The sequence below is a fragment of the Eschrichtius robustus genome, chromosome 2 (genome assembly GCF_028021215.1).
Source record: "Eschrichtius robustus isolate mEscRob2 chromosome 2, mEscRob2.pri, whole genome shotgun sequence".
NCBI lineage: Eukaryota > Metazoa > Chordata > Mammalia > Artiodactyla > Eschrichtiidae > Eschrichtius > Eschrichtius robustus.
The window spans coordinates 148,557,086-148,628,179 of NC_090825.1; the positions used below are offsets into that span (position 1 = coordinate 148,557,086).

The 71,094-nt window shown below is 48.6% G+C and overlaps 1 protein-coding gene and 1 long non-coding RNA gene across 2 annotated transcripts; one reads left to right on the forward strand and one right to left on the reverse strand.

The window, feature by feature from the left end:
• Positions 1-14,922: 14,922 nt before the first annotated feature.
• Positions 14,923-24,836, reverse strand: BOD1 (biorientation of chromosomes in cell division 1). The gene is made up of 4 exons (XM_068536376.1): positions 24,405-24,836; positions 20,704-20,828; positions 16,700-16,896; positions 14,923-15,713 (listed from the first exon to the last, which is right to left on the reverse strand). The coding sequence occupies exons 1-3, from the start codon at positions 24,639-24,641 to the stop codon at positions 16,701-16,703; spliced, it is 558 nt and encodes a 185-aa protein (XP_068392477.1). The 5' UTR covers positions 24,642-24,836; the 3' UTR covers positions 14,923-15,713; position 16,700.
• A 204-nt stretch (positions 24,837-25,040) lies between these two features.
• LOC137758605 (uncharacterized) lies at positions 25,041-35,297 on the forward strand. The gene is made up of 3 exons (XR_011073023.1): positions 25,041-25,145; positions 25,557-25,705; positions 35,096-35,297. It is a non-coding gene; the product is annotated as an uncharacterized lncRNA (long non-coding RNA).
• The last annotated feature ends 35,797 nt before the right edge of the window (positions 35,298-71,094 follow it).

The window sequence follows — 71,094 nt, forward strand, 5'->3', positions numbered from 1 at the left end:
TTCGTTTCTGTGCGATGGCTTTCTCTAGTTGTGGCAAGTGGGGGCCACTCTTCATCACGGTGCGCGGGCCTTTCACTATCACGGCCTCTCTTGTTGCGGAGCACAGGCTCCAGATGCGCAGGCTCAGTAATTGTGGCTCACGGGCCTAGTTGCTCCGCGGCATGTGGGATCTTCCCAGACCAGGGCTTGAACCCGTGTCCCCTGCATTGGCAGGCAGATTCTCAACCACTGCACCAACAGGGAAGCCCGATTCGATATTTTTATAGATTATACACAATATAAAGTTATTATAAAATATTGGCTATATCCCCTGTGCTGTACATTTGAATGTACCTTTGTATCCTTGTAGCTTATCTATTTTATACATAGTAGTTTGTACCTCTTAATTCCCTACCCCTATCTTGCCCCCCCTTCCCTATCCCCACTGGTAACCATTAGTTTGTTCTCTATCTGTGAGTCTATTTCTGTTTCGTTATGTTTGTTCATTTGTTTTATTTTTTAGACTCCACATATAAGTGAAAACATACAGTATTTGGCCATGCCCCTCCCTACAGGACAAGGGTCAAGGGATGTGTCCATCTGGGTCCTATGTCTCCCCTACTTCTCGACCAGGCCCTGGGTACTCTGTACCCTGGAATTCCCTCCCCAAATGGCTCTGTCAGGTAGGACCTGGGTGACCCTGATCAAAGTATGTTGGAAGGAATGGAGATGAAGTGCCCCACAGACAAACTCACTTTGTCTGCTCAGGCTGCAGTTACAACATACCATAGATTGGGCAGCTTAAATAACAGAAATTTCTTTTTCTCGTGGTTCTGGAGACTGAAAGTCCAAGATCAGTGTGCCAGCCTGATCAGATTCTGGTGACAGCCTTCTTCCTGGCTTTCGGATGGCTACCTTCTCACTGTGTCCTCACATGGCAAGGAGTCAGAGCACAAAAGCTCTCTGGTTTGTTTCTCTTCTTATAAGGACACTAATTCAATTGGATCTGGCCTAACCTAACCTTAATTACTTCCATAAAAGCCCTGTCTCCAAATACAGTCATACTGGGGGCTAGGGCTTCAACATATGAATTTAGAGGGAGGAGAGGACAGAAACATTCAGCCCATAATGCTTACCAAGAAAAACATGGGAGGCTAGGTGGTGAATGATTCAGGCTCAACAGTGGGACAGCAGTGGAAGCTGCTCAGGGTCTCATCTGGGGGAATCATGTCTGAACATGAACCAAGGGAGCCAACTTTGTAGCCCAAGTGTGGGACACCACTGCAGAAACAGCAGATTCAGAAAAGCAGGGACCACCCCACAGTGGTTTATGTGTCCATAGGGCTGTGCAGAACTGGTGTTCAACGGTGCCCCCTTGTGGTGCAGAGAGGCAAGAGCTCTTATCAAAGAGGGATGTGGGCTTTCCAGTTCTCCCTGCATCCGGTATTTCAGAAGCAGGACTAAGGCCCTGGCGTCTTCAGAATATTCAAAAGCAAGATATTAAACTTCATAATAATAGAGTCTGAGAGGGAGGGAGGATTCAAGTGATGAGTTAGGAAAAAAGAAATATGCCCGGATTCATATTGGTGATATAGGGCCTACCAGTTCCTCAGGAAAAGAATGCATTTCCATAGCCGTTAAGCAACTTGGTAATAAAAGGATTTCACCTGTTCACATGGGCTAACTTTTAAATATATTCACAGTACATAAGAGCACAGGCACACCTGAATATCCATAGAACATGGCACAAGACTTCAGCGGTTCTCTCTTTCATAAAATAAAATGCTTCAAATACTTTTTTTTTATATAAATTTGTTTATTTTTAATTTTATTTTTGGCTGCATATGGTATTTTTCTCTTTTTGGCTGTGTTGGGTCTTCGTTGCTGCGCTTGGGCTCTCTTTAGTTGTGGCGAGCAGGGGCTACTCTTCGTTGCAGTGCATGGGCTTCTCATTGCGGTGGCTTCTCTTGTTGCGGAGCAAGTGCTCTAGGCGCGCAGGCTTCAGTAGATATGGCACATGGGCTCCAGTAGTTGTGGCTCGCGGGCTCTAGAGCACAGGCTCAATAGCTGTGGTGCACGGGCTTAGTTGCTCCGCGGCATGTGGGATCTTCCCAGACCAGGGCTCGAACCCCTGTCTCCTGCATTGGCAGGCAGATTCTTAACCACTGCGCCACCAGGGAAGCCTGCTTCGAATACTTTTTGAAAGTGAAAATCCAAGGCAGAACCAGAGCAGGGGCCTCTAAAATGCGTGGCCTGGAGCAGGGGTCCTTTTTGCCCAGGTCTAGAGCCAGGCTGCCTGAGCTCAATCATGGCTCCACCATCCACTAACTGTGAGCTTGGGGCAGATTATTTTCTCTCCTTGAGCCTTACTTTCCTCACCTGGAAGATGGGGGTAATGATAGAACTCACCTTACAGGACTGTCATGAGGGTTAAATGAGTCCATTCATGTAAAACACACAGAATAAGGCCTGACACATGAGAGCTATTATTTTTATAAAACTCAGCCACTCTGAGTGCTTTCAAAATCATCCACTCACACATAGCAGCAGTGGTCAATGTAGCCTTTACTCAAGATTTAGTAAGTGGGCCAGAGGCCTGGGGTTACATTATGCTTTCCACAGTAAAAACCCTAAAGTTCTCCTTTCAGGAAGTTCTGTTCTCTGCATTCTCTTTGGTTATCCTGCCAGCAGGCTGTCTCTCCAGTGGCCCCCTGGCAGCCCCTACCATTCTCATTCCTCATGAACAGAATTTACCCTCTTTGTCCTTGGAGAAGACTCATTCCCTTTCCTGTCTCCTGGTCTCGGAACCATTCAGTCATATCGTTTTTTTATTTGCGCATGTGCTATGGGTCTCACCCTCCATCCCGATCATTCTATCAAAAGTACTTCTTTCAAGGAGGTAAAGCGTTCTCCCTCTGAGGATCCTGGCAGAGGACATTTTCTCCGTCCTTCTATGTGCGGGACTGAAAGCAGGGCCTTGGCGGGCTTGTGAGGCTCAGCTACACTATTTCAATGCTGCCTCTGCACCCACAGTTGAAGGGAGCTCCCCAGAGGCAGGCCTGACCCCTTATTACAGACACCAGGGCCTGGCTTCCAGAGGCACAGATGGCGGTTGTGTGTGTGGAATGGCTGAGCGGGCGCTGCCCTTGGTCTCTGATGGGTCCCCAGGAGCAGGTGGGCTCACCAAGCTCCCTCCCGGGAATGGCCCCTTTCTAGTTCCCACTAGTCCCTTGCATTTTTTATCTTCACTCGAGGGCTCCTGAGAAGCTCTGCTCTGTGCTTTTCCCTAGCAACACAATGTTCTCAGCCTTCGCGTTTAAAACCACCCCTTTTGCGTTGTTTCATCTTAAATAGAAAGGGAGCAAAGCAACTCAAGCGCCAAGATTAATGGGGAACACCCCCCCTCCGCAAGGGTTCCTGATCAAGGCCTGATGTCCATCTCTGATGTAAAACAAAATATAAATTAAGATTTTGTGCAAAGGTATCTAAATCCACAAGCAACCGAGAGGTAATATTTTTTATCAGGTCAGATACTAGCTTAGATAACTGCATAATTTTAAAGGTTCACACAATGTGACCTCCAAAACTGAATTGAGACAGCTGTGAAGTAGAGTTATAAATATATGTATATATATATATCTTTCTATTATATTGAGAACTAAAACCAAATCAGTAAATAAAGGATTTTGCAGCCTTCAAGCCATTATATTACTGCCACGTGGGCAGTGAGCCCTGAGGGAACTCAGGATGGAAACAAGGATTGCCCGCCATCTAGCAGTCATCAGACTGCCGCCACCCCCGGACTGTGCACCTGAGAAAACTCAGGATTAGAAAGCAGAGGATACTGGCCCCTTTGATATGCACTGAGGTGCATATCAAAGGAATGACTTCAGTGAGCCCAGGCTCTTGCATCTTCCCATACATAGAAGAGCACTAAATTCCTTAATGTGAGATATCTAGTTTTCTTTTATTAATAGTAACCTTTTGTTCTGAACTATCTGGTTTTGTTGCAAAAACTCCTATATGTCCTGGCTCCCCGCCTCCCTCTTCAGAATAGTTTTCTCAGCATTATCTGAGTTGCTGTCTCCCAGGCTTGAAGTCCTAAGAATGTCCGCAGAAGGAAACAACTCTCAACTTTTAGGTTGTGCCTTTTTTTTTCAGTCAACCATATATACATATAACTTTTTTAACTTAAAAAACATTTCATTGGAACTTGTTCTGTGCCAGGAAACATTCTAAGAATGTTACAAATATTGACTCACTGGCTCCTCATATCAGCCCTCTGAGGCGGGCACTACTATAACCCCCATTTCACAGATGGGAAAACTGAGGGACAGGAGAATGAAGTAACTCACTCAAGAACACACAGCTGGTTGGGGGCAGCCGGGATGAGGAATCTAGGTCGTGGGGCTCCGGAGTCCAAGCTTTTTACACCTATACTGTCCTTCTAGAACTTCAAGGAGCCTAAGAAGTAATCTGTTTACCTGTGGGTCTATTCAATGACCAGACTCGTGGTGCTCACCCATGCTGGGCCAGGTCCACGCCGGGTGGTGGCCCCACAGAGGGGAAGGCGTTTGTGGTCCTCACCATGTCAGCATCTCAGTCCCAGGTCCACACTCAGCCCTGCCACTTAAGAGCAATGCAATCCTTGGGCACCTTACTGAACCTCTAGTCTCCATTCTTTCAGTTGTAGAATGAGGATCAGACCACTGACCCCATCGGGTGATCTTGAGGGTGAAATGAACAAGCACTTGCAAAGCAGTATGTGATGTCCTGATGAGTGCTCAATCCACGCCCTTCTCCTTCAGGGAAACATTTCCCACTCGGATTCTTGTTTCTACATCCATTTGTAGAGCCGTTCAGCAAACTTGCTTGTTTCACTGGGTGTTGGAGTGTGCTTGGTGCTGACAAAAGAAGGGTCAGCAGAGCCTGTGTGGCTCTGAGGCTTGACTCCAGGGCAGGTAGAAGTGATTTTCCAGGGTGGAGCACGGTGAAACCTGGGGTTTGGAGCCAGACTTGGATTCCGATTCCAGGCACCCCTCCAACTTTATGATTTGGGGCCAGTCGTCTTACTGAGACGTCGTTGCTTCATCAGTGATGGCACCCATCACCTTGGATGGTGAGGGTATTCACGAGATGCTGTGTGTAAGGTACCCGGGGTGTGTACTTTTGTCAAGGCTGCTGCTGTGGTCACTCCTGGGGGCAAGGCCGGCGGGGGGCACTGAGAGGCAGATGCTAGCTCTGTGGTGGGGCGGGTGATGCCAGGCCCAGTTGGGGTGGCGAGACAGAAGCTGGGGACTCGGCCTGGATGCCCTCTGGCTTCAGCACCTGTCTTGCGGCTTTGCCTGGCCAAGGGTCTTTCGTGGCCTGCCCTGTCCCTGGGCTCGGTCGTTATTTCCATCCAACCAGGCTGCCACCCTCCACCTGAACTCCTTCGAGGCCGGTGGCCTCCGGGGCCAGCAGGGAGCCCATGTTTACTTACACTGCCTCTGTCTGTTTATAGCGGTGGCACTGATGAGACCAGCGCTGTGGTTGGGCCTGGGTGGCTGCCCCACAAAAACAGCTTTCAGGCCACACTCGGCTGGAAAACTGGGGGCAAAAGCAGGGTGAGATAGAGGTCAAGGTCAGGCCAGGATCTGGCTCAGGCTGAGAGTGAAACAGACAGGCAGTAATAATAACAACTACTCTTTTTAAAGTCCTTACTACATACCAGATAGTACTCAGGGCTTCACATGCATTATCTCAGTAATTTATGCCACCCGGAGGAGGAAACAGAGAGGCTGAGAAACTTGTCCAAGGCTGCTCAGCTACTTCTTAGGGGAGCTGGGATTTGAGACTGAGCTCTCTGAAGTCGGAAGTCTGTGCCTTCTCCAGCTTGGTTATTTTGCCTCCCCAGGTAAAAATTAATACCAGTATTTCTGTTTAAAGACTTTCTATAGTCCTCAAGGCAATTTTATAGACGAGGAAACTGATGCTCTGAGAGGACCAGTCGCCTGCCCACAGTCGCACAGGTGGAAGTGACAGAGCTGGGGCTCATCACCCAGCTCCTCCAAATTGCGAGGGAAGGAGCCAAGCAGCTCTCTTCTGATAGAAACTTTTCCTCTAGGAAAACGCATGGCGGAGTCTCACTGGTTCCTTCTCCTGTCATGACCACGTGGAGTGGATCTGAGAAGGACGGGTCTGCCATCTCTCTTTGGCTCTATGATAATAACCGCAGCTTGGCTGAGTGGTGATTAAGAGCTGCGTGCTGCACGTTATTTCATCAATTCCCTCAGCAGCTCCGTGAAGTAGGAACCACCATTTCCCCCATTTTACTGAAGAGGAAACGGAGGCTCAGGGCGTTAGGAAGACTTGCCCCAGATCACCCAGCTACTGAACGTGGTGTGTTCACCCAGGTGGGTTTCATTTCAGAGCCCAGACCGGTCGCCGCTGCCTCCTGCCTTCTGCAACCCCCCCCAAACTGCTGGGGACCCTCCTGTCCCCCAGCTCTCCTCTCTCCCTGGCTGCGTCCACGCCTCACGCTTCCTATCTCTCTTTTCCCTTTCCCCCCATCTTTTGGATCTTGCTCTAGTTCCACGTCTTCAGCTAGGCTCCCTGATTTCCGGCAGGAGACAAGCCCTTGCCCCAGCTCTGCGGCCCTCAGGGCAGCAGGCAACCAGGCTACTTCACAGCTCTAGACTTCAGTTTCTGTAAAATGGTATAATGGCTAGTCTGCACTCTGGGGTGTTGGTCAAATGAGTCACCAACAACAATGCCTACCGCTTCTGTTGCTACTATGAGCAATCACAATATTTAATGAGTGCTTACTATGTGCTCTGCAGGGACCGGTCCTCTGCAGGCACGGGTAACTAAGGGATAAATGATGGAAAGGGGTGAACTAAGGGACGTGAGTGTTTCTGAGGTTCCTCTTAGCTGCTGTTCCCTCCCCTATTCCTATTCCTCTCCTATTTCTATATCCTATTCCTTTTCTATCCCTGCGGAGCCTGGCCATGAGTGGAGTGCCACATCTCAGAGCCCATGGAACGAGAAAGCCGCCAGATAACAGAGGTAGTGGTTGAGTGAGGCGACCCTGTCCCTCGAAGATGTAGCTGTGTCACTCCTCACGAATGGATAGGCCACAAGTCAGTCTTACATGAGGGAACCTAAAAACCATCCCCTAGGTAACCTCTGGGAACCATGCACCTCCTATTTCCAATTATTTTATTTTATTTATTTGTTTTTAGCTGCGTTGGGTCTTTGTTGCTGCGTGCGGGCTTTTCTCTAGTTGTGGCGAGCGGGAGCTACTCTTCGTTGCGGTGCGTGGGCTTCTCATGGCGGTGGCTTCTCTTGTTGTGGAGCACGGGCTTTAGGCACGGGGGCTTCAGTAGTTGTGGCACATGGGCTCAGTAGTTGTGGCTCACGGGCTCCAGAGTTCAGGCTCAGTAGTTGTGGCGCATGGGCTTAGTTGCTCCACGGCATGTGGGATCTTCCCGGACCAGGGCTCGAACCCGTGTCCCCTGCATTGGCAGGTGGATTCTCAACAACTGCGCCACCGGGGAAGCCCCCTGTTTCCATCTTACAACAACCCTTGACAGATTTGTGGAAGGCCTGCTCTTGCCTCCCTTGGCCCCTCCAGTCCCCTTCACTCTGCACTTGGGTTTATCCCACCGAGGAGACGCCCCCCCCTGGCCAGGGGGAACAGCCCTTGTTGGAACAGTTCAATTCTAGGGCCCTAGCGGGGCGGCAGGGCTCGTGTGATGTCGCTGGTCTCCACTCACAGGTCCAGTGCCCTGGTCGTTGCCTTTCTCTGACCGTCATATGAGATTAGAGTGGGCACAGAGGTAACTCTGCTCCCTCAGTGCAGGCCCTGGCATCCTCTACCTCTTTTTTTTCTGTTCTGGAGGCATCTGATGAGAACACAGCCTGGCTCTATAGGCCCTGGTAGGACCTTCTCCATATCTCACGCTGCCCCTCCCTCTCTAGCTCCAGGACTCAGCTCTGCTCCACTCCACGTGCCCCTCCTGCTGCCCATCTTTCTCCCTCTCTTCCTCTGTCTCAGGTGGGAGAGGCCTGCATCCCCCTGGAGTGGTAAGTTCCAAGACTTGGGTGCAGCACAGGGAAGCAGGCAGAGCCACCTTCTTCAAGCTGGCTTTGGTTCAAGGCCGTGCCATCCAAGAGCTGGCTGGGGTGAACACAGCCCCCGTGTGGTCCAGCTCGTCTCCCTGGAGTTCTGTGTCAGGGTTTGGGGCCAGAGGCTCTGCTGATCATAAAGGACCACTTTGCCAGCATCAACTGTGCAAACACCTCCTCGGGGACTTGTAAGGAGGTGGGAGCCTGGGCCAAGGCAGGAGAGAAGTGGTCCTGGGTCTCCAGGTTGCATAGGACTCATCTTACAACTGCAAACCACAAAACGTTCCCAGGGTGAACTTAATGAGGAAAAGGGCAGTGACGTAACACAATACTCCTTTTACGGCGATTTCAGCGAATAATGTTCTCTGTGTTTTCATCCACGCTTGCCAAGCGTTTATGGAGAGATTTGTGCTTGGAATGGACATCAGTGAAATCCTAGCTTATTAATAACTTATGGAATATAAATAAGTTTCTGTTAGTTTCCACAGCTTGTGGACTTCTGCCAAACTGGTGGGTATTTTCCAGGTGGTCTAACTTGGTGATGAGGAATACGCAGACATCAGAAAGACAGGCGGCCTGCCACCCAAGGGGCTGACACTGAGCCATGGCAAGAGGACCCAAAAAGTGGATGGGGGCGGGGTGCGGATGATGAGACAGCATGAACAAAGAAAAAAGAAAGAGTGAGCTTGACCCCAAGGCCTCTCTCTGTGGTCCACACCGTCCGGGAAGTGACCCTACTGTTTCCTCTTGTGGACAAGCCTGAAGTCGGCCAAGCCACCTGCTTCACCGTGCAGGGGCTGTCACGTGGTGTGGATTCGATTCCACTGCTCCTGCCGTTTCATCTCTTCATTGTCACCATCCGCTGGCCCATTCATACCATAGGACTTTGAAGTGGGGATCAGGTCAAGTGTTTGCAAAGTCACAGGGCCACCAGGTGGGACTGAGCAAGGTAAGCGTGCATGGAGATGGGAGAGTGGGGGCAGAAGATCAGAGTGCGGTGCCGGAGCCAGAACAGGGTGAGGGGCGTCAGTGGGAGCTTGAGGTGGTGACAGTGATGGGAGATGGGTTCTGAATAGTGGTACTGATCCAGTGTAAATGTGTTTAGGATAATGGAAAAGCAATAGAAAAATAATTACTCTTGAAGGAAGGAAGGAAACTGAAGGTCTGCAGGTTAATGGTAGTAATGTATTAATGTTAATTTCCTGATGCTCTTATTGTGGCTATGTAGGAGACTGTCCTTGTTTGTAGGAATTACATGTTGAAGTACTTGGGGGTGATGGGGCATCAGGTCAACAACTGCTCTCAAATGGTTCAGGAAAAAGAGTTATTTGTACTATTCTTACAACTTTTTGGTAAGTTTGAAATCATTTCAAAGGAGAAGGAAAAAGTTTTAAAAAGTTATTAAACATCTACTAAGAGTCAGGCATCTTTGCTCAGTGCTGTACTTGAAAGCTAGGCTTTGCAAAATGTGCTGTGTGTATGCCACGGAATATTATACGTCCTTAAAAAGGATGGAAATTCTGACACATGCTGCAATATAGATGAACCTTGAGGACATTATGCTGAGTGAAATAAGCCAGTCTCAAAAAGACAAATATTGTACGATTTCACTTACATAACGTACCTAGAGCAGTCAGACTCACTGAGACAGAAAGTAGAATGGCGGTTGCCAGGGGTTGTGGGAGGGGGAATGGGGAGTTACTGTTTAATGGGTATAGAGTTTCAGTTGGGGCATATAAAAAGTTCTGGAGATGGATGGTGGTGATGTTTGCATAACAAGATGAATGTACTTAATGTCACTAAAAAAATGGTTGAGATGGTAAATTTTATGGTATGTATATTTTGCCACAATAAAAGAAACTGGAGGGGGGAAAAAGCTAGGCTTTGGAGGTGAACAGCTTCTCAGCTCTGACACTTGTTACTGAGATCTCAGGTGAGGGCTTGTTTCTTTCTTTGTTACTGGTGACAAGAACACTGTCTTCACGGTGCAGTCAGAGACCCCATGGGGAAGCCCTTCGTGTAGCGGCTGTAGTGGACAGCATAGAGCAAGTTCTCAAAACAGAGTACCTCCTCTTATTCTGATCATTACGTATCACTGACTCCATAACTCCGCAGGGCGGCTGCCGCTTTTCCCCACTACCCCTCCTCCCACCTCCCAGACTTGTGGACTATTCAGCCCCCAGCCCACTATCTTTCCCTTCCTAGGAACTTCTTCTGTGGACAGTTAGAGAGGTGGAGTGTATCCCAGCTGAAGACAGACATGAAAACTTACATGCTTATATACGCACAGACTGTCTCTGGAGGGGTCTGTATAGACCGGGTAACAGCGAGGGTATCTGGGAGCCTGGAGGGACACGGTGGGAAACTTCTCCTGTTAAACCCATTCGTACCCTTGGGATGTCTTCCCACATACAAGCATTATTCCTTTAAATAAATAAGATAATTAGCTGGATCAATCAATCAAACAAATTACCCAAAGAGGGGTCCTCAATGACAACTGAGTTCCTTTTGGAGGATCTGTCTTTAGGCAGATACGAGGAGTTCAGAGAAAGCCTCTCCCTGCATTTGCTCTTTTTCAAGGGTCTACAGCTCAAAGTAATCAGTGTACTGAAGCAGCTTATTTTGTGGAGGCACGTCCTCAACTCCCACCGTCATATTTTGGAGCGGCATATTCTGCTACCCTTCACTCTCATTTACAAAACGTTAAGCTGCATACGCTGATCAGTTCCACAGATAAGACTTCTTCTGGCCTTGGCTCGGGGAGACTGCCTCTTGGGGCACCTCTGAGAGGCTTCTGAGAACACTGGGTGCTGGTTCCTGCCTGCTTCCTCCTTGTACCTCACACCCACCTCTCCATGCCGTCTACATCCTGTCACCCTCATGCATCCTTGGGTGGTTCTATGTAGACACCCAGACAGGGATGTGAGGGAACCGCAGACCCCCTTCCTATCTTGAAAATTCTAGAACCAAAATCGGGTAGCTTAACAATCTAGTCTCATGGAAAATTAAGGTCTAGAAGACAGCTAAAGAGATGTTTTTGAATAATTTAAAATAATCACAAGATAATGACCCTCTAGGGCAAGTACTTCAAACTCAAATGTCCTCAGGGGCCAGCAGGGTGATGAAAATGGGTGAAGCTGGCCAGTGGCATCTGTGTGCCCCACTCATCTGAAATGGTGGGCTGCTATCAAACTTGGGCTGATTGTTATCCAGTGGGAATATGAAAGTGTTTCCAAACCTTGACATTTTCCTTTAGGAGCCAGAAATACAGATCTATATGGAAATCTCCCCATTTAAAAATATCGGTAATTAATAGACAACGGTCACAACTCCTTGGCCAATAGAACATGGTTAGAGGACACAGCAGAGCGGCCTGTCAGTTGGCAAACTCTGCCCTGTGACATGCACTTGAGTGAGGGGAGCAAAGGCTGGCTAGAACTAAGGGCATGTGTTGAGATGTAGAAGGAGGTCAAGTTGATTTGATTTGGGCCTGCCTTTGGAATGAAGGGAGGACCCCGGAGGACCGACAAGCTGGAACTTGTTCTGTTAGGTAATAGGGTGGCAGAGTAGCAAACGGCAAGGGGGACGGGGAAATATGGGCTTTGAATTCAGAGAGGCTTGGCTTCAAACCTTGTTTCCCTACTTAATAGCTGTGTAATGAGTAAGATGCGTCACCTCTCTGAGTCTTGGTTTCCTCATCCATAAAAGGGAGGATAGATCCTACCTAACAGGGTCATGAGAATTAAATGAAGTTGTGCCTACGAAAACGTCTACCACCTCGTAGGTGCCTAGTTCACTCGCTTCTTCCTTTCAAAGGTTTGTGAGTGAGGATGATACTTGATGAAAGCAGTGTTTCAGGAGGAATGGCCAAATGGCAGCTTGGAGACTGGAATCAGAAAGACTGGCTAGGTCTCAGGCGGTGTGACCAGTTTGAGAGGACAGGTAACTATTACTGCACGGCCTTGGAGTTGAGCCCATCCCCAGGGACAAGACCATAAAAGCTGACCCACTGGCTCCTCCACGGGTAAGGTGATGGACAGTGTGCAATGCACAGTGCCAAAGAAAGCTTGGCTGCGCCAGCTTTCCTGTCTGCTTCCCACCCCATCCTCGGCAGCCTTAGGGCAGCCGAGGGAGGCAGAGCCTGGCCTCTGGCCAGTGCTGATCCAGACGTGATTTTCGAGCCCAAACCTCAGTGCCAGCCTCAGGCACCAGCCAGGCCCTGACCTTTGCTGGGTCCCTGCACATCTCTATCTTTAGGAGCCACTGAAGGCCTTTCTGCAGAGCTGCTGGCAAAATTCTGAGCTGCTTAGCAAACTCATCTTCAGAAGATGGCTTATAGTTTTTGAAAGCTTAGGTTTAAATTACATGCAGACATTTCTAAGCCAAAATGGCCAAATGCACAGTCCTTGCAAGGGACTAATGGGAGAATTAGCAAAAAAAAAAAAAAAAGAGAGCGCGAGAGAGATGATAGTCTTGCACCTCAGGAGCAGAAGAGACACTGATTTTATACACTATGTAGACACTATGTTTATCCACTCATATAATTAAACCGCCATTACCAGTCAGCATCACTGACTTTCCAAAGTTGTCCTCAAGTGAAAATGATTTTTAGTGTGCATCAGAATCATCTGGAAGGCTTGTTTGCCCCTTCACCAAGTCTCTGAATCAGTAGATCTGGGCTCAGGGCTGCATTTCTAACAATTCCAGGCTGATACTGATGCTGCTTGCCGGTGGTTGGGTGGTATGCTTTCAGAAGCACTGCTGTAATGAATCTGCTAGTATTTATTCAGCCCACAGTGCTAATGAGTGTTACAGAATGCATGGGAATCCCAACATCCATCCCCTGATGAGTAGACAGAAGTTAATGTTAGACGACAGAAATAGGATAAAACAATGATTGATTGAAAATCTGATCTAGGAGCCACAAACTTCACTATAAGCCAAGACAGAGTTAAGACAGTCACGACCAGGTGGACATGGCGGTTTGGCAATACCAGTCAAGCACTTAGGCTGGTAACTGGGAACATGCTGGGGGCGATCGTCTCCAGTAGTAATTGTAGACACTGCCCCAGGTCAAAGAACTGGACTACAAAAATGAGCATGCGGTTCTTCGTATCACTGTGACTCTAAGGCTTTGATGGTTTCTAAAGGTTGGTAATATTTGGTGATGTCTTACAAAGGTTAGTTCTGTGCTTCACGAGGCTTTTGCAAATTGCAGTGGTTTTTCCAACTATAGGGAGAGAAGCCTTGAGGTGCGAGACAACTAGATTCTTGTTTAGGAGTGAATATAGCAAGGGTGTTTCGGGATGAGATATTTTTGGTGGCCTCATCTTCCTCAGGGAGGAATTCTTCTACCTTATCTCAGAACACACGTTATTTTCTAGGCTCTGCATGCCTAACCTAATACACAAGCATGAGGACTCCGCTGAGAATGCAAATAGGCTTAGCGGGTGACCCGTTATTAAGGAGAGGGCAGAGGTGGCTCTGGGCTTCCCAGCCCCTCTGGTGCTGTTTGTCTGGTCTCATTTTCCCGGCCTGCCGATTTAACTACATTTGCTCAAGGGAATATGGGCACTACTTCCATTTCAATTCGGCTCAGCTAAGAGTCAAAGTCAGCCCTCTGTCCCAACAGTAGTGATGTTTAGTTACTCCTGTAATCTGATGATTTCATTTGAAAAAATTATCTCTAGTCTAGAGTGACTTAGTGGCTGTAACACTGATTTACAAAAAAAGAACAAAATTCCTTGGTATCTTGGCATATTTAACATTCTGTGAAAATTAGGGTGTTTCTCATCAACTGGTACACCCTTCTCTAGTAATGGAAAAAAAGAAAACTGAGATGGACCAAAAACTGTCCACCAAAAAGCATACACAACAGTCACTTGGGCATTTGTGGGCAGGACACCTTCTCTGGGTTGCTCTATTCTGCCCTGTCACTGGGTTGAGGTCGGTGTTGGATGGGCAGGATTTTGGCCGGGTCGACAGAAAGGGGCTCTGCTGAGGCCTCCCTCCGGTGGCAGAGGCCTCCCAGGGAAGGAGGCTCATGGTCTTGAAGAGGGGATTCTAGTCTGACAAGCTTCCTTGCAGAGCATAGGACTGGTAAGACTGGTCATTGCATGTTTACCTATTAGTGGAGTGAAGAGGACTAGAGGGGCCCTTCTCTGGGTACTGAGGACTTGGTAGTTGAATCCCAAACTGAAAAGGACACCAACCTGTTTCAGCTGGAAGCAGAACACACTTCAGAAGTAACTGCCGCCTGCCCTAAACACGTGGTCAGCTTGCTTTAAACTAAGGGCACATGTTGCCCAAACACCTTGCTAAATATGGAAGTGCAGTCCTAACTTACAGGTATTGATGGTAAAGGTGGAAGTCTAAACAGGTTAAAGTCTGAGTAACAATATCCAGGAGTAGATTCAACTAAGAACGAAAGACACTTAGTTTGAAGTAATTTTTGATATCATCCAAGGCTTGGGATGCAAAATGCCGAGTCATCACCTGGAACCTGTCAGAAACACTCTCAGGTCCTCCCAGAACTTCTGAATCAGAATATGCATTTTTTTCTTAAAATCCCCAGGTGACACTTCCGCTAACAAGTTTGGGAAACACTGACAGAACACACTATGCTCAACTAAAGACCGGCATCAGGAATAGTCCGGGGAAGAGAGGAACGTCTTGCTCACTTCCAGCTACACCCACTAGCTGCAGGACGACGGTAGTTCCAAGGCATGTCTACCAGCCCTTCACTGCCATTAAGTCGTGCTGTGCACAGGAATGGCATGCAGGCCGAGGAAAAAGGTTACACTGCGTACCTGGGGTCTAAGAATTAGTCGAAGCTTCAGAGTATCAAATGATTTAATTACAAAACTTAAGCCACTTGTTAATTATTCACCTTCTAAAAAACACAAACATGAGAATAAAATAAACACACCCAAGACTCACTAGCCCTTGCAGGATAGGAAGAAGCCCTGGATAGAGAGCCTGCAAATGTTTTTCCTTATACCTAAGTCTACATTTCCTCATGCATTCTAGGGTCCCATGTTTTGACACCTCTTACAGGGGAAGGGAAACGGAAGCTAAAGAGTCAATGACAAGAAGGTCACGACAACCTTAAAGCTATCTGATGCTAATGGCTTGTACACTCTTATTTGCAACTCTGAGAAACAGTATCAAATAAGCATTGTCAAATACCTACCCCTGGCTAACCTTTACTGTCATTCTTTGAAATTGCATCTTTGGGACTGGTTATGTTCCTTCATTGTAGCTCTTGCTTATCCCCAAGAACAAACCCTAAAATTCATACACAGTCTCTAAGTTCAAGTACAAAGGTTTGTTTCAGGACAACCCCAAGTTGATGTAGTGTTTCTTAATGTATCTGTAGTGTCTACTGGGTGTCACCCCTTGGACAGGCTGGCCAGAGGGCAGCACGACGTGGGGCCCACATGGTCAACTCTCCTACTGGCCCACTGGCTCCCTACTTTATCTGGACACCGCCCCACAGTCAACATTGAATTGTGAAGTCAGTGATGACCTTGGCCTGTCTTCACTCTGAAGTTGTACTCTTATGTAACTGAATCCAGTTCTTCACCATTAATTCAATGGAGCTTCCAAAACGTGTCAGGCATATTCTAAAAAGAAAAGATAATCATATCAAAATGTTAGTTTTGTGTTATGTTTAATTTTATGTCCCCAAAGGAATTAAACTAGAAAGAAAGACTTGAAATGAATGTTTTACACTCCATAATGGAATTGAGGTCTTCTCCTAACATAGATAGGTACAAAGGGACAATTTCTCTCGAGTGCCCCACGTGAGCCTGATGTTCTCACTTTGTTCACTCACTGATGCTTATTTTATTTATCAAAAGTAACAGACATCTTGAAGAATCTTATAAAGAGAACACCGAAGTAGAATGAGGGGATGAGGCACACCCTGATGGTTACCAACAATGGCTAAGTTAAGAGTCCGCCACTGCTTACTTGGTGATTGCTCCTTATGTTTACTAATGTCTCCCAAGCTCTGCAAAAAGCATTGTTTTGTGCATCTAGCTGATTTTTAAAATTAAATTTCAAATGTAAAAAAAAAAAAAAAAAAAAAGGAGTGCTCATATCAGAAGAATCCCACGGTAACTGACAATGGCGAATTGAAATCCTTACTAAATACAAGGAAACAGAGCAGGGCTTAAAGCAGACTCTGAGCCCCATTTAGGATGCCGCTTTAGAATGCATTGCTTGATTTTATATAAAAACTGTAAACCCAAGTTAACTCATGTCCAGGGGACAGCCTCATTTAAACAATTTCAAAACAACAAGACTTTCATCTGAATTTGCCTTGTGCACACCAATCATCCCAGGTGGTTTCTAATGAAACATCTATTCACAGCTTAAACGTTCAGCTCTGCTGGCACAGAAAATCATACTCACGGACACAGGAAAACATTACTAATTAGTTCTCAGTAAAAAATGACTCATAACAAAATGAAGTCCATTTGCAGTAAATACTTTTCTGAACAGGCAAGAAACATGACCCTCAATAATGGCTTACCCCTTTTCTATCCATTTTCTATATCTATAAGCCAGAGGTGAATGTTCCTGGACAAAAGACGGGATACCGGACCTTAGGAAGCATCCTGGGATGGAGCTGGAGGGTCCTGGCTTTCAGGCTCTGGAGGGGGTGCTGGCACAGCTTCTTTTTTCTGGGCCGCCAGGAACTCGTGAATTGCTCGTTCTATCTGTGGCCTGAAGATGTGGTTTAGTTTGGGATCCACCACCTGGGAAATAATTCTGTCCACTCCAGCTTCCAACATCCCTGACCTTGAGGAGACAAATAGATCATTCCATTATTTAGCCCCCAAGTGTCATGGGAGAGCCCAATAAATGTCCACCTGGTCCAAAGTACAGCCCCTTGAGGAGTTCTTTCACAGGGCGGTCCACTTACCACATAGGGTTCAAGCAATGATATCTTTAGAGGGCAATTCACGACCGGCGGCTATCACTATTCCTAATTCACAATCTCATCCACTCCCACCTCAACCTTGTACAAAAGAACCAAACAAAACTGTCCCAGAGACAAAGAGCAAGTAACAATATGGTAGGAAAGAACCGACGGCACGGGGAGAGTTGAAAACCTCAATCTTTCAAAGCCAGCAAGCCTCCCACTTGACTCCATTTCCTTCAATATCTATCCTCTCACAAGTCAAAGCGGGAGAAGCAGCCTCCAGCAGCAACCTGGCTAGTAAGCCCTAAATCTTATATAACACAAATCAGTCAGGGCTGGGAATGTTTACAGCATCACCAGCAATTCAACAAGGCCTTCGGCTGTGGTTGTTACCTATGACACATACTAGGTAACCTGGAAGCAAACAAGTAAACAGACAAGAAACAGACTGGTTCTCAGCTCCTAATGGGCTAAAATACATCCCCGATCCTTTCTGAAATAGAGCAAAAATTAGTCAAGATGTCTATATTCAAACACCAGGGGTGGGTAGTGAGGAAGATTATGGTCACAGGAAACAAATCTCATTTGAAGAGTTTGGAAAATAGTCCATGCAGGGTCAAACTGAATTGTTCTCCTCAAAGGATTAAAACAGTCAAATACCATCACAAGCATGGTGGACAGGTTTTACTTACTTTCCTTTAGACTTGAGTTCTTAGGCCATTCAAGCTTTTGCTTGGGTAAAAATAGGTCCTGCAGTAATGGGGCAAATGGTGTGTCAGGGTACAGCCAAGGAGACAACTGGGTGAACACACACAGTGATAAGTGAGATGAGAAACAGGCCTTGAACTGGTTAGGCTGAGTAGTGAATAAAGTGCTTCCTAGATCCAGTGGTAACTGACAGCTTATCAACAGAAAGCCTAGATGTAAACAGACCACCACTAGAGTACAGGGGCACTTTTGGGCAGACCCCAACAGACAATGTGTGCCCTTAGAGATGAGCACCGTGGAACACAGAGAGGTCAGCAGCAGGCCATGGGTCGGTGGGGAAGCAAAGCCACCTCTCCTTAGGCACAAGCCAACGGCTGTCCACCTACACCACCCTGCTTCCCAGGTCAGATTCACAGGGGTCTTTACTGGAGGTGAAAGCCTGACCAAGGAAAACAAAGTACCAAGAGTGTAGCTCCCTTTCTTGGAGATTTTAAAAGTGTTTGGAGAAAACAGGATCTTGTCAGGAGCCTAAAACAGAAGGTGAAATGAACAAATATGCAGTTAAAAGACTTATCAGTCATAATTAGGTTCAACAGTAGAGGCTGATTTCCTGTTAAGCCCTCCACGCTGCAGAACTGGGATACAGCTTCTGGGCCTGAACGGCCAGGCCAGCCAGCCAATGCTGAGGGCTGCAGTGTTTCATCTATAGGGTTAAGCAGCAAATCCTCACTTTAAAACTTCATTAGAATTTGCCTCGAATTCAAAATGTTAGCAAGAATCAGAGAAATGTCTCAGTATTACATCCAAATTCATGTTTTCAGGTTAAATACATTCTAGATCAAATCAGAAAGGAGGAAATATTTACATAGGTGGTAAAACTATGAAAAAAAAGCAAGGAAAGAACGACCATCCAACTCAGAAGTATGGTAACCTTCTGAGAGGAGGAAGGTATATCAAGAAAGGAGGGAAGCAGGGCCGGGGTGTTTTGCAGGGTGCTGGTAAGTTCTATTTCTCAACCTGAGTGGTGACTACAGGGATGTTCTAATTACTTGTTATACTGCATCTCTGTTCTAAGCACTTTTCTGTGTTACATTTCATATTAAAGGTATACAAAGAGAAGCGCCACATGCATACCTCAAGAATGACATCACTGTGTATTAGAAATTAACAGTAATGACAGTTTTCATACCATTAATGGCAGCCTTTCACATATTTCAAATATTTGGTGTTTTGATTTAGTTTCTTAATATGCTTGCCAATCTTTTAGAAGGTAGGGTTAAAAAAAAAAGTTTCATCTGGTTTGTTACTACAGCTGTCAAACAGGTTTTTTGTAAGGATTAGCAATAACACATATAGGGACCAGTGCCAGACGTGAAATAGTTGCTCAGTAAGTGGAAGCTATCGTCCCCTTCTCTCTGAAGGATCCCTGTGCCACAGTCTGCTCCCTAGAGAAACAGAAAGGCAATGGGTGATAAATCCAGAATGACAAGGCGCTGGGCATCTTTTGGTATCATGCTTCTTCCCTAACGCTGAGAGCTTTTATAAATTTTAGTTTCGTTTGAAAAGACTCAGATTTCATCAGCCGTACAGCCACACTGAAAGCGCCAGCTTGTTAATAAGCATCCTTTTCTATTTTACAAAACTTCTTATTTTGAAATTATATATCCATAGAAAGTTGCAAAGAATTACACAGGGAGGTCCACGCACTCCTTTACCCAGCCACCCCGAATGCTTGTACTGTGCACAACTTCAGTACAATATCAAAGCCAGGAACACAGGCAAAAGGAAAAACTCTGTAACTATGTGTGGTGATGGATGTTAACTAGACTTACTGTGGTGATCATTTCACAATATATACAAATATTGAATCTTTATGTTTGAAACTAATTATACCTGAAACCAATATGCTGTATGCCAATTATCCCTCCAAAAAAAAGGGGGTGGGGGCAAAAACCCAGAAAACCAGCACGGGTACTCTCCTGACCTCGTTTACATCTCAGTTACAGTTGCACCCATGTGCGTCTGCGTGGGTAGCTCTGCACAACTTTATCATGAGGAGCTTCATGTAACCACCACCACAATTAAGATACTCACCTGTACCCCACCCCCTTCATGCCACACTCACTGGCCCCCCTGACCCTAAGCCCTAGCAGTCACTAATCTGTTCTCCATCCCTATAATTATATGTTAGTTCACGAATGTTACAGAAATGGAATCGTGCACCACTATATTTTTGATACTGGGTTTTTTTTCACTCAGCACAATCCCCTGATGTTTCTGTTTTTAAAGAGGAAGGCCTCACAAGCTTTTAGATATTCTAGGAGAGATACTGGATCAAGAAAACCTGAACATAAGCGCTGGTATTAAGAGCAAAAAAAGGATTCTGAATGGATTAGAAAAAGCTTATCTTAGGACACTGGATTTCATGAGCCACCACCACTTTTGTGCCAGTGACACTGAGAAGTCACTTGGATGAGCAATCAGTAGCACCTCATTAACTAAGGTTCAGTTTGCTACTGTGAAGAATATACTTTGATAAGACTCCATGCCTTCCTGAAAGCTGCCGTTACACTTTAGAGGGGCCGTGTGGATTCAGAAAATGTGTGTAACCCACACTGACTTGTGAGAAGATCCAGCCGCTCTTGCCCAAGACCCAAACATTGATGTATCGGTATGAACTCCAGCGTATGTTCACATTACACTGAAAACTTCAGAGAGTATGAAATATGTCTTACAATTTGGAATATCTTTCCTGGTAGAGGTGTGTATGGGAGGCCTATGTGGGTAGCAAGAATTTCAATTGAGTTCTTTGCTTACTTGAACCTTAATTTTAATAGGGGCGGGGTGTGCTGTAACTTGTATGTCATATTTGCTGGAAAGTACCATGCACCTTGACCAAACAGTGCCTTGCACTGGCCTTCTTGCGAGTCACACTTGTGATTACTGCCTTTTCGCTCTCAATTCTGCTTACTTACTGAACCACACTCTGCCTCAGACCATTTCGCAATTGGTTTTTGTTCATCGTAGGATTCCACTCCTGCTTGTCCAGATGTGTTGACACAAAATTATCCACTTTCTGCCTCAGGTTTTGGTAAGCTGGCTAAAATATTAAAAAGAAGGGGCAAGGTCAGAAGTTACATGCACCAAAGTTTTGGAAATTAGTCATTCAGAACACTGCTTTTCATAGAAACGCAGAATTTCAGGTCCTTAAATACACTCCCATCGTGTCCATGAAGATCACCACACAGCATGGCAGAGCATGGATTAATGACCAACATGTGTGCCTGCTTCATGGTGGGTAGGTACAATGCCAGATGCTTTATCACCCCACTTACTTTTCAAATAACTCTACGAGGGAGGTCCTATTGGCTCTCTCCTGCTCTCATGTTAGAGGATACAGGCTTAGAAAAAGTAAACAACTGGCCTACAAGGCTAAAATGTGGCAAAGCCAAGGTGAGACCCAGGCCGCTTCCAAATCCAAGGAAATGGGTTCTAGTCCAGCTCCACTGCTTACTAGCTCTCTAACTTTCAACAGGTCAGCCAACCTGAGTCTCAGTTATTTCTGTCTGTAAAACAAACATTACTGCCCTGCTTACCTCATAGGGTCTTCTTGGCAACAAGCAAGGCCTCAGGATAGGTTCTCCGCATAAAATGAAGGGCCACCCAACCCTCAGCATGACTCATGAATGCAGACTGAAGTCAAAGCCTACGGAACACTGGGAAAGGCTGAAGGGAAGCAAAACTTAAGTCCCAAAAGGAGCCTGAGAGGCACTTATCGGTCTCAAATGTTCTAGACCCAACTAGGATCAGAACAAAATCAGAAAGGAACTTGATGAACACAAGGAATCCGTGTGAACATAAGGAATGCATGTTCTAAGCCTCCAAGGCCTTCTGGCACCACCAGCTGTTCTTCTCCAAACCAGGTGTAGCAGTGTGCGCTGCTGTTCACACTTCATTCCTCTCTCCTCCCACTGTGGGCAGAGAATACTTCCCTACCCCAGTGACGCTGCGTTTAGCAGTGTGATTTGCTCTGGCCAACGGGGTGTTAGTGACAAGAGGTCCTAAATGTGGCTGTGCCACCTGGCTTGGCTCTTGTACTCTGGTGACCTTTGATGAGGGTATGTCCTTTGCAGCCCCTGTCCATTTGGCCTGGGACCTATAGGATGAGCACATGTGCAGCAGACCTACCCCAACCCACAGCTTGGACCCAAGCCCAGGCCACCTACAGCTGAGCACCAAGCCTATCTAGATCAGAGGAACTTTAGCTGACTTGTAGCCCCATCAGCGTGAGAACAAATGCTTGTTATAAGTCACTGAGATTTGGTTTATTATGTAGTGTTACTGTGACAAAAGTTTGCTAACAGTCAGGTAAGTGAAACTGACAAAGGACTCAATAGGTCTCAATTCCATGAATGGGCTCTTCTCAAAGGCCATGACTCACAGACATAAAGACTCTCCACCAAACCTGGAGACAGTAAGGCAGGGAGATGGGTGAGGACTAAAATTCACAGATACCCATGTACTGTCTGCCTAGCAACTCCTTTTTCCTGGTAACCATCTTCCCCTCTTCATTACCCAATACTGTGGGTAGGGCAGTGGGTGCCATGTTCTCCTGGCTACAGGGGTGGGTGCCTACCCGTGTTGAGACAATGCAGACACTTCCTGGGATTTTTTGAACTGGAGCTGTTTCTAGAGGAAGAAGCTGTAAGATGTCACCAATAGATACTAGTAACCAAATGGACGACTGTGCTCTGCAGTGACAGTTAAAAGGTTATGAAGAACAGGCATGAGAGACAGCACTAGCGGAGCATCCCTGGTTCCAAATGCATCCCGACCCTTCTGGCAGTTTGTTCGTTCCATCTTTCCTTAGATCCCATGAGCCAACAGATTCTCCCCTTTGCTTACAGGAGTTAGAATTAGATTTGTAGCTTTTAACCATTAATACTGATACTATACCGTCTACGATTCAAAATAACTCACCCAGTTTTAGACAGAAACGGTTCCCAGGGAAAAGGACAAAGGACAGCTAATGTCACCACCAAACCTTAATAGACCCTGACAATATAGAATAATCCCTTCAGTTCATGAAGTGAAAGGACCTAATGTGCCTGCCACTAACATTTTATTATACTTACTATCGCCATCTCCCTCTCTTCTTCACCTATCAGTTTGTTCTGTTTGTTTATATTTTGGATGCACTGCAAAGTAAATTACAAACACCATCAGTTCACTTTTCCTTAACTGTTTGCAGTCTGGGGCGGAGCCTAACAAGATGTAAATCTGACAAGCTGTCAGGTGATGCTCATGATCCAGGGGCCACACTTTGAGAACCACGGGACTAAAGCAACAAAGGATGTGCCTAAAACGCACTATCTTCAAGAATTAAGACAACCAGGTGACTACCAGAAAGAACATCTAAGGAGGTGTTAAGTGGTGAAGGCTCCAATTCCCTCTCCCCCAACAGATTCTCAATACCGATTTAAAGAAATGTATACTACGTTGATCAAGCTGCACAAAACCCAGTGAGACAAATGAAACATGAGTGGAGAACCTGCAATGGGAAGTTGAGAACACCCAGTCCTGGAAAAGGTGAAGGCTCTGTCAATATGTACCTGGGAACCTCAAATAAGGAAAATTAAATACCCCATTTCAAGGATAGCACTTCTCCTTGAGTTTTTAATCTTGGAGAATAACAGCATACACCACTTACTATTTATACTATCTGGTCTACGTTTCAGTTTTCTACCCTAGAATACCATCTTTGTTGAGGACTGGGTAGTGACTTGCTCGTTCCTGTATCCACAAACCCCATCAATAAATGTTTAATGGGTACACGGACAAGGTCTCTCCCTATTTTTAAGGCCTAGTTTTAAGCTCACAATCTTACTGTGAGGTACGCAAAAGATTTCCATGATAGGCTCAGAGAGAAGAAATCACTTCCCTCTAGCGGCCCATTCAGTAACAGAGCCTCCTAAGTCTACAACCACAGTCTTGTTGGAGAAGCTTCTGAAAAGGGAGTAAACGAATATTCCAGCAACTGCTGTTTGTCTGACACTTAACACACGTGACTTCACTGAATACAAATGAACCTTGGCAAGTAGGTAAAGTGAAACAGCATTGTACTAGCTGTTGACTTGGTTGACCTATGGCATTAGGATCTAAAATAGGCACCAAATCCCTTTCAATCAATGATGGAGAACAAAATAGGGTGCTGGTTCTACAACAATGTACCTTAATTAACTGTGCATGCAAGTCTGCAAATCACTAAGCTAGAGAAAAGGAACAAATAGTTATTACAGGCTGATGATTGTGTATTCAAACCATTCACGCTTACTTACCTGGTTTTCTCCACTGTTTTTAACATACTGAGATTTGTTACTGAGGGCCTGAAAGGAGTCCCATCTTGGGAAAGACAGGAGATAGGCTGTGAAACCGGTACTGGATCCCCACGTCGAGAGATGCGACTGGGCTAAGTCGCACACAATAGTGATGGGGCTGGGAGCCGAACCCACGTGGGCATCCCTCAGAAAGCTTCCTATACTGCCCTAAGAGGTCTCCTCGCTGCTGACATTTTTAAGGTGTCTTTTGTTTTCCTCTCTCCTTTGGAAATGTGAAATGCAACCCTGGCAGCCTCATGCCCAGCCCGGCCCGCCTGAGCCCAGGCGGCCTAATCTACCTTGGTGTCCACGTCGGCCAGGCAGTCCCGGCGGAAGCTGTCAAACAGCCCCCGGCTCTTGAGCTGCTCCACGATGAGCGCGATGAGCTGCGGGTCGCCGGGAGGCAGTGAGGCCGGGTTGATGGGGCCGCCGCTCCCACCGGCCCCCGTCGCGCCTGTCGTCGCCCCCGCCGAGGCCTGGCCGGCGCCGCCGCCGCCCACCGCGCCGGTGCCCCCTCCGCCCCCGCCGTCCGCCATAGCTGCGCCCCGTGCCCGCGAAGGAGACTGAATACGGATTCCTCTCAAGGACAGAGGGCCTGGGTCGTGTAGAGGTGGCCGAGGGGCAGGAGGAGGAGGCGGCGGCGGCGGCGGGGGAGGAGGAAGCGGTGGCGGCGACGGCAGGTTCTGAGGCAGCAGAGGTGGTGGCAGAGGCGGCAGCCGCCCACCCCATCCAGGGCGCTCTCCGGGTGACGACACCGCCGACCTCTGCATTGTGGGGCAGGAGGTTTTCCGGCAGTCATCTCCGGCTTTCTTATAGGCAGAGGTCTGGCCGACGGAAACTACATCTCCCGGCAGGCTCCGGACTCTCGCCCCCAGTTTGCGGGGCAGTATGGGACTTGTAGGCTTAGGCCCTCGTGATTGCTGCAGCCTGGGCTGGGCTTCCTCGCTCCGTTGCTGCCCTCTCGCTTTAAATCAGCGCGTCCCCAAAGTGCCTGATTATAAGAATCGTCTGCTAGGCTGATTGAAAGTATAGATTAACAGGTTTGTCCCTTAGAGATTCTGATTCAATATTTCTGGGTCGGGGCCTAGGAATCTGTGCTTTTAACATGCATTCCCGCGCCTTTCTTGAACAATACGATCCAGGAAATGTGGGAAGCAGTGGACTAGTCAAATTTCTTTTATTCAGAAATTGTGGGTTTATTTCCCCTTCTGATTTTAATAGAAATGCATACTTATTTTAGAAAATTGAAAAATAATGGAAAACTGCTGTAAAAAAAAGTTTCCCTGATTCTCTATTTTATGTGTGTATTTCCTTCCAGATATTAAATATTGTCAATAATAATAATAATAAACGAATATTGAGTAATTGGAATATTACAGGCATGATGCTAAGTACTTCACATACACTACTTCACAATCTAAAAAGCAGCTCTTGTCATCGCTATTTTACAGAGGCAGAAATGGAGGCACAGAAAGTTTGTTACCCTGATCACGTAGCTAGAGGTGGAAGAGGAGGGTTTGAACAAAGGTTTCCTGAATCCAAATCTTGGCAATGTTTAACCTAAGGTGTACTACATTCTGAGAGCTAGCTGGCATCAAAGGTAAGGCTTTTTTCTTGATTTTTTTTGTAGCCCCAGTTTACCGTTGGAACTGCCACCACTGTCCTCTCTTCCATTCAGCCTTTTGTCCATTATTGACTGAACTCCTGCCCACAACCCCTGGCAATTCTGCCTGCTCTTGTTATTTCCTCATCTTCCATAAGCAGTGGAGGGGTTGTAAATAATAAATTCTTCAATATCCTTGCCTTCTGGGAAGAGGCATAATAGACAGAGATCTGGGATGCTCTCCACTCCACCATTTCCTATTTAACAGAGTTTAACCCTTAAAATGGAAATCGGGATGTTAGTTTATACTCATCCTTTAACTCAAGCTAAATCTTCCTCAAAGGTTAAGTTAATGACCAACATTCTCTCTTAATACTTCACCGTCCTGAAGATTACCTAATGACCATTCCTCCTAGTTGTCCCACACTCATCCCCCACCTTTAGCCCCAGGAGAGGCCCCATTCAGACTGCCTGGGCCTCACGTCCATTCTCCTCCAAGCTCCCTGACTTTGACCAGCCTCTTCTCCATTTTGGCACAGCACACCTTAACTCTCTTTCTCCAGGGTAACTTTTCTGACCCTCTGACCTAATCTGGTCTTGTCTCACTGGTATAGACTCTCAGAGCCTCTTTCTTGTAGCAATTATTGTAATCAAAAGTGAATAATTTATAGGCTAATTGGCCACCTGTTTCCCCTGCTACGGTGTAAGCTTTAGAGCTGGGACCACAGCTTGCTCTTCATCACTGTGTTCCCAGCCCATAGCTCAATGCCTAGCTCAAAGTAGATGTGTAAATTTTTGTCTGTTTCCTATAATCTTGGGATAGGGTCAGAGAGAGAGAGAGAGAGAGAGAGAGTGAGTGTGTGTGTGTGTGTGTGTGTGTGTGTGTGTGTGTGGAGGGGGGGAGGTGGGTGGAGGAGGGTGTCATTTGTAGCCACTACTTTCAGAAAAAGTAGGAGATGATGGATTAATCCATCATGACCAAATGGGTAAGTGATCCTGGAGGTTGGCAGCAAATGGTTTAACCCTTTGTCAGTCTCATGGAGACCTTGTGTCCTAGTTGCTAGAACGCTCAACTGTGAAAAGAGGCTGCACCCTATACCTGTGACCTTGCCTCTGGAACTGATATAAATTGGGTGTGGTGGCGTCGGGGGAAGGAGGAGTGAAGGAAATCAAGACTAAGGGAGGCTTATTGTTCGTCCAAATTTGCAGTAGGAAGCTTCCACTACATCCAAAATGCATTCCTCCCCCAAGTCAAGGAGCATGTAATACACAATAATTGTCACCAGGGAGCGCCATTGCTGTATTAATAATCCAGGACCTTTAGAAATTTCTATGCAGAATACTGCTTTAATTTTGGCCCAGGTGGTGATCTCATTTTCAGATATCCTTTAGGAAAAAATAATTGTTGCCTCTCATTGTTAAAATTTGTCTGTAACAAGTTGCCTGAGCCCAGTGAATTGTACATATTAGGTGTTGGAATATTTTATGTCAAAGACTGCAGGCCAAACCCAGATCTCAAAGGAGAAGGGGCAGAAACTAGAAATGAGATACACAGTTTGCCAAGGGAGATGTGAAAAAGCAGCCAAGTGCGTGGGCTTTTTGCATCAGGTGGCACTGGATTGGAAGCCCAGCTCCATCACTTTGGGGTGGTGTGACTTTGGGAAAGCTGCATCACCTCTCCGAGCCTCAGTTCCATTTTAGCAATCCATTTAGCGTAATTCCTGGTCCTCAGCAAATGTTGATAACATATTACAGTCACAAATTCACATCTGGGTTGGGAAGTTATTTGATTAACCACTGTCTCCTCTGCTAACTTCTAAATTCCATGAAGGAATGGATTGTCTGTTTATCATTGTGTCCCCAGCACCTAGAACAGTGTCTGGTACATACGGGCTCTCTGTAAATATATGATAGATGGATGGATGAAAAAAGTAATGAATGAGTAAATGGGAAATTTGCTCTTCTAAGTATAGGATCAGGCCATTCAAGATTCTTGATACCTTCCTCCACCAAATGGAAGAATATACTCAATATATTGACTATATATACAGAGGGGTCAGGTGTTCTAGTGAGCTTTCCATATGTGTGACTGAATTGGACTAGGAGCCTGGGGCTGGGAGCAGGCCCCAAGGTTAGAAGTCAGTCTATGTGTTGCCTTGGTAACCTTCCAACCTTCTAATCCAAGATCCGGTTATTTAAGCAGGAGCGTTCCAGAGCCCAGGGCTGCATTTAGACACCACATCCACTTGGGGTAGACAGGTTGTTGGTCCTTATTCATGTTCATGGTGTGGCCCTTTTTCTCCTTGCTTCCTTGTTTTCATCCAAAGAGCCTTACTAATTCTTAGGCTGGACAGGTATTCATTTCTTAATTGACAGCATCCAGCGTTTCTCGAGATTGCCTGTCTGTAGTGTATTGGCTACATCTGCATCAGAGGATCTTGGCTGCTTTTTGTTTGTTTCTTTGCCATGTTTTCCAGCATCTCTAATGACAGATTGGATCCAAATACACACTCAGAAAACAGGGCTTTGATAAGGAGGCGTCCTCAGCGCCAATCAATACTACCACTGCCTCTCCCACCTAACATGCATCTTAGATAGCATTTCAGGCTGCAGTGTTTTTAACACGTTGTCATTTTGAATTATTATTACTAAAGAATGCTGAGTGGAAGAGGCAACCTGATATAATGTAGAGAAAAGAATGGGAAGTTTGGTATCTGGGTTGGGTTTGGATCCAGCATCTCTGCTATCGTCTATGTGACCTAGGACAATCTTCTGAGCCTCAGTTTGTCGTGAAATGTAGAGATAATATATATGCAGAAGGTGGCACATGGTAGGCACTAATAGCTAATAATATGGTCTTGAAACAACATACTAATGTACTCAGTTGTGGGCAGAGATCTTGAATAATATATATTCAGAATTAATACATATTTAATTGCTTTGCTAGTTTTAATCTTGTGATGACATAGAGAACCACTCAGCGAGTCCCTAAATTGGTGGGCTCAGTGAAGCCAAGTTCACCGTCGAGCCCTCCATGCTCTTGCTGCTGTGGTCTGGATCCGTCCTCTGCCTTTGTCTTCACACCTGCAATGCCGTCTCTCATTCTCCAGTGACACACATATCGAATCATTTACTTCTAGTTACCTATCCAGTATCCATTCCCCTTCTTTATCAACAGAACCCAATTTTGTCTGGGGCTTCGGTGTGCCCTGTTGAAGTGTGTACTTCCCTAGATTCCTTTGTTGCTAGGAGTGACCATAGGTGCCATTTCTGGCCAAGGAGATAGAAGCTGAGGGTATCTGGGAAAGCTTTGCCTTGCTGATAGAAGCACTGCCCCTTCCTGCTGTGGCGTCGAGGTGCAGCAGTCCTAAACCCTAAGGGTTAGTTAGGGGCCAGTGAGTTGTGAACAGAAGTGAGAGTTGTGTCACTTCTGGGCCAGGACATTTAAGTACCAACATGAAGCTGATTCACTTTGCTGTACAGCAGAAACTAACACAACATTGTAAAGCAACTATACTCCAATAAAAAATTTTAAAAAATGTACCAACATGAGACCCTCCAAGAATTCTCCTTTCATCTGCCATGATAACCAGCACAATTTGAGATAGTGGCTGATCTATCATCCTGAGCCCCAAAGTGAGGCGACATGGAGTAGGGGCCCTGGTTGGCCCCCAATGGACCAGCAGGAGTGAGAAATAAACCTTGGTTGTTTTATGCCACTGAGGTTGTGGAGTTGTTTGTTACTGCAGCATAATCTAGCCCATCCTGACTGATATAACCCTGACCCCATTCCTCCACTAAACCCATCATTTGTGGAATGACTGAATGTAAAAACTAACTAACAAATGACTAACTAAAAGCATGAATGAATTAGCTTCCTTCTCCTGGGCCCCATCCCTTCAGATCATGTCTAGGAATGACTATAAATCCACCTAGTTTACCCTGTGTACCTTTGTAGACAGCTTAGGTCAGTCTTTCTTCAACTTTGGTGTTCATCAGAATTCTCTGAGGACCTCATTAAAAATACAGATGCCCCGCCATCCCCTCAGACCTGCAGAATCAATCCTTAGAAGTGGGTCTTGGCCATCGGCATTTACAATAAGTTTCCTAGGAGGTTCTGACAATGGGCCAAAGTTAGGAACGGTTGCCTCTTTGGGTAGAAAATTCAGACCCCCATCAACAGGTCTGAAAGGGTGATTGTTTTTGGCATTGGGTTTTTCAGCATCTCTCAGTCATCCCTGCCTCAGCTCCTACTCGCAGCCCTCACCCTTGTTCCCAGGTGGCCACCTCTACCTAAGTGATTACCTTTGATTAAAGGTTCCCTTGAAAATATCAGTGACATCTCCCCTCTGGCCCTTGCATCTCTTGTCTGCAAAAAGAAGGGAGTTTATACCTAGAGGGAGGCCATCAATAATGGTGCCTGAGAATGGAGGCAGGTACGAAGGGTGCAGAGGGGTGCCGGTAACTGATCGAGGCAGCTCTGGGGCCGTCCCACAGAAGGTGGCATTCAGACAGGGTCCTAATGAGTGTGGAGGGCATTGCCCTTCTTTGTAGAAGTGCCTTTGAACATGTTCCTGCATTTGGGCCCTCCCCACCTTATGAGTCTTGGCAGGATGGGGAGACCCCCTTCTACCTGGGAGCCCAGAGACTTGCTTTCCCGGCTTCCCAAACATGTGGTCTTGACTTCAGCCATCAGAGGCCAATCTGGCACTTGACACAGCAGGTGGCATGTGAAGAAGCAAGCTCCATAACTGGGGGAGGTGGTGTCTGCCTCCAGAAGGGCCACGGTGGGGTCCCGCAGGGTGTCCAGTACCTGCACGGGCAACATCAGAGGCACCTGATGCTGTTCTGTGCCAGCAATGGGACAGTGGCATCTCCATGGTGTGATTTGGCAGTGGCTCCTGTCCATGTCGTCTCCAAGCCTGGATCTCTGGCCCTCCCAGGGATTCTGGAAGCCACCCCATATTCTTTACTGCATACCTTTACTGATTAAACCAGCCAGAATTCATTTCTGCTGCGACTAAAGGACCTTTCCTGGATAAGTAGGTAGAGAGGAGAGAGGTTCAGGGTCCCAGGCAGAGGGTACAGCTTGAGCAAAGGCCCAGAGTCTTGAAGAGCATGGATATATTCTGAAAAGGGTTGCCAGTCCCATGGGTTGCAGAGCATGTATTTGGGGTGGAGTGGGGACCAGAAAGAGATGAGGTTGATGAAATAAGCTGGGACCTCAAATGCTACCATTTCAGAGGTTGAACGTGACCTTGGAGTGGAGACAATGGGTTTTAAATAGGACAGGAGCTGTATCAGATGCAAAATTGACAGAGATTTCTCTGGGACAGCGCAGAGTGTGACTGGACCCGGTGAAGCTGGGGGCAGGGAGACGGATGAGGAAGCCAGAAGAGGCATCTCATGTGGTAGGTGTTGGCTAGGGCGTCCCTGCCCCTTGCGATCTGGCTAAGACTGCTCACTCCTTCCTCATCACCTCCCCCCGCCCCACCCCGCCCCATTGCCTTCCTAGGCCCTGCAGAAGGCCAAGCGGGATCCCTTCCACAATTTCTGCAACTTCTCCATGGTCCTCTCTGCTTCGGAGCTCCTGCCTCTGCTGTATTCATTTTAGTTTATGGATTTTCATGTGAAACTCAGCACCTTGATTCTTTGGCACAGATTGAAGTTCTGAGAGTATCAGAGGAGAGACTGACGTTTCAGCAACATTAAAAACAAACAAACTGCAAATTGTACTTTCAACCCTCTTGTTCTTAGAAGACGCTACGTGTCCCGAGGGATTCATGGTCAGCTATTTCTCCTCATGGGTGCACCAGCCTCAGTGCAACTCATTACCTCCTCTCTCCCCGCCCCGGCTCCGCCTCCCTCTTCACTCCCACCTTCATGGTTTGCCCGTGAAATGCCAGATACTCCTGATGGGATGCACCACAAGTCAGCCCTCTCAAGCCCTCTCTTCCAAACTCAGCTCCAGGCCCACTTTTGCACCTCCAGGCCCACGGAAGAGGCCATCCAAACACGAGGTTATCCTCTTAAAAAGCTCCACAGCCCTTTGAAGACAGGAGTGTTAACAGTTATTTTTCTGCCTCTATGATAGCTTTTCACAGTTGAATTTTGCTGTTAGTAATTGTTTTTTTTTTTTTTTTTAAAAACAATCTTTCTCATTTTAATTTTTATTTATTTATTTATTTATTTCTGGCTGTGTTGGGTCTTCGTTTCTGTGCGAGGGCTTCCTCTAGTTGCAGCGAGCGGGGGCCACTCTTCATCGCGCTGCGCGGGCCTCTCACTGTCGCGGCCTCTCTTGTTGCGGAGCACAGGCTCCAGACGCGCAGGCTCAGTAGTTGTGGCTCACGGGCTTTGTTGCTCCGCGGCATGTGGGATCTTCCCAGACCAGGACTCGAACCCGTGTCCCCTGCATTGGCAGGCAGACTCTCAACCACTGCGCCACCAGGGAAGCCCCAGTAATTGTTTTATTTATTTATTTATTTACTGTATTTTTTTGTCTGTGCCGCGTGACTTGCGGGATCTTAGTTCCCTGACCAGGGATTGAACTCGCACCCTGGGCAGTGAAAGCGCAAAGCCCTAACCATTGGACTGCCGGGGAATTCCGAGCTGCTAATAATTGTAAACCACAAAACAGGAGAATTTTGTCTATCTCATGTAAAAGTCTGGAGGAAGGCTGACAGGGCAGCTCCATGACCGTCAGGCTCCCAGGCTCCTCCGCCGTCTTGAGAGCTCTGATCCAAGGTGGCTGCCCAAGTCTCCAGGCCCGAGGGAGCTGCGGGCAGGCCGGGAAGTGTTGCTGGACCTTTTTGGTACAACCTCTGGTTAAAATTTGGTGTTCATGTTATTAAGGAAGAAGTGGCAAATGCACATTGGGAGGAAACTAGTGGTCTGTGCTGTATCTACGAAGACCACTCATCTCAGAAGGTAACCTGCACTTTTCCCTGGACTGGATATTGAAGCAAGCTTAAATGTTTAGTCTGTCGGTCATGGTGTACAATGGTACCGGTAGTTGTTCTCACTCCTTTAGAAGTGTCAACATTACAACTTCAGGAAGGGCTGGGGGCCAGTCAGACCCGGGGTGTCTGAGGCCCCTCATAGGTCCAGGCAGACCCTCACTCATAGCGCTTCGCTTCCCTGTGTTTTCCTGGGACTCAGTCTGGCCAGTCACCTCTCTGTAGCTGAAATAGAGTATGGGCCCAAGAGGCCTGTGGATACGCCAGATATCTCAGCTCCTGCTGCCCGTAGAGACTTTATTTCCAGAGGGATACTAGGGCCACTGAGAAGTGCCCGTCTTTCTGGGGAGACAGTGCAATGGCTAAGGAGCCTGTGAGTGAGGACGAGGCTGGCTTGGCTCCTGGCTCTGGTTACTCCTGGCCCCTCCAGCGCTTCATTGGTGGGCTGTGCTCTGAGCATTTGCTGCTGTCACATGCAATTTGAGTGGACCACTTCCGTGATCACACTCCAGAGTTAGGGTTTCCTCTGTCCCTTAGGGATGCTAGAGGAATGTACAGGTCCCAGTAGCTTAACCTGGAATGAAACTCAGGTCTCCTGACTCCATTTCAGTGCCTTTTTCTTCTCCTCCCTCCCTAGGAAGGCTCTGGTTGGCAGGCTCCATGTAGCAGACTGTGGGCATCATTAATGCTATTCACTGGACAGTCCCAGCTCTCTGCTTTCTAGACCCAAGGCAGGATTGTAACTGCTGGCCCCAAGGCAGGACTATGTGACTAGTTCCAACCAATGAGCCATGAGTAGAGGTGATGTCACTTCTGGACTAGAGCCTTCAATGGCTGCTCCAGATCTCTCTTTCCGTCTGCTGAGGTGACCGTGGGCCATGATGGTGGGTGCTCCATCAGCCTGTGACCGGCAGCAGAGCCCCCAGCTGACCCCTGATGGATCTGTAGAGTGAACAAGAAATAAATCTTTGGTGTTTTAAAAATTTAGGATATTTTTTTGTTATCACAGCATTACCCATCCTAACCTAACTGTACACACCTACCATCTATTTGGTTGCCTGGCATCTCAATGCCCTTCCTATTTTGGGGGTAACCTCTACCCTCTTGAGACTTGTTGGGAGGCAGAGCCTTCCTATAGATGAAAATGCCAGGTACCACTTTCCCAGCTCGCCTTGCAGCTCAGGTGCAGGCACATAGCCAAGGCCAGAGAAGATAGTGCTTACAGCGGCAGTACCATGGGCTCGGCATTTGTAGCAGCTGCAGTGGTGACATTGTTGGGCTGGTTCCGCTGCAAGAGTTTGGGCTGTGATTCTGGCTGTGTGACCTCCCTTTTCTCTTGCCTACTCTCTAAGCCTAGTTCTCCAGCCTTCCTCTCTCATCTGTGAGCTGCTCAGTATCCTTTTGATAAATTCACGTTCAATTTAGATCACCGAGTTCATTTATGTTGCTTCCCCGACTAAGAGACTTGGATGGATACAACCAATTTAGAGGGCAGCGTGGGGCGGCATGGGAGCCAGGAGCTGGAAGGAAGTATCTGGCGAGATGCACCTGACTTCTCTCTCCTGCGCGAGCTGCTTCTCTGGGAGCAACCTTTGTCTGTCTTAGGCCAGAGCAAGCCAAAGGGTGCTGGGTAGGGGCTGTGGTCAGACTTGGTCAGCCTTTGGGCATGTGAACCTCACTTTTCTTATCTGTAAAATGGGGCCAATTTTAGGACCTCACTTATAGAGTGGTTGTAAGGAATGTATTTGAAAGAGAATGTATTTGAGAGAGTTCTGGGAACCATAAAACAAAACCCCAGTGCAAGTTCACCACATTATTCTGTGTTAGCTTGCCCGAATATATCCAGCTGGGAAATCTTGGTTGGCGTGACAGGGTTAAATGAAAACTGTTCTTCCTGATGCCACCGTTCTATCACTTACCTCTTGGAAGGTCACAGGCCAGTCCTTACAATTCAGATCCATCTGAGAGTCTACTCAAGAGACCAGAGACCTCAGACTGGAGGTAATGAAAAGATTCCTGATGGGCTTGGTAAAGACAGAGAAGCACAGAGATGGGAAAGGATATTAGGAGTTGTTTTATTCAATCCCCTCCATTTTCAGAGTTCAGAGAGGGAGAGCCACCAACCCACAGCCACACAGCACCTCTGTGGCTGAGCTTGGGGTTGGGATGCAGATCTTTTCACTCTGACAGTGTGCCTTAATCTGGAGATGTGTTTGTGCTGTAATCCAAGGATGCAAAGTGAATTTTGGGAATATGACAACTCTCCCTCAAATTAATAACCCCCCTTTCCTAGCAACCTATGATCAACTGATCCTTATCCCCCCCTACAGAAGGATCCCTGGAGTACCCCTTCTCTTTTTGCTTTCTCAGCCCTCTAAAACACTTTACTGAGGAAGGGTGAAAAATTGCTGAATCGATCTTTTTCAATTAGCACGGGATCTGAATCAAAGAAATTTGGAAGAAGAGAACTTTCTCATCCGAGTGGCTGCCAGCACCCCCACCCCAGCTGAAGTGCTCCCTTGTTCTCGCCTGCTCTGCCCCAGATTCGTGGGCCGCTCTCCGAATCGTTGGCAATTTTCTCTGCACTGTCCTGACAACCTCCGGCCATGAAAATTAAAAAACTAGTTACCGAATCTCGCTCCTAACGGCTTTGTCCTTGTCAGCGACTCGACAGAAAAATCTGGAAGAGGGAGCCTCCTTACGCCTGCAGTGGGCTGAAATGCCACCAGAATGACAATGGGCTTTGCTGTGGGAGGAGGGGAGAATGTGCAGTGTGCCAGGAGTGAATGAATGAATGAAAGGGAGAGAGAGAGAGAGAGAGAGAGAGAGAGAGCGAGCGCAAGTGCACAAACTTTGGGCTTCAAATTAAAAAATTCCTGTGTCTCAGCAGAGGTCCTGGTGTCTGTACTCCAAGACCTTCTGCCAAATGCTGAGCAGGGCGCTTTTCCCCATGCCATTGCCCTCTGGTCCTCCGCCAGGGTACAGAGCTCTGGGCTGGAGAGGGGGGCAGTCAGAATTTGGTGAGGAAACGGCTCCAAAGTGGGGAAAGCCCTGGGAGGCCGGCCCACCTAGTCAGCTTGCTGTCTGGCCAAGCTTCCTGCACCACCTCAAGGGTCTCCCCTGATTTCAGACATTAGTATTCACTCCACATACCATCACCGCCCCCCCTCACCACCCCGCTAAAGGAATTTTAAGAAATCCTCAAAAACTGGAGGAATTTTAATTACCCTTAATTAAGAGAAAACTTTCTAGAAGACCACTGTGATGGGTGACTCACTGCGACATGGGTGTCCCTGAGCTGCAGGAGGGTGGGGCTCAGCCTCGTGGCTCTGTGTCCCCAGCCCTTGGCTTTGGGACCCACACAGAGCAAAGGCCTGGCAGGTGCTTGTTGGGTGAAGGAGTAGGAACGGCTTCATTCAGAGAGTTCTCGTTCCTGCCTCATCCCCCCGGGGCGTGGAGTTGCAGACTGACATGGGGATTTGCAGGGAAGCAGGAGAGAGAGGTATCTAAGCACTGGGTCCTCAGGGTCAGGCCGAGCGAGGTCTGTGACTTCATAGCCAAGAGACCTTGAACAAGTCGCTTAACATCCTCAAGTGTGTCTCCTTATCTCTGACATGGGAATCACCATGGTGACCACGCAGAGGGAGGCTGTGAATTAAACAAAGGCCTGCATGTCTGCTTGCTGTATAGTCAGTGCTCAATAAAAAGAAAAACTTAACCAGGCCTAGACCCAGAGCCCAGCCCGAGATAGGGAGACTCTTCTCAAGAGCTTCTGCCTCATCATCCACGGATCTTGGGATTAGTCTCATTACTGGACAGGCCTGGCATCGAAGGGACCCCGGAAAGCTGGGCTGGTCCTTGCTGTTTAACTGAGCACGTGCATTCACTCAGTCAGTCTCTCATTCGTTCATACAAATATCAGTATTTATTGAGTGCCTTCTACATGCTGCCTTGTGCTGGGGTTTGGGCTAAAAGAGTGAGTGAAAGGTGGCCTGATCTCAGTTCTTGAAGCTCCTGAGCCAGCAAGAAACAAACAAGCAAAGTCAAGATCAAAATCATTTGGGGTCCAGATCAGTAGGTGGTCAGGGAAAGCTTCTCTTGCGAGCAGTATTTGAACCGAGATCTAAATAACAAGGAGCAGCCATGCTCGGGCTGGAGGGAAGAGGGACCTGGGAAGGAAGCAATAGTTCAAAGGCTTGGAGGTGGGGACAGGACTGGTTAGGGGGCAAGTGTGGCCAGGGTTGATGGAACAGCAGGATGGGGGTAGCAGATGGCTTCTGGGAAGCCCCGGGAGAGCTCATGTCATAGGAAGGCTGCCCGGAGGACTGGGGCTGGGCCCAGAGTCCAGAACATGTACTGAGGGTGGAGTGCTTTCACCAATGTCTCCCTGGAGGCCTGCTCTGGCCCCCTCTTTGCCCTACACCTGCTGTGACTCTGCACTAAAGGACAGATCATTCAGAATAGAGGCGTAGCTCCGCCATTATTATGTGTGGCCCACTTTCTCCCAGTGCCTGTCTCCCTGACCTTGGGGGGTCACGCCTGGGTGGAGGGGGTGAATATGCCTTCCTGTCTGCCACCAGGCCTTCCTGCTGCTCTTAGCGTGTGGAGCACACACTGGTGCTGGCCGCCAGGGGTGCAGGTAGTCCTGCTGGAATCGGAGGTACCCTTCCCCAGCTGGGTCCTGATTGGGGCAGTGGTCAAGTAAGCTCCACGGTGGGCCCATCCTCCAGGCCCCCAACCTGAGATCACTCCCATGACCAAGCCTTCCTTGGTCCCAGCTGTGCAAACAGAGGACCTGCAACCACCCTGGATGTCGGGTCTGGGGTCCCAACACACGTTGGCGTGACCAGCCAATTCACAAAGGGCTACCTGCTTGGGGTCAGGCACCAAAGACCCTCTGGTGATGTGGAGCCTGACGCTCTTCCTGTCAAAAGGAGCTAAGAGACATTTAACCCAGCCCCATTCATTCATTCGTTCATTCAATAAATGTTTGTTAAGTACCTACCATGTGCCATGCATTATATCAGTGCCATGTTATGTACTATACACGTGGTGAACAAAATACAAATGATTCTGGTCTTCACAGACATCAGTATTTTTAAGGGGGTGAAGGCACACAAAACCAGGAAACCTACAAATACGTAATTCTGAACACAGTAAGTGAGAGAAAACACAAGAGCAAGACATACAGCATATGTTACAGATCCAGTTTGGTCAAAACTGATCTAATGGTCCAGGTATGAAGGCTCAGGTAAGGTGCCAGCCACATATAAATACCCAGAATGCCCGTATCATCTGTGAAGTTCATTACTAATAATACTGCCAAAATGAATAAATACGAAAACCATGTTGTTGAGAAAGTCTGAAATGTGGTCAGTATTGAGACTAGCTGGCGAATCCTGATGTTAACGAAAGTGGTTAAATTTGACAATCATCGACTGTGTTCGTAAACTCAGAGATGGGAACCAGGTGAGAGGTTCATGGCGCATCTCCTGTGTCAGGCTCTGTGGGGGGCACTGGGGGTCCCCAGGATGTTAAATGTTAGCTAGAAGTAAAGTGCTCCTGCCTGCCTGCCCCTTGGAGCACCTCACGGGGCCTGCCCGCGCCGTGCCATGTGAGGCATGGCCAGGCTGCAAATTCCCGCTTGTCTGTTTTGTTTCGCTTCAAGATTTGACCTTGTTGCCAGATTTCTGTCGAGATTAACCTGACAGAGTTCCGAATGTACTTCATTCTACGGCGGGTTAGGTTTCCACAGTCGATGAAGTCAATTATGCCTACATCTCCGTGAAGCAGGCGCAGAAGGGGAGGTTTGCGTGGCAGAAAAATCTCTTTTTAGATTGGGCAGAATAGAATTCATGCTTGAGAAGAGTGCTATTTCTGTCTCTAGTCTCATTTTGTACCCATTTCAGTTTGAAGCTGTGTCCCATTCCAGTGCAAAACCTTCTTCCTCCTCCTCCTCCCACTCATCTCCTCCTCCTCCCCCACTCATCTCCCCCTCCTCCCCCCACTCATCTCCTCCCCCTCCTCCTCCCCATCTCTTCCCCATCTTCCTCCTCCCCCTCATCTCCTCCTCCTTCCCCCACTCATCTCCTCCCCCAACTCATCTCCTCCTCCTCCCCCCACTCATCTCCTCCCCTCCTCCTCCCCCACTCATCTCTTCCTGTTCCCCCCACTCATCTCCTCCCCCTCCTCCTCCTCCCCTCATGTCCTCCTCCTCCTCCTCCCCCCTCTCATCTCCTCCTCCTCCCCCCACTCATCTCCTCCTCCTCCTCCCCCCACTCATCTCCTCTTCCTCCCTCCACTCATCTCCTCCTCCCCCTCCTCTCCCCACTTATCTCCTCCTCCTCGCCCCACTCGTCTCCTCCTCTTCCCCCCACTCATCTCCTCCTCCTCCCCCCACTCATCTCCTCCCCTCCTCCTCCCCCACTCATCTCTTCTTGTTCCCCCCACTCATCTCCTCCCCCTCCTCCTCCTCCCCTCATCTCCTCCTCCTCCTCCTCCCCCCTCTCATCTCCTCCTCCTCCCCCCACTCATCTCCTCTTCCTCCCTCCACTCATCTCCTCCTCCCCCTCCTCTCCCCACTTATCTCCTCCTCCTCGCCCCACTCATCTCCTCCTCTTCCCCCCACTCATCTCCTCCTCCTCCCTCCACTCATCTCCTCCCACGCCTCCTCCTCTTTTTCCTCCTCCCTCCTCATCTTCTCTCCCCTCCTCCCCCTTATCTTTCTCCCCTTCCTCCACCTCTTCTCCCATACCCCCTTCTGCCTCCCTTCCCTCTCCTCCTTTTAAAATCAATCCACATTTATTTGGCTTTGATTTGGGGTATAGTTGCAATTAGGAGATTTAATGTTAGAGGAAAATCAGATAACCGTGGAGCTGCTGACCTAATTTATGGGAGTTCCTCTGTTTTTCTCTGTAAAATGGGAATGGTTCAATACCACATGTATTTGCGCATATATTTGTTTATGCCAGTTTTCTGGGTTCTGTGAGGAATAAAAAAAGGAATTAATAGGACAATATCCTCCCTCTTAATAACTTCCTATCTCAATGGGAACCTCCTATCTGATGGGGACTTTCTGTCTCAGGACACTCGAGACAGATCACAGTATGTACATAATTGAAAGACAGATCGAGAGGCACAGACATGAGATGCTAGCAGAGATCGGGGTCACTGTGGGCTGGAGGAAGGCTCTGTAGACAATGTGGTGCTTAAACTGAGTCCTGAAGTTGGAAGGATCTGGAATCGGAGGGCTAGGCACTCCTGATTCTGATGGAAGGAACAGGTATGGTCATAGAACCAACTTGTCTGTCCCTAGATTCCCTGTTCCTACACTGCGGGGACCTGCCTTCTTGTTTTCCTGCCCGTCTGCCCTGCACTGCAGTCCCCTACTCCCAAATCTTTTTGGTATCGGGCTTTCCTCTCCCCTTTCCTCTCACTGACAGTGACCAGCCCTGTCAGCTGTGCCCATTGTCCGGGAGAGGTTTCCCTCGGCTCTCCCAGGAGGAGCAGATGTCCTAGTACAACGGGAGCAATGAACGTGGCAGGAAGGGCTTGGGCTCTGAGCTCACACTGACTTGAGTCTGGATCCTGCTCTGACTGTGGACCTGGGCACGCCAGTTGACAAGTTGAGCCCCCCGATCCTCTCCTCTAACCTGAGGGTGATAATCCCCACCTCGCAAAGCTGTTTTCAGGAGGAAATAAGATAATGCATGGGTCTGGTGCAGGTGAAGACTCTCCCAAAATACTAGTTCCAACTTTTCCCCAGTTCATTTCAGCTAAGCGGGATGGATGGCAAAGAGAACCAGCCAGGGGGCCAGAGCGAAAGCCCTCACACCATGGAAGCTGATCACACTGGCCTTGGTTCCTGGTTCCTGGGTCAAGGAGAGGTATCTTTTGGATGAGTGACTTACCCAGAGCTGCACTTTCCTCCTCTGTCAAACAGAGGTATCCAGGGTCCCCCCAGGGCCGTGCTCAGCGTGAAACTAGACAATGCAGGTGAAGAGTTGCACCCAGTGGCTGGAGTATAGAAAGTGCTAGCTATGGTGACCGCGGCTGATCCAAGGCCTCAGAAATGGTACCCTCCATGGCATCGGGCAGAACTTTTGTACCAATCTTAGAAAGATGATGAAACGAGTTGGAAATGGCATCAGGTCTTTGCATGGAGTGGCTCACCATCTCTAATAACGGTATCTGCAGGCCGGAAGCATGTTTGGAAATAGGACTCGGGAGCCCGGATGTAACTGATTTGCTTGCGTTGCCCTTTGGAGCTCATGCACACATCCTGCCCTCCTCAGAATTCACACAATCCCAAGAGCTCATCATATCTGGAGAACAGAGTAACCAAACCTGAGGCAGCTCGCATTCTAGGGCGCTTTGTTCACTGACCTTAAAAACAAACCCAGCACGCTGACAACAACCCGCCAGCCTGCTTCAGGCGGGGCAGAGCCCAGGGACTAGAGAGTTCTCCTCACCTCTGATCAGAGTGACAGCAGCAGAGATCAAAGTTTAAGGCACTGATTATCTGTCTGGTTCGGGGTGCCCAGCGGGACTAAAGGGGCTTGGAGCCCAGAGAGGGTGGTTGGGTAGAACTGAAAAAGGAAGGCCGCTCAGCTGATAACAAAGCCAACCCCACTGAAGTTTTAATCAGGGCTCTGAGTGCCCCGGGCCTTCTCTGCGACTCGCCTGGAGGGCCTGGTTCAGTTATTTTCAGACTTCTCAGGTCCATGGAGGTTTGGCAGGCATGAGGAACAGAACAGAGGGACCCAACTGGAATAAGTCCCCAGGAATAGAACTGCTTGCAGGGAAATCAAAGTAATAAATATCTGGACATATTTGCATGCTTCTAGACCGGCTTAAAATGCATCATGTTACCGGAGCCTGCCCTTATGATGGGAAAGTGGGCCATGAAACTGATAAGAACAGGAAGGTGTTCACCCCCTCTCCCTCAATGATATTTGACAGCAATAATTATTATTATGATAACAACAGAAGCAACTTACACTGATTGAGTCCTTCCTATGTGCCAGGCAGTTTTCTAGGCACTTGACATACATTAATGCATTTAATCCTCACCACAACTCTATGAGGTAGGGTGCTAATATCGATTTTACAGAGGGGGAAACAGGAGGCTCAAAGAGCAAGTGCAAGAACCAAGAGATAATATTCTTAGACCAGTGTGGTCCCAGCCATCAAAGAGCCTGCAGTCCAGTGATGGGTCATTAGGTTTGAGGAGTGGATAAATGAATCAATCAGTAGCTGTAGGCAGACCATTATGCATGACGTGAACGCAAATAAGAGATGCAGACAATTAGAAAGGAGAGGTTGTCTGAGCCTGAAAAGATTGGTAGGATTCCAACAGTTGATCAAGATGGAAGGGGGAAGAAGGGACTTCTGGTGGAGGTCACTACTCAGGAAAAGCCCGAAGCAAGTCTGGACGAAAGGATCCTAGTGTGGCTGGACTTGGGATTCATAGAAGGCAGGGCTAGGAAAGGGAGGTGGAGCTGGATTGGGAGGCCTTGAATGCTGAGTGGAAGGGACTAGGTCTTTTTTGGTCAACTGTAGGGCACAACTGAAGTTTGGAGCCCTGGAGGCCCAGGGACACTGCTCTTCCTCTTGGCTTAGGGAAGGAAGTAGAAGGAACAAAGGTGACCTTTGGAGTCAGGCAGTCGGCTTTAATCTTGATCTTCCTCACACATTTGCTCTGTCGTCCTTGAGGAAGTTACCCAACTTCTCCAAGCAAAGCAGATACTTACCTGCATTTCAGAGGTTTTTGGAGACCATTAGATATGATAATGTATGTAAAGTGTAAGGTGTATAGTAGGTGTTCCATGATGGTGGCCAATATTATTTACTAATAATATGAACTCTCTTGTTTATTTTCTTTTTTGTACCTGTTTCCAAAAGCAGGTCTGCAGACTCCTAGGGATTCCCGCAGACACTTTTAGGGGGTTCTTGAGGTTAAAACTGTTCTCATAATAACTCTGGGACATTATTTACATTTTTCATCCTGTTGATATTTGGACTGGTGGTGAGTAAAACTGCTGGCATCTTAGTACAAATCAAGGAAGCAGCACCAAAGTGTACAAGGAATCATTGTGTCCTTCACTATCATACATATACCAGCTTCACTTAAGAATGTCCTAAATGAAGCAGTAAAATGATTAACTTTAGAAATCTCCTCCCTTGAGTACCTGTCTTTTTAATGATCTGTGTTTAGAAAAAAAAAAAAAAAAAGAAAGCTACATAGAAAGCACTTCTGCCGCATACCGAAGCACAATGGTTGAAGGTAAGGACGAGAAAAACACGTGTAATTGAATTGTCCACTGGATTGGTCACTTTTTTAATGGCACATCATTTTTACTTCAAAGAACAGCTGACACACCAGGGTTTTCAAATTTGGGCAGATATTTTCTCAAAAATGAACAAAGTGAGCCTATCACTTTAATGAAAGCAACAGGCAGTATTTGTCACCAGTGATAAAATTCAAGCTGTTAAGTGAAAATTAGAAGTTTGGAAAACTTTATCTGCCACTCTGAGCTTGACATCTTCTCATGAAACAGTCTCTGATGAGAACTATGGTGATACTAATGAATCTGAATTTTTGATGCTGTGTAATGTGTCAGTATTTGGACGATCTGCAAGGTCAGTGAAGCAATCCTTTTCAAATGAACAATGTTATAAAATGTTATAAAAAATCATGCCTGGGTAAAAGATCCATTCAAAGTCCAGGACAGACCAGTGGATTTTAATGTGACAGAGTAAAAGAGTTCATCAACGTGGTTCAGATCTTCCATTGCAACAACCCCTAACACTTGTCAAGTTTTGGTATAGTACCAAAGAATATCCATCATTATCTGAAAAGGCGATTAAAATACTTCTTCCTTTTCCAACTACATATCTGTGTGAGGCCAGGTTTTCTTTATACACTTAAACCAGAAAAAGATACTGCAACAAATCAATTGCAGAAGCAGATCTGAGAATCCGGTTGTCTTCCATTAAGCTGGACATTGAAGAGATTTACAAATATATGAAACAATGACATTTTTCTTAATGAAATGTCTTCTTTCTGTAAAATAGTTTAGTTTCATAAAATATGGTACATGTGAATATGTAATGGGTTTGTTATTATTTTAAATTTATTTTTTTTTTTTAGGTATATGGCAAAGTGATTCAGTTCATATATATGTGTTTTTTTTCAGATTGTTTTTCAGGTTATCACAAGGTATTGAATATAGTTCCCTGTGCAGTATAGTAAATCCTTGTTGCTTATCTATTTTATGTATAGTAGTAGTAGTAGTTTTATGTATAGTAGTAGTATCTGTTAATCCCACACTCCTAATTTATCCCTCCTCTCTTCCTTTCCCCTTTGGTAACCATGTTATTATTATTTTTAAACGAATGAATGAATGAATGAGTGAATGAATATTTGCATAATTCTTCAATTTTAGTTTCTTATATGAGAAATAGAAGCAAAAGTGCTTTGGGGTCCTCAATAACTGTTAAGTATGTAAAGACCGAAGATTTTTGAGAGGTGCTGCCTCATGGCCTGGCACATAGTAGGTACTCATTAAATAGGTGTGGAGTCCAGGCCTTTGGGCGTGATGGCAGGCCAGGCCGCCTGGTCCCCATGTCACTCTGTTTCTCTGTTCTTTGAAGGACAGTGTCTGAACTGCCTGGTCCTCCCTCCTGTGACTCTAAGCAGGGGCTGGACGTGGTGACCTTGGAGCTCCCTCAAACCAAGTTCCGCTGCCCAGTTTATGCTAAGTAGGATTACCCGTGAGCCCTCACATCCACATCCCGAATCGCCTCTGCAGACTGCAGGTTCTGATTCCATTTGTTTTCGGCCTTTATCGCTGGGTTTAGGCCAGATTGGGAAGCCTGCAGAGTTGCTGAGACAGTAATTTGCAATTAAATGTAAGGCATGTTAGGGGTCAGGCCTGAGGCAGATGTAGGCTATTTTTATAGATGGGCCACTTAAGAAGAGTAAAGGTGGACCACTTAGCACTAGGGCCTTCCTCAGCCTGGCTTGGGATACTGCCTTGTGCAGGAGGGGAAATGCTGATTCCGCTCTCCTTGCTCAAAGGCAGAAGGAGGTGGGGGAGCGGTGACTCTTCCCTGACACCCGGCCATCTAATCTCCTCCCTCCTTCTCTCCTTCTCTGGGCTGCTCCCCGTGGGCCTGAAAGAGAGCATCTTCCCCAGTGGCCTGAGCAGCTGCCCGTCATCAGAGTCAAGGCCATGATCCACTTGGGGAAACAGCAATGGGGCCTGGGAACAAAGCTAATTAGCTAATGTACTAAGACATATAAATAAAGAAATCCAACCACCTCCAAGGTTGGCTTGTGGAGGTTGAGGTGACCCTGGGGCTTCAGTGCCGCCAGGGCCCTTGGAGAAGGTCGGATGCACCCGGGCTCCCTTTGCTTGGGTCTTATTGGGGTGGGAACCGCTGGGGAGACAGGGCTGGTTGCAGCGCTGGTTGGGGACAAATGCTTTTGGACAGCGTCTTAGGTGGAGTTTCTCAGGCAACAGACTCTGAGACAGATGGGGTTTGGGGGAGCGGGCTTGGGAAGCACACCTGTGAGGGAGGGAGTGGAGCGAGGCTAGCCAGAGAAGGTGGGCTGGGGTGCAGCTGCAACAGAGGCCCTGGCCCATCCCACGGGGAGCTTTGGTGGCCCCGCAGAGTTGTCCTGAATTGAATCCAGGGGTTTCAGTTTTGTTCCCCCATAATGGTCAGTCCCTGCTTGCCGGCTGCCCCCAGGGGGAATGACTAGAACTGACATCCATGCAGTTCTCCGCGGTCTAGTGCAATTCCCAGTGAAGGACTCAGTGAGGGCCACCAGCAGCCGACAGCGCTGGAAGCCAGAGGGACGAGTGCCTGGGTCCCGATGGGCCATCTGGGCAGTGTACCATGGCACAGCCCACAGAGGCAATCGGAGGCCATTTGAGGATGCAGGGAACAGAGGGATGCAAGTCAAAGCACGCAGGGAGCTGGAAACAGCAAGTTTCATTTAAAAATAAGCATTGCTTCAAAGGAACCACAGAAGATACTCAACGCATATCTGTTGAATGGCTGGATGAAAGAATGAATAGAAAAATGAAATTGTATATGGGAATCCAATATGTACAAAGGATAGAATTGCTCTTGGGCAGGTATTTAACCTTTCTGTGCTTCAAATTTCTCATCCATAAAATGGGACTAGTAATGGCACCATCGTCATCAATGTTTTTGTGAGGATGAAGTAATTTAATATGTGTAAATGCTTAGAACAGTGCCTGGTGCATGATAAGAGCTATATAAATGTTCACTCTGATGGTGGTTGTTAGTACCATTGCAAGGGTTGTGGTTATTGCTGTTATGCGAAGTGCTCGCCCATCGCGGCAGGCCCCAGGTACAGCCGTGGAGCTCGAGGTCTCCAACGAGCATAGTAACAAACCAACAGCTGCCGGGAATGGTGGAGACACGTGTATGGGGTTTGGGGTTTGGCTCAGATTTTGGTTAGGACAGAGTTTCCCCAAGTGTTGGGGACACTAGTAGTGTCTAGGGTTCCTGTAGTGGGGGACGCAGACAAAGCATCAGAGGGAGCATCTCTCAACCCTGATTATATCAAGAAGCTCTCAGGCTGGTGCTGGGGTGTCCCTAACGCCTCCCTAACAGTAGCTCTTCTCTCTTTTTAACGACAACGAGAGAGCAGGCTGCAGACTTAGCAGCTCCCCGAGTTGCAGAACCTGGCTGGGTTTCAGGAACGTTATCTTGTTTTCAATGTTCTTATTTTTATGATGATCATCTATCTATAGCAAGTGAAACCTATTTTCCAGTTGCTACGATGAGAGAAAGATTCTTCTTAACATAAATTTTATAAAATAGAAATCGGTGAGTTGATTTAAGGAAAAATGTGACATCACTAAGAGCCCAGGTCCCACATGGATATGGCAAGCATGCAAGGGGTTTCCACGAGTAACTGAAGTTTGAGAAGCCCTGGGTTTAAGGAAACAGACAGGAAGTGTGAGGGAGGCAGACTTGGCAGGATTGGAACCTGCTTCCATCGCTTTGCACACGGAGAATGCCCCTGCCTTCTCACCTCTGTGCGGCTTGGATCCAACACACCCTTCCCATCCTGGCTCCAGGGCAACTTCCTTCACCAGATTTTCCCTGGTTCCATCCCAGGTGACAGTTACCTCTCTCCCTGCTCTATCCCCATAGCACTTAGGAGGCAGTGAGGCTTTTCTGTTCTGTTAGAGTAGTGCACCCCCAATTCCAGTCGTTTGCAGTGAGCACAGCACAGAGCATGCAGCAGGTGCTCAATGAACGTTCACTCTGAATCTGCACCTTACTAAACCATGGCCAGATGATAAGCACGTGCACTGCTCCAGGTAAATGGAGCCAGAGATGGAACCCATGGCAGAGTGCTGTGGGACCCCCAGCTGCCCGTTGCATGGGCATCCTGTGGTTTAAGACTTTGCAGTGATTGCACACAGCTCAAGCTGAACTTGGTGGGAAGTGGGCCTGAGGGCTGGGCGGTGAAGGCCAGAGGCGGGCAGCCACTATCCCTGTTTCTGTGAGGTGCCGTGGGCAGCTAAGGGCCCTGGGAGTTCATCAGAACTGATGTCTGTGGCAGCTCTTGTCCTGTCATCTGCTCTTATCAAAGCCACTCATACTCCTTCTCCCTCCTCAGGACACTGCCGTGTCCTCCTCCCCATCGTAGATGACTAGTGCTCTGCCCTGGTGGTCTTAGCTGCTCATTAGGAGGGGACAGGAGCTTTCTTCTCTCAACACCATGATTACCTTTCTCCTGTTCCCATCTGGGGAGAGATAGTTTGGCCTGGTAGGAAGTTCCCCAGGGTACCCTGATGCCATGCAGACTGGGTTTTGAACCCTAGCTCCTCCAATGATGGCCTTGTGACCTTGGCCAAGTGACCTCCCTCTTGGAGTCTCGGGTTCTCCATCCTGATCCCTGCCCTCCAGGTTGTACCAACGGGACCGGCATAGTGATGGGCGTGTGGCAGGAGCTCCTGCTCGGCAAAGCTTGGGTTCCTTTGCCTGCTGTGCTCCGAGGTTGCAGTGGGGTGTGGGGGGTGGCATGGCTTGGGAGGAAAATGCTAAAGGGGAGGTGCCCCTGCCCCCATTGTAATGGCTGCAAACGAAGAGTTTGATTTCCTCTTAAAATGGAAAATCCAGAATTTGTAATCCTCAAATTTTAGTGAGCGTAAGCACCGTCTGAGGATGCTTCCTAAAATGCAGATTCCTGGGTGCTGCCTCCCGAGAGTCTGGGTGGGGCTGGAGAAGGCACTTTAAATAGTCCCCTCAGGTGTCTACGGCAGGTGGTGCCTGGGAACACCTCTGAGAGCCCTGCCCTAGGTCACAGGGCTGGGCCGTCTAGTTCAGAGGTCACAGCTGGAGGACCACCCCTCGAAACTGAGAGTTTTCCAGTTCTATTCAGCTTTCTGGTTCTTTGGGAAAATGTGAAGCATTGGCGATCGTGGGCCTGCCGTCCTACCTGACAAGGGGCCGGAGCTGGGTTGCTCCTTTTCCCTTCACATGGGGCTGCCGTTGCTATTTAAAGTCCTGGCCTAAACTCTGGTGTCATTGGCATTTGCGGGCTCTGGCTGGTCCAGTCCCCTCAACCCACAGATCAGGAAACTGAAGTCCAGAGCGAAAATAGCTCAGGCATGGAGAGCCAGGTTTGGTGAGGCTGCAGAAAGCAAAGGCCAAGATGGGAACGTGAGGAGAGCGAGTCCTCACGATGTTACTTGAACTTCTGGATCCAGCTTGTTTCATGAGTTAAAAGTACCCACCCCACCTCGGGTCGCCAGATGAAACACAGGTTGGCCAGTTAAATTCGAATTTCAGATAAACAGTGACTCTTTTTTTCTATAAGTATGCCCCATGAAGTATTTGAGACCTATCTATACTAAAAATTATCAGTTGTTTATCTGAAATTCAGATTTAAATGAGCATCCTGTATTTCTGTATTTTTATTTGCTAAATCTGGAACCCCAACCTCACGCCTCTTTTGGGCTGAAGCCAGTCTGGTTGGGTTTCTGAGTCTTAACAACTAAAGGGATCCCAGTGGAAGCAGGCAGTTGAGAAATGACTCAACTTGCCTGGTGTCACAAGGCCAGCAAGTCACAGTGGCTGGATTGGAACTCAAGTCTGTGACTCAGGAACCTGTGATTACTCCTCCAAGAGGCTGGGGTGTGGCGGAGAACAGATGATCGGAAGCTCATGTGACAGAATTGGGCTTGAACAGAACGTGGGGCAAGGAAGAGGGCGAAGAGAGAAGGAGATGGGGACTTGTACCTTTGCTGACTGAGAGATGACAGTAGTTTTCATTATTATTTGCTAATTCGCTCACTAAATATTTATCAAGTACCTATCAGGGACAAGGCACTGTGCTTGTTTCTCTGATATCTGGAATGGGCTGCTACTATCATTGTTTGTCTTTGGCATTGTACAGGATGGGAGAGCGATGCTCAGCGAGGCCACAGGGCTGGGAGCTGAGGGAACTGGGGTTTTTCCAGGCCTCCTGAGCTCCACGCCCCACCCTGCCAGCCCACATGGAGGCCAGTCTGCTCTGCCACTTGCTGCATGTTCAAACCTGACTCCCCATGCCCTGCCTGGGCAAAGCAATGCAAGTTGAAATTGCTAGTAAAGGCTCAGGCTGCACCCGCCCTTGGCAGGTGCATCTGTTGTGAAATAGCTGATGTTTAATCCTGACAGCCTGTGTCCCACACCTGGCCGCAGCCCTCCTTGCACACCCGTAGTGTGGGTGCCCAGCTGTGTCTCCTTTCTGTGTTGGGGGATGGAGGATGCTGGGGGAGGGGGATAGGAGCTCTGGGCCTCAGCAATGCTGGAAGTTGGATCCAGGCCTCTGGTGCCATGGTGACGGTTACTATAGAAACACACAGGCTGCACTCAGCACTCCTACCAGGATCTGTGGGGGGTTTTCATAGACTGGAGTTGATAGAGAGGGGGGACTCAGTAGTGGTTAGAGCCCTCCTTCCACAGTGAGGGCCAGGTCTGTTCTTGGGGCTGCCCCACCTGTGTCTCCATCTGCCTCTCCTGCCACTTCCCCTCCCATCCCCTCCCGTTACCCCGAACAGTCTCCAGTCCTGGTGGCTTTGGCTGTGGCACTCTCAGCCTGGAGGACCCAGGCTTCTTCCCTTGGCAAATTCCTACTCATCCTCCAAGCCTCGTCCTGATACTCTGTTTCATTCAGCAAATATTTATTGAGTGTCTGCCAACAGAACAGGACACTGTTCTGGCCACTGGGGACCAAGACAGACAAGGGCCCTGCTCTCATGGAGCTGCCAGTCTCGGTGGAGAAACAGGCATGAAGGAAGCACCCAAGTAAGTGCACAAGAATATATTCTGACGGTGCCATGGAGAGAGCGAGGAGGGTGACGAGGCAGACAGTACGGGCCTGTAGGGATTGGGGGTCAGGGAAGGTGTGCCTAAGGAGTGACATCTGTCGTCTCTGCACCCTCCAGCCATCTCACCTGCATAGTCTGGTCTCTGAATCACAGCACTGATGACACTGTAATGTCACTGCCTGTCTCCCACCCTAAACTGCTTCCTCCTTGAAGGCAGGAGCAAGGTGTCATTTGTCTCTGTGTCCCCAAGGTCTGGTGCATAACAGGGACTTGATAGGGCACACACACTTACCGGCTGTGACCCACGGGTCAGGCAGTGTCACACATGGCCTCCCATTTCCTCTTCATCTTGAGTCCAGGACGTAAGTATAATTTGATTATTTCCTATCACTTTAGAAATAGTGGAGCCAAGCTCAGCCAGGTTAGGAAACTAGCTTCACGCCCCGCCTAGTCCACAGAAGGGCTGAGAGTCAAACCCGGTCCGCCCTCTTCGTGCTCCTTTTATGTAATGTGGTAACAGCTTTATGGAGATACAATTCACACACCGTACAATCCACCCTTTTAAAGCGTACAGGTTAATGGCTTTTAGTTTATTCACAGAGTTGTGAAAACATCAGAACAATCAGTTTTAGAACATTTCAATTGCAGCCCCCCAGACAACCAAATTCCTCCAGCCAGGGCCCCCAACCTGAGCCTCGTGGGAGGGCTTGAAGTTCAGAAGTTGGCTGCAGTTGTAAATTTAGAGCTGAGGGGTTCTGCGTGGGATGGCTGCCTCTCTCTTGGCATAGCAATAATGAGCTTTTGCTTGTTGGCATTTTAAATGTATATGCTTGGCTTCTCTGAATTAAGACACTGATTCTCTACTGAAAATCTCAAAACAACCTACGGACAAATAAGTTGAATTCCAGGAGAGCCTTCAGAAGGCTTTCCTCGCTGGGACATGGCGGGTGCTGTCCCTGTAGTGGCTCAGAATGTCTGGAATTCACCAGACTCTGCATTTTTAAAGCCCGAAGCTTTCTGGAAGCCTGACTTTGTGGCATGTGCTGGCATAGAAGGGACTGCAGCCAGGAGGAACCGGGGACTCTGTGAACCCCAGGACCACTCTGTCCCCACTCTTCATGAAGGGCCCGTGGTGACCAGTTTAACCCATATGTCCAGATCACTTAGCCCCAGAACCAGTGAGTGGAGTAGGCGATGGATTTATCCTTTCCTCAGTGCCAGGGGAGGCTCCATTGCCCCAAATTTTCACATCTTTCCCCCCTCCCTCCTTCAACTAACCACAAGTGCCTGAAATTCACCTCTGAAGATGTATTTATTAAACTACTGAATGGGAGCGGTTTAACTTTTCCCCCAGCTTGGTGCACGAAAGAGGTCACGTGTCGTTTTACCATGCACACCACAGCCCCCAGTCGCCCAGTTTAGCAGAAGGTTTAGAATCTCTCTCCTGGCTCCATCTCTCCCTCCCTTGGGATCGTGCAAGAGATTCCAGTTCTTCATTGGTCTCCAGGGGTCAGGCTGCAGTCAAAGATGGGTGAGGCGAGCTCTGGAGAACCTTACCAGTTCTTGCATCCTTTTGCTCATGGCCAGCTCTGCATTCTCTTTCCCTGCTCAGAAACAGGAACCAAACCTGGCCAGTTGAAGCAGGAAAGGATTTCTAAAAGGTTGCTTGTTGGCTAGCTTCCAGAGTCTTTCCGAGGGCCAGAGACCCAGACTTGGAGGTCGCTCAGCTAGGAACAACTTCCAAAACCACACGACTCTTCCTCCACTGGGTACAGACACTGCCACTGGCACCACCAACACTAGCAGGGCTGGACCCTGCATCTGGGCCTGCTGTTGCCACTGGAAACCGGATTCAGCTCGTGGCTGCCATGCTCTCCATACAGTCCCTGCTTCCCTGTGTCATTAGTGCCCACGCTGTCCTGAGACGGCATGTCTGATAGGAGAAGCCTAGCTCACGTGCCATCTCCCTAGCTACACGGGAGGCTGGGAAGTGAACTTCAGCTTTTGTAGTGGGAGGTGGTCTCTGCCCGCCAGGTAGACTCATGGGGTGGCGAATTCTCCCTAAAATGAGCCACTCAAATGAATACTCAGTTACCAACGGCTTCTATGCAGATCTGTCCATCTCCACCCTGTACCTCTGTTCCATGGGATTTGAAGAGCGACAGCCATTGGCCCCTCCTTCCCCCTTCCCCCAGGACCATGAGTGTCTGCCTGGCATTTCTATAACTAAGATGAGCCACGCATGACTGCACAGAGTAAAGAAGCCTACTTCAAGGTGACCATAAAACCCACATGGACCCAAGTGGGAGGAGCTATCCCCCACAGGAAATCAGGGTACCGTTTCCAAAAGACGGGATTCTGGGCAGGAAAAACCACACATGTTCACCACAGCTGAGGAGTCCTGGGGCAAATCAGTTAGGAGACAAAAGTAACACATTAGAGAAGACGCGGAGGGGTCTCAGCGAGTACCAGTGTCTTCAGTGGAATGATCTGGAATGCGCATGGCTCTCAGCCTGTTCTTACACCCCTGTTGCCCCCTCAGGATTCCCTTTCCTCTCCTCTTTGTCTTTCGGGGGAGGCCTTTCCCCATTCCATCCTACCTGTTCCAGAGAGGCTGTGATGCCCTCATATGGGTCTTTATCCCTGACAGGTGGTGCGCTCTGGGCTTAGAGGTCGGGCTTTGGATTTGAGCAGATCTGGGTTCTGCTTGGACTCTGCTCCTTTCTTTTTTTTTTTTTAATTTTTTGGCCACACTGTGTGTCGTGCGGGATCCTAGTTCCCCGACCAGGGCTCGAACCCGCACCTCCTGCAGTGGAAGCATGGGGTCCCAACCACTGGACCACCAGAGAAGTCCCAGACTCTGCTCCTTTTTTGTAAGTTGGGCAGCTTTACCTTTCTCAGCCTCGGTTTCTTCACCTATAGCATAGATAAAATGATAGTATTTATGTCCTAGGATTGTTTTGAACTTTAAATGAGATTGTTCAGGTAAAGTATGTAACAGTGCACGGCACAATAACTTGATAGAAGGCAGTCGTTTAATATTACTGATGGTAGCATAAATAATCATTATTATCATTTAAGAGTTGGGGCAAGTTATTCACCACCTCTGCGCCTCAGTTTCCCCCACAGTAAAGGGTGTGAAAATATGGGTCCCCTGTTGCTTGAACCGTGTTTAGTGCAGAGCAGTGGTCCAGGAAATGTTCATTATTCAGTGACATCATAACGAAGCTTTCACAAATGTCTGTGGAATGAGGGAAGGGATTATTTTACAGGGGGATTGGTGCTTGTAGCTGTTCAGGGTGAGGTGGAAGGGATGCGCGATTACTGACTCTATGGGCAAAGCATCTTGGGCCGGAGGGACCCCAGGGGCACTGTGTGGGCCTTGATCAGTTTAGCACTTCCTAGGATTTTGACGTCCTCTTTCTGTTCTTTCACGACTCCGGCATCCAAGGTCACCTCGTTATGGTTCTGTGTGAAGACAGTACCCCAAAGGGGCCATCGATTTGGAACATCTGATCGGCTTTCTGAGTCGGATCCACTAGCTTGTAAAATCCAATAAATGTCAAAGATCTGTCAGGCCCATTAACCTCTGGAGGTCTATGAAAAGACTCTGCTTTTGCTAAGGAGATTCTGTTTCTGTCACACAGACGCCAGGGCGGCCAATTCTAAAAACCCTGGAATTTAGGAAGTTAGGAAGGGGGCAGGTTTAAAACGGGATCCCCTGGTCTCTACCAGTTTTGCCTTAAGACTGCCACCTCTTCCACTGGTACATACAGAGCCTCTGTCAACATGACCAGCCCTGTGGTAGGTATGTGGGTGGGTGGCCTCCTCCAGGAAGCGGTCCAGAACTTCTTCACCTGCCTCCAAGAAAACGAACCCAGTCCTTCCCTTCAAAATAACCCTCCCCCATCTCTGTTTTACCCCTTACAACACTGAAGCATGATTATTTGCTGCACGTCGGTCCCTTCCATTAGTTTATGAGGGCCACAAGAGTGGAGTGTTTGTAGGGATCTCTTTGACAAGAAGTGAGGGAAACCCGAACCCAGATTACTTTAGCAGGAAAGGAAATTTGGTTGGTGCATCTGTCACAAGCCCTCCCCATACATGACAAGACGGGTGCTGGCCGATCCCATGTGATGGCAGGGCTGCCTGCAGCAGCTGCCGGCATCCTGCGGCCAGCCTAACATTCCTGTGAAAAGGGACTTTCTTTCCCAGTAGAGCCAGCCAATCTGCCAGGCTGATTTCCGTTGGCCCAGCCTGAATCCACCTTCCAATCCCCATGCATTCCTCTGGCGAAGCACTTAGCATGTTGTGCTGTAATTACTGCTTTGCTTGCCTGTTTCCCACCTGGAACTGTGAGTTCCCTGATGATTGGAACCAATTCCATCTTCCCAGTGCCTAGGTTAAGGCCTGGCACGCAGTGAGCACTTACTAAATGTGTTATGAATGAAATTAACGTTGTTGACAGTCTTCTGTGTATTAGGCACTGCGAAAGTCTTTTTGGAGGAAACTGTGTTTCCAAAGTGGCTGCAAAAATATCCCCTACCTCCCATGCCTCTTTGTGAGGAGAACTGCTATGTCCACACCAGTGGCGGAGTCCATTTGCCCTGGCGTTGAATCCTTTGGGGCTGGCCCTCACACCTGTTATGATCAACAGAATGTGATGGAGGTGACACCGGGTAACTTCTGGGCCTTAAGAGAGCTGTAGCGTCTGTCTTCACCTCTTGCAATATCCCTTACGGCCATTCTATGAGGAAGCACAAGCAGCCATGTGGAGAGGTGCATGGAGGAGAACCAAGATTCCCGGCCAACAGCTCCAGCTGAGATCCCAGATGATGGTCAGAGCTAACTACTAGTCATATGGGCAAGGCCATTTTGGACTTTCCAGCCATCCCTGAGCCTCAGCTGCACCATGTGAAGCAAAAGAACCACTGAATCAATCTACAAAATCGTGAAACATAATAATAATACAATTTTATCCTCACATCAGTCCTATGGAAACAGGCTCAGAGACATCAAGCAGCTTTCCTTCAGTCACACAGTCCTTAAACAGTAGGGCATCTGACTTACAGACAGGATGTGCCCGTGGAAACTAATTTTGCCAGCAATTAATAATGGAAATCAGTAATTGGAAAGCAAACCATTTGGCAACATCACAGGACTGCATCTTAGAGCGAGGCAGTGGATTTGGTTTGACTCTTACTGAGGACTTTAGCATGGTAGCTAGATTTAGCATAGTAGGACATAAGGTAGGGGCTACATCAGTAGCATAGTGGGAGAGATGTAGGCTGCTGTGCTGTGATAGGGGATGGTGAGGACTGTGGCAAACAGGAGAGGGCATGCCTCATCTAAAAGAGATAACCGTCATGAAGGCCATGCCTTTTGCTGCTAGGTGTGTAGGTTGGCCCAAGAGCACCAGCTCCTTCAATACTTCAAAAGCACTGAGTATTCAAATCCCTCAATTTTGTCTGAGTCGGGGGGAAGTGGGATGGGGAAGACATTTGCACGCCAGATCTGACCCACAGAAGCCCAGTGTCTGACTTTCTTTCCAAAGAGCCATCCCAGTTTAGGCTCTAGAGAGAGAAACATACCCACTGCCTTTGTTCCAACAGAAAAAAAGCAATTTTTTTCACTATAAGCTCTAGAAAGGGTTCCAAAATGTTCCGATTTTTTTTTTTTCCATAGTTAAGATAATTCACAGGGAACTCCTGGCCCATCTTCCACCTCCCAACTGGCTTTTGCTTCTCTGAGCTCTTCTCATCTTGTGAAATGCTGCTGCTTCCCAGGGAAGGCCAGCCAGGGAAACTCCTTGTTGAGAGGCAAGGCAGCTCCTGTCTCCCTAGGCCTAGCCAGCCATGGGTCCCCATCCCAGGCACGGGGCCCCTGGCAGTCTGAAGGGACGTTGTACTCCCTGAATACATGTGGTCCCATGGAGCCATCCTGGGCAGAAAACATCCCACGAAGTGACTTCGCTTACCGGGTCCATGACCTGAAGGTGGCGGCTTCTGCAGAGAGCCTGATCCAGGCCTGTGATGGCCTCAGAGGCCCTCAGAGAGGCTGGGCGGTCGTGCTGTCCTCATCCTTGACCTTGCCTTATGGCCAGCCTCAAGCTCACGGCCTTTGTTTCTATGTGTTCTTCTGCCCTTTTACAGAATGGTAAAAACCTCCCCCGCTTCTCTCTGTCTCCTGATGCTTCATGCTGCTGCTTGGGTAGCTGTTTACAGCTACGTCAAGTGTTTCACATCCATGAACTGATTTAGCATTTACTGCTACCCACCAGTATTGTAGTGGTGCCTGACCAGGGCTCCAACGGTAGGCAACTTGTTCAACATCATATGGTGAGTGAACGTAGTAGACCCAGCTATTCTCTGATTATTTCTGTTTTTCACTCAGCAGATTTTAAAAGTAATAGTGATAATAATAATTCCTATGTTAATCATTGAAAAGTCCCCTTTCTTACCCTGATTCCCCTATGCCCAGTCTTCTCCTCAGAGGCAGCCGCTGTTACTGGCTTTTTGTGTGTCTGTCTGGATATCAAACGTAATAAAATTACATGAAGTTGGGGCTGGCTGGGATTAGCCAGGCTCCACAGCCACTTGACTAATGATCACTGCTTCTTGGGGAGAGCCTGGCGCGTGCTCAGGGATGCCCATGCTTGGTCACCGGTAGCGGTGACAATGCAAGGCCTTCCACCAGGGTACTACAGTGGACCCAGCGCTTGACCTGGGCATCAGTGGCCTGATTCGGGCCACTCAGTTTCACAGGGCAGCATGCTCCACTTTTACAAGATGAACCCGGAAACTCCCAATGTGGGTGTCCATCCGAATTAGGGGAGTGCTTTCCAAAATTCAGATTCCTGGGTGTCACCCCAGGCCAATGGAATCAAAATATCTTTGAGAAGGCCCAAGAATCTGTCATTTTAAACCTCCCTAATATCCTTGAGTGAATTCACAAAAGTACACAAAGATTTACCTATAAGGGAATATAAGTGCTAGAAAGCCTACTGCTGCCTTGTTTGAGCACGTAATTAGAATGTCCATAGATGTCCATCAATAAGGGGCCAATTCTGTACGACGGAATACTATGCAGTCATAAAAAATTAGTTATATCTTCATGTCCTGGCATATCGATACAAACATCCAAAATACACTGATAACCAAAAGAACAGGAAGCAAAATAGTGTGTGGACTGGGCATCCAGGAGTGTAGAGAATAGTTTTGCTTGCACATATATGGATTGCCTTCTGGAAGGTACCTAAGAAAGAGTGGTTGCTTCTGGAGAGGAGACACCGGGGGACTCTTTACTGAATACCCTTTTGTACAGCTGGAGGGTACAGCGGTGCGCATGCAAAAGGAAACCATTCTCATGCTAGCATCTGCAGAGCTCCCAGGTAAATCGGATGAGCCCCGAGGCTTGGTAAACCGCTGGATTAGATGATTCTTGCCTTCCTGGGGATGTTTCAGCTCTCAAACTCAGGCCCTGGGATTAGTGACTAATACATGTGACAGAGACTTGTGAACTGTAAGGTGACATCAGAAGTGCGGTGTCACCATCGCTAACCCCCATGAATCAGTCTGGAAGGGCCGCAGCGATGACACGTTCTCTAGATGGGGCTGAGTGCTACTGTCAATGTATGCAGTTCATAAATGCCAGCCCCTTGCCAGTGGACGCCAAGCATGGGCTGTGCTGGACCCCGGAACAGTGGTTGGCCTCCCCAGCTTTTTAGGGAGAAGGACGGTGATGGGGCACACCGGTAGGCCAGAGCCGGAAGGCCCTGTGGAAGAGGCCCTGCCCTGGGACTCCCTGCCCGTTCCCAGGTGAGTGCATCACAGCTGCCGTTGAGAGAGCGCCTACTCTGAGCCAGGCACTGGACCAGGCTCCTCTGTGTGCATTGTCCTCTTTACCTCACTTTGTACAGATGGGGAAACCGGGGCTCGGAGAGGTCAAGTGACTTGCCTTTCTGAAAGAACTTAGGTCTTTCTGACTATAGAGCAAGTCCTGTTTCCCGGTTTTCATGACCCAAGTGACCTCCTACTGTAATGGGACCTGCTGCCATGGGGTCCCACGTTCCCAGCATCCTTTCCTATGTGCCTCTCTCAGAGCCCCCAGTGACCCAACTCCCAGGGGTTTAGGTGACTGGGGTCTCTGGGCTCTGAGCTCAGAGTCACTCCAGTCAAGCATGTGGGTGGTGGTGATGTGGGAGAGAGACGAAGGCACCTTGTGGTCGCAGAGTTCAGGCAGACTGGGTGGGTGACCGTGGCGAGTGCCTGAGCTCCGGCTGTACTACGGGACCGCACCTGCTTGGGTTTTGTCTGCGAGGATCAAGCAGCGCACCGCACGCGATTGCAGCAAGCTTGGCACGGGGTAATTTTACACATTCACTCTACCAGCAATGGACCCTTCAAGTATCCCATGCCATACTGCCAGCACCTAGAATAGCGCCTGGTACATAGTAGGCACTCAATAAATATGTTGCCTAAATGAACAAATGAGCCGTTGATGCGTTCGCTGGAGCTGCTGCTGACAAACTAGGTAACAATGGACCGGTTCCTTCCCCTCTCCTAGCCTCAGTTTCCCCAGCTCCGAGGAAGTGGGTCCCTTCCACCAGGTCTCAACCCACCCAGCCCAGGTCTCATCTGAACCAGCCTTCAGGGACCTGTGAGCAGCCCAGAGCAAGTTGTCTTGTTTCCCTGAATATTAGTCTTTGAACTAAACAAATCTATTTGGAGTATTCACCGTTGCCATGGTATTACAACTGCTCTCTCTCTCTCTCTCTCTCTCTCTCTGTCTCTCTCTGTCTCTCTCTCTTTCTCTGTCTCCCCCAAGCAGCTGAGAAGTCCTTTCCTCCTCCCAGTCCCCTCCAACCCCACCCCAGGAGGTGGCCCACGGGCCTTAAAGCCCAGCTCTGCAGTTCCCAGAGAAAGATGTCTTCTGAAGTTACAGGATAGCTGTTGCTTCCTGGCAAGGTGTTCGTTTGGTTTTATCATTTGGGGAGGCAAATTGTAGCTATAGGAGCTGTGGAGTCAGGGCTCCCCAAGGAAGTGGCGGCTCTCCCCAGGCTGCAAGTGGTGACTAGCCTACACCTGAAAGGTTAGAACCTCATGCCACCTGTCCAATTCTCATACCAATATGACCCCAGATGCAAGCTGGGTGGGAAATGGGAATGACCTCTAAATGGGCCCATGGACCAGAGGACCGTGGTTCTGTGAAAGGCCAGAGCACTACAGAGATAGGCCACTCCTTTGGGGCAATAATTAACGTTGGTTCAAATTTGAGACTTAAATTTAGTCATGGCTGCTCTCTGAGGCCACTGCCAGAGCTTGGGGGCTTTGGGGATGGAATTTTCTTTGCCCGCTTAATTGAGATGTAATTGATGCGTAGCATTTGTAAGCTTAAGGTGTACCATGTGATAATTTGATACATGGATATATTGCAAAGTGTTGGCCCTAATAAGGCTTGTTAACACATCCTTCACCTCACATAATCGCCATGTTGTTGTCGTGGTGAGAACGTTTAAGATTTACTTTCATATCAACTTTCTGAATTGTTCGCTGTAGTTGCCATGCTGTACGTTAGATCCTTGGAACTTATTTGTCTTATAACTGAAAGTGTCTGCCCTTTGACCGGCACCCCCCCATTTCCCCACCCCTCCAGCTCCTGGTAGCCATCTGTCTCCTCTCTGTTTCTATGAGTTCAACATTTTCAGATTCCACGTCTAAGTGAGGTCATACTGTATTTGTCTTTCTCTACCTGAATGATTTGGGGTGGAAATTCTTAAAGGCACTGCCATGGTGGGAGGGAAGGGCCAGAAGTTTCCGTTAGTAACCAGGTTCTGGCAAAGGTTAATAAGTAATAATACCTTTTTAGTATATAAATAATTATTATAATAAATGAAATTTGTGTGCCTGTTGTGTCCTGCACTAAGTAGTAACATCCCCGTTTCACTGATGAGGAAACAGAGACTCAGAGGGGTCCAATATTTGACTGAGGTGATTTGGACTGTGTTGTCCGGAATCCGCTTCCCTGCATGACTCTGGGTGTGACTGGTGGAAGGAGGCACGTGTGCGAGAATCCGGAAGTGGAGGTGAGCAGCGGCCATACTCAGCTCGGACCTCGTTGGATATGGTGGCGGTGAGATGCTGAAGGGCCAGTGGTGCCTGGGGGCCTTTGCTCTCTTTGGCTCTGTGTCCAGCTCTCCTCCCGCAGACACTCTGGCAGATGTACGAAGGCAGCAGCCCCCTGGTTTCTCCCCCACCAGCTCCCCCTTCCCAGTCCCATTCGCCTTCCCGGATCCACCAGCCTGTCAGCCATCTGACCCTCCCACTCCCCTGTCCCAACCTTCCTTCTCCCACAAGGTGTAAGGTCGACCTCCAATAATAAAGCCCTTATCCCATGACCCTAGTGGCCTCTTCCCCACTTGAATCCTGACTGATCCCTTGACAAAGGCACAGATACTAAGAGGTGGAAGAAACCTCAACTTAAACCCAGCTCTGTCCGACTGGGAAACCTCTATTCTCCCGGTGATGTGCTCTAGGATTCTCATCAATAGAGAGTTGTTGGTCAGCCAGGTGACCAGTGCTGTGGTAGACCATGGATGACACTGAAGAAAGAGAAGCCAGGCCTGCTCTCAGGGAGTTTTTGTCTGTTAGAGAAAATGAACAGACACGGCACTTTGAGGACATATATGTCAGGATCTTTCTTAGCAGAGATGATGTCAATTACTAGAGTTTAATTCCATAAGCTTTATGTGTAGGGCATAAAGCCACACCCTGGAGGGGCTGCAAAAGTGAGCCAGCCATGGGCCGTGGCGGAGTAAGGTACGTAATTAAAGAGACGTACAGCCAAGGAGCCGATGACATCTACTGTGTGTGCTTGGAAGGCATCCAAGCCCTCTTCGTCCAGAAACTTGTTCCTTTGGGAAAGGACGCTTCCTCTGGTCTCACCCCATGTGATCTAGGCGTGGCTGACCCGTCTCTCCGGCCACAGTGAGCGGTCCAGGCCGCTGAGGGTCAGTTGAAGGACTTTCGCTGGAGCTATGGGAAAGGGGGCTCTTTCCATGGACTTGTCATGCTGGCAAGAAGTGAGCCTGGGTCCTTCAGGGCCTGCCACCTGGACAGAGGCTGCCCAAAGGTGGGCGGGGAGGCAGGGTGAGAGGTGTAGTGATAGGCAGCTTCCTGCCGTCCTTACACCAGCCCTGGGTCTGCTCTGGCCCTGGCAAGTATAGATGTGTGAGTCTCTTCTCCCAGTTGGGCTTTGTCATGGAAAACCACCTGAATTAAACACCAGGACTCAGGAGGGAGTGGTCACACTCGGTTAGGGCCTCAGAAAGGCCTCCTGGAGGGGTTGGCTTGGGTCCTTGGGAGAGAGGTCAGGAAGGGACAGATGAAGGCAGGGAGAAGGGAAGGTGTTGGCGGGAGTGATGAACTAGGGTAGGGAAGGGGACGCTCGTTCCCTGGGAGATGTACACTGGGGCAGTTTGGCTGGGACCAGGCTCTGTGGGACAGAAGAGTAGGGTGAGGTAAGGAGGGCACAAGGCCAAGCTGGAGCAGGCCTTGAGTATCAAGCCGAGGCCACGGAGAGTCATGGAGGGTTTTAGATCAGGTGTGCAGTGGGTGTCATGCCTGGTGTTGCTGAAGATACTACATGTTCAGGGCGATGGGTTTATCACCATCGGATGAGCTGGGGGGGACGTCTGTCGGAATTCGAGATGTGTTCCATGGCACCTGAACTGGGAAGAGGCCCGGGTGACTCGCTCCACACCTGGCTGCCTTGGTCTCCAGAACATTGCTGGGTCTGAAGCTCCTCCACCTCAGAGGACAGGATTGGGTGACCCAGATGAACGGGGGCCAACAGGAGGCTTCCCTGCATTCCGTAGTGGGAGGGCCGCAACCCCATCAGGCCAAGGGCTCAGGAACCCTCTTCTGTTTTTCCTCTGTGTCCCTCATCGCACACGTGATCACCCAGTAGGAGGATTATCTGATGACTGACTGTCTGTCTCAGGTGCTGACAAGGGCCAGAGAGCTAATAGGACTGAGTGTAAGTCCACAGAGAGTGGGAGCGCTGATGGGATGCAGAGCTCATGACCATCTAGCGGGACGGCAGAAATTAATGCCAAGAGGGAATGGAATCCTCCAGTTTTTTTTTTTTAAGAGAAGCCAGAAACCTAGACTTTGATGTGAAATTGCCTGTTTTAAATGTTGGAAGCCATTTTCTTTTAAGAATAAACCAAACATGCCCAGGGCCCAGGTTCTTTTAGCACCCCACCTGTTCACCCTGCACCAGCTCTAAATACCACGGGGACAGCACCAGCTCTGTTGTAGCCCCGGGGCCCGGATCAAGGAAGACTGTCAGCGTCTGCCGTGTGAATGAAGGAATGGATGAATGAATGTTTTCCCTGGTGTGTTTCTGGCTGGGCCATGGTGTGAGCATCCAGAGGATCCTCCGTTCTCGGATGCATTGATATGACTGCCAGGACCCTTTGGCTGGCCTGGGGGCCTGGAGTCATCACGAGTAAGACTATCTACCTCTTTGCCTCTCGGGCAGCTGCAGAAATGTTATTAGCATTGTACAGCCCACCAAGAAGGCATTCCCCCATCTTCCCCAGCTGCCTGGCTGGAATTTCTGGAGCCCGAGGAAGGTGCTGGACACCTTGCCAGCTTCCAGGACCCTACTGAGCCTTGGGCATCCTTGGGCACCAAAGCTTGTGGGAGGGACCGAGGTGCCGCCTGTCTATGGGTGGCAGGTGTCAGCACCTCGCCTTCCAAATACCTTCCCCAGGTTTGTTTCCTCAGCAGTCCAAACTTGCTCGTGGAGAGAGGGGCCCTGCAGTGAGCCCAAAGCCATTTTCCAAAGTCTGCCCACACCAGGGAAGAAGGAGGTCAGGGCAGCCCTTCCATCCCAGAGAGACTGCCAAGGCCGTCCTTGCATTACTTGGTGTGGTGACTGAGACCCTCCAGGAATGCGTCCTTCTCCCCCACTCGCCTACAGGTCCCATCTGTGCCATACTTCCAGGCTTTAGCATCTACCCATCCACTCAAAAAAAATTTACAGCAGGCTTGCTGTGTGTAGGACCGGGGATGGGTGGGGACAGTACCTACTCTCCTGTAGCTCCAAGTGTCAGACCGAGCAATCACAGACGTGTGTGCAGAAGTGTCAACTTTGCTGAGCGTCAGGGAGGGAAAGAACAGCAAGTCATGAGGCATGAAACAGGGGATCTGACCTTGTCTGGGGGCGGGAGCCTTTGTCAGGGAGGAGTGTTTGAGCGGTGCCCTGGGAAGCGGTTTCCAGCAGGGATTCTGATGTGCAGAGATGAAGGTCACCTCGCCTGCTCCAGGAGCGCAGGGTGATGGGTGCGGAGGCACCGTCAGGAGCCTGTGACGGCAGTCCAGGAGGAGCTGGGGGGTGCGGGAAGGCGGGCGGCAGCAGCAAAGATGGGGCGGAACGGTGGGCAGATTCGCGTTATATTTAGGAGGATTTGGTGACAGCTTGGACGAGTGAGTGGGCAGGTGCCAGGGTGCCGCCTGTATTTGTGGCTTGTGACCCTGGGGGGCTGGTGGTGCCTCTGCCGAGACGGGGGATCCTGGGGAGAAGCAGGCTGCAGGGGGGGCGCTGAGGGGAGTGGGGAGGGGGACGTCTGAGCCAGCCACCCGACGTTATCCTCTTTCCCCAGATGTGCTCTGCTTCTCACATGCCCACACTTTTCCACGTGCAGCTGCCCAGAAAGCTCTTCTTTCTGTTCTCTTGGCCAAATGCCTGTTCACGCTCCAAGGTCCAGGTCAGATGCCCCTTCCTCAGGGATACTCAGCTGCACCCTTGGTGGGAGCTCAGCATCTCCCTTTGCTCATAGCCTGAGTCACACTGGACCCGAAGGAACATTTCAACTGGGGAGGAAGGAAGTGAGGAAGCTGGCAGCAAGCTGAGGGTCACCTCGGCTTCTGGGAGCAGGAGGGCAGGGTGTGTGCGTGTGTGTGTGTGCACGCGCTTGCACGTGTGTGTAAGACTGTGTGTGAGTGTGCGTGTGAGAGCATGAGCGTGTGCGTGTGTGCTTGCCTGAGAGAGGAGGGGGAGGCAAGTGCAGGGAGGCGAGGACGGGGAGGTTGGCCTTGCCTATCTCTGCCACTCCTGGGAGGACTGTATATGCTGTTTGCTCAGGGTCATGGGCGATGGAGACACGTCCACCCGGCCTTGAGTCTGAGCTCTTCCTCATCATAAGCCCTGTGACCTTGGGCGAGCAATATTACCTCTCTGAGCCTAAGGGGACTTGTCTGTAATGGGATTATAATGGCATCTGCCCCACTGGGCTGGTGTGAGAAGTGAATAAGATGATACTTGTAAGAATACTTAGGCAGGACGCGGCATGTGAAAGCACTCAAACCTAGTGGCCGTTCACTCCAAACTCCCTCACACCCCGGACACCCTGCCCACCACACAGGTCTTGTCTCCTGGTTATTCCTGCACCCATGCGCTCCCAGTGACACTCAGCAAATCAACAGTCTTGTGTTTATTTATTTATGTATTTATGTGGTTGAAGTTATCTCCTCCGTAAGCTCCAAGAGGGCTGGAGTGGGGTCTTGCTTTGCTCGCTATTGTCTCCTGGGCACCTAGTGTGAGTGGCACATAATGGATACGTAACAGGCTTTTATTCAGTCAGTTAATGACTGTAGAATGGTTGTCTCTTCCCTCCTAGTCTCCTTCCCTCCCTCTTTCCTGTTTCTTTGACACTGCACCCCCACTAGCAGAGCTGACCCTCACACTCGACCCGGGACAGGACTCACTGTCCTCTCTGGGTGGGATAAAGCTGGTAGTCAGAACCTAGAAGGAGTGTGAAATGGCCAAGACAGATCTGAGGCTCCCCTGAGACTTCATGGTATGGCCAATGTCTGTCAAAGAGCTGGTGCTTCATTATTTAATCGATGGCTGCTGTCACCTTTCACACCTCTGAGCACACTTCAGAAATTACACTTTCCTTTTTTTTTTTTAATCCTGAGGCTCATTATTATTTTTATTACTTTTAAGACCTCGTTCCTTGTTTTAAGCCTCCAAATTAAGGCCACTAATTTATATTTGGCCATAATGGCAGAGTTTTCTAATTTGTTAATTATTGTTGAACTCTAAGCTGCTAGGAGATCTTACCAGAAGTTATCTTTTGGCCTGGAGGACCCTTAAAATTGTTGACAAATTTCTTCCTGCTGTGAGTCCCGCCAAATAAAACAAATGCAAGAAAGCATTTCACTGCCATCTGAAAGATTGATATTCATCCTCCCAAAATAAAGCCGCTTCTTTCCCATTATATTTGGGAGCTGAGGCTGCAGATATTTACATGGAAAACGAGGAGCGGCTAGCAGTTGGATTTTTTTCCCCTTTTTTTTACCTTCAGGAAATTGCTCTCTTATGCAAGAGAAATGCAAGTTCACTCACAGCAGAGCAGTCATATGATAAGAAATCTGTTTGCAAGAGAGGGAGGCTCATATCGCCTTTGAGAAGCTGCATTTGTTTGAGGGAAACACGGAGAGAGAAAACATTTTTCTGGGGGACAGCGAAGGGATTAAGGTATCATGACAAGCACATGGCTTAGAAATGAGCCCAATTAAAAACACATGAACCCATCTGACCCTCATAGGAAAATCCGGAGCTGTCACCATTCACTCCTTGATTTGAGAAACCAGCACAATTATTCTGGAGATCATTAAGATTCTGGGGGAATGAGTTTTCTGATTTTGCCCGTGATTTCCATTTTCTCATTACTGACAGAAGCTGCATTTATGCATCTTTCTCTTTTAAACAGGAGCTTCTCAGACTAGAGTATTAAAAAGTGGCCTCCCCCAAAGGTATCATGCCAAAGCTTAAATGGGTTCATCTCGGCTGGTTCCGTGAGAACTGTCCCCGTCCCCCTCACCCCCTCACTTAAAACATTTTTTTTTTTTTTTTGCCTTTGGAGATGGATTCACAGCCATGGGCAGGCAATTAGATTTCAAAGCCGGAGAACTCCGTTGCACTTTGCCAGGAACTGCTGAAGCAAGCAAGACAGCCCATGGGCTTTCAATGCCTGGCCCCAAAGCAGGCCCTCCCAATGCAGCTCTCCCAGGATGGGCTAGAGGAATGTGTGTTTGTCTTTGTTCTGCAAAGGGAAATCTAATTTCATCCCTGGAGCCCTATCTGCGTGGTAATTCCGTAGCTAGGCGATACTGGCACATTCAAAAGGCTGGGAGATAGCCGAGCGCATGAGATGCTGAGAGCTGGCAGGGTTTAGGAGGGGGTCAGTTTCCAGTGAACAGGGCAGCCCTCGGGACTGATTCTCAGGCTTTATCTGTGGCTCGGTTCCTTGGAGGGCTGCTATCTCTCTGAAGACTGAAGGCACCCTTGTGTCCCCAGCCCAGCCTTCTCTCTTGCTGCCGACTGAGTCACGAGGTTTGGGAATGAGATCTGGTTTCCAAAGCTGCTGAGAACAAAATGCCAGCACTTGTTCCAGAAGCAGGCTGGTGCTGTGGCTAGAACTGTGAACGGGGAGCCACCTGGAGACGGACCCAGAATCGGTGGGTTGTGTCTGTGACCCCAGACAGTGCTACTCCTCTCATGGAGCTCATCTGCTCACGGGGAAAAGAAAGTGCACAGCTAAGTAACTAGAAAGATACTGCTAGTGACGAGTGCTGTGATTACTGAGTGATGTGAAAGAGCAAGAAGGGAGGGCTTCTCGGTGGAGGTGGCATTCAAGGCGAGACGATGAGAAGGAGCCAGCCACACAGAGATCTGAGGGAACAGCCTCCTAGGTAGAAGAAACAGCAAGTGCAGAGCCTCTGAGCAGGGAGTGATCTTGGCATGTCTGTTAAGCAGCGAGGAAGCATGTGTGGCCGGAGCCTGGGTGACCAAGGGGGAAAGGGCATGAGATGAAGTCGGAGAAGTAGGCACAATCATAGGAAGGAGTCTGAGGGAGATGCTGAATGTGTTGTGGTAGTTTGGAGGCAGGGGAGAGACAGATGACCTGATTTATGTTTTAAGAGTATCACTCCGCTTTCTGGATGGAGGATGGATTGAATGGGCACAAGGCAAGAAGCAGGGCTGCCAATCAGAAAGCTACTCAGGCACTCCAGGTGGGAGAATGGAATCATTTTATCTTCCAATGACAGAGACACCTTCCACAAAACAAATACTGTGCCCTTCTTCAAGAAAATATTTCTAGGGTTTTGCTTATTCTAGACATTGAGAGCCACACCCCAGTGGAGAGCTGGATGGAGGTTTGAGTGCTCTCTGACATATGTTTTACTAACCAGGCCCCAGAAACTCACCTGTGGGCAAGGGTCTGATTTTTTGAGCACCAGTAGCCCTGCAATAACAAGCCAGTGAGAGTGGACTTGAGCACGGTGGATACTCAAAGCAAACCCCCAGTGGAGTATAGTGGAATAGCCACAGTCTGTGTTGTGTAACTGTGAGGCAAGGCAAAATAATATAAGCCATGTCTTATTTTCAGGGATGCATTCAGACCACAGGTCTGATGCCTATCTGTCTACAAAAATCAACATACACAGGGATAAATTTAAGACATGCTATATACCTACGTACTACATATTTCGTAGCATTCTGACACGGTTATCAATTACACTGTACAAAGGAGGGCAAATCATGCCCATATTATTGCATGTGATGCTGGACAACATTCAAATTTCTTAAATTCTTTGTGATTTCTCACTCTTCACAAGCTGAAAAAATATCAATGCCAAAAAAATCAGAAAACTTTCTTTGAGAAGATTTTGACAGTCATTCTCCCAATTGCTGTGTGGCGCTGAGCAAATTAGTTAGCCTCTCAGTGCCTTAGTTTGTTCTTCTGTGAGGTGGTGTCTCCTTCTCAGGGCTGCTGTGTGCATCGAGTCAGATCTTGACCACAGAATTCTCGGACAGTGTTTGGGCCATAGTGCATGCTGGAAAAGTGTTAGCTGCTCCTGATGAGACAGCTTTTCTTCATATGAGTAGGGCTGCATTGGACATGAAATGCCACAGTTGTAAATGCACAAAGGATATAAGTGTGACTCTGCAAATCAAACTGCTAGCAGGTCAAGGGCTACATGTCAACAACAATGGCAATAATAACTATACAGGGAACGGAGATAGTGCTACTGTCGTAAGGTATATTTACCAGGGTCCTGGCAGGAAATAGAACTTCATTCAGATGATTCTATTCAAGAGAGATTAATGAAGGCACCACCCACATGGGAATGGAAAATTAAGAGAACCAAAGAATTTGAGGTATCCAAAAACTATGGTGCTAGATTGCAAGTTATGGTCACAGATTCTTCCCACTCCAGTATCCAGGCCCCTTTGCAAAAAGACTTTGCAGTTGCTCCTATTCAAAGACGAAGTCCATTTTCCCACTCCCTGACTCTGGCCTAGTCTTGGGACTTGCTTTGGTCAAGTGCTAGAAGTGGTGTTGTGCTAGTGCTAGAAGTGGTGTCGTGAGAGGTCCAAAGCAAGGCTTCTGGAAGCCTTGCAACTTCTGCTTTCATCTTCTTGGAAGATGACCTGGACTTCCAGGTACAGAAGCCTAGTCTAGCCTACTAGACGATGAGAGGCCACGCAGAGGAGAACCAAGGCACCCAGCCAACAGACAGCACCAATCCCCAATCAGGTCATCCACCTAGTCAACCTGTCAGACGATGGCAGCTATATGAGTGATTCCCTGACCAGCAGAAGAACTGCCCAGATGAGCCCAGCCCTGACTCCAGAATCGTCTGCAAATAAATGATGATTGCCTTGAATCCCTACATTTGGGGTGATTTGTTATGTAGCAGTAGATAACTGATACAACTAATAATAGCAGAAGCCATTACCATCCCCAGGTCTGAAGAGTCACACAACTGCCAGAGACCTGTGCCTTAGGAAGATGGCAATGGGGAAGAAATGCCCCAACCTCTCTCCCTTCCTCACTTCCCGTTTCGTTTTAGTGCCTCCTGTTGGGCAAACAACCAGAAACCAGAGGCTGAGTGAGGCTGAGTGACACAGTCCAGAGGGGTCAACCTTCCAGGGCTGGGAATCGCTCTGGGGGTGGGTGGAGGGCACAAAGGGAAAATAGCCAGCAGATAGGGATAAGTGTGAGGCCTCCCACTTATTCCACAAGAGTCCCCGGTCCCTGTGGTCCTGTGGAACCCTCCATCCTCCGAAAAACCCAAACACACACAGGGCCAGTCCTTCTAGACATCACTTGGTTTCCTGAAGAAGAGAAAACAGTTTGAGACTGCTCTGTTTGTTACTGTTTTTCCTGAGCTTTAAGTGGGTGACTTTCTCTACGGTCTGTGCCATGCTCAGCACCACCCAGACACTCCCCATTTCCCGTGAAATATGAGAAGGAAGAATGCGCATACATCAACCCAGGGACTTCATCTCCTGCCATCCTTGCCTCCCAGGCCATGTTTCCCACAGGGGAGCTCGTCAGGCATCCTCCAAGCTTTACCAGAACTCCTGAGTCCCCGTTGCTGGGTTGCTGGTGAGCACTGCTCTCTTGGTTTTACCCTCTCTGCAGGACTGTGCACTCCTGCTGCAAAATCCTACTGGCGGTGTTCACCCAATGATCACAAAGTCGGTGACCGGTGGGAACAAAAGGAACTTGTCATGGCCGACGGACCCCAAAGTTCTGCTCTCAGGCTTGGAAGGAACCAGGGGGCTTTTCTTTTCAATCCCCACCCTTGTGGCAGGAAAAATGAAACCACATTTTTAACACTGCTCTTTCACAGGCGGCAAGGAGAGCCTTAGCAAGCTGGTGATAATTTAAACTTGATTCTGGAAATATGGAAGAGATCATCATTTTCCTGTTGTTTTGCCCTGAAATGCCATCAACAGACTAGAGAGTGGTCTAGCTTTAGAAAGTAGCAGGGCAGGGCTCCCTGGAGGAATGGGTTTAGTGTGACAAATGCAGGGCTGGAGGAAAAAGCCCAGAGAAGGAACGAAGCCGTTTGCTGACTGGGGAGCAAGAAGAGTTTGCAGAAAGACCTGGGTGTTGAATACAAACAAAGTAACTCTTTAGCTTCTCACAAAAGAGCCCAAAGGAGGAGCCAGCTGAAGTTGGGAGGGCAGAAAGGGGGCTGTCTGAAGATGATGGGGTGCCTGAAGATGATGGGGTGCTGGCCAGCTCTAGCAGAGGTATAGCCTGACTCCCCGGAGCAGAGCAGGGGAAGCGCATCTCAGATGTTAACCCCCAGGGTGGAAAAGCAATAGAAGGAATGTGAAAAGGAGCTGCTCCCCTGGGAGACAGACCTAATAGGCCTGCTTCATCTTGGGCCTCATGACGCTGGGGTCCTGTTTCAGGTAGTGACTTCTTAATGAGGCCCAGTGTGGGGAGGCTGCACGGCTGTGCTTATCTATCACACAGCCGTAAACAGGGCTCCACTGTTTCCTGTCCTTTGCCGCTGCAGAATCCAGTCCCATCCATCCTCCTAAGTGACGAGCCATGGTCAACACCCCGCTTTTCCCATCTATGGCCGGGGGATAACGATGCCGGTTCTCATTGTGCTTCCAGACCTTGGGACCCGAGGGATGAGGCTTTCTTTCCTGCCAGAGATAGGGAAAGGGTGGGCCAGGGTTTCAAACAAACACTTTCCCTTCCTCCCGTTGAATAGATGTATGCAGGGGTGTGGAAAAGGGAGAGAGGCAGTCTGGAAGGCTCTGCAACCAGGCCAAGAGGAGCATTCAATCAGGGACCTGACATTTGCCTATTGACCTCTTATCGGAGTTGCTAAGTCACCGAGGCTTTTGTACTGCAGAACTGGGAAGGAAGGGATAGCGGGGCCCAGCCAGTCGCGCACCCAGCTCCCTGCCCGGCGCCCGCCATTAGCATTTCCCTGACATCTGACTGATATCTTCATTTCACTTTGGTAAACAGGCCACCTCAAGGCCAAGGTGACGGTGACCTCTGGCACTGCAAGCAGCACAGGATTCTCCCTGGAGACCCCGGTAAAGCACTTTCACATGGGCCAGGGCTCTTATTTCCCATCCCCACCACACTGATGAGTGCTGACAAAAAAAATAAATAAAAAACCATCCTGCAGAATAGACAGTGGGGCGTGCCATGCAGAGAAAG

What these genes read in the sequence shown, in the direction of transcription:
- BOD1 (XM_068536376.1), bottom strand. Translation starts at nt 24,641, where the DNA reads ATGGCGGACGGCGGGGGCGGAGGGGGCACCGGCGCGGTGGGCGGCGGC. An exon ending in TGGCCGACGTGGACACCAAG is followed by an intron (nt 20,829 to 24,404) that starts GTAGATTAGGCC and finishes TTAATATTTTAG; the next exon opens with CCAGCTTACCAAAACCTGAG. An exon ending in CTGAGGCAGAGTGTGGTTCA is followed by an intron (nt 16,897 to 20,703) that starts GTAAGTAAGCAG and finishes TGTCTCCTCAAG; the next exon opens with GTCAGGGATGTTGGAAGCTG.